The 72,089-nt window shown below is 37.6% G+C and overlaps 1 protein-coding gene across 1 annotated transcript; it reads left to right on the top strand.

Annotated features, from left to right (window-relative positions):
* Nucleotides 1–45,617: 45,617 nt before the first annotated feature.
* LOC145108812 (serine/threonine-protein kinase SAPK1-like) lies at nucleotides 45,618–48,319 on the top strand. The gene is made up of 9 exons (XM_079045903.1): nucleotides 45,618–45,979; nucleotides 46,060–46,134; nucleotides 46,226–46,327; nucleotides 46,411–46,464; nucleotides 46,879–46,971; nucleotides 47,086–47,178; nucleotides 47,272–47,376; nucleotides 47,497–47,595; nucleotides 47,751–48,319. Exons 1-9 carry the CDS (start codon nucleotides 45,860–45,862, stop codon nucleotides 48,024–48,026), a joined length of 1,017 nt encoding a protein of 338 aa, XP_078902029.1. The 5' UTR covers nucleotides 45,618–45,859; the 3' UTR covers nucleotides 48,027–48,319.
* Nucleotides 48,320–72,089: the final 23,770 nt, after the last annotated feature.

The following is a 72,089-nucleotide window of genomic DNA, read 5'->3' as shown; positions in this document are numbered from 1 at the left end:
ATGGAGTTGGGATAACAGCTTAATACCTTCCCAAAAGATGCCAACTGAAGTACATTTTAATCCCCACAAATTCCTTGCTTCAATCCACATGTTTCCCCCAAGCTCTTCTCACCAAGAATCATCTTCCAAAGCTTAAAACACACAATGGGGCACACACACACGTATTAGGGTTTGCTAAGCTCTCAAGGGACTGTAAAGAGGCTGAAGGTGGCTTATGATTCTTTAAATAGGGTGCCAAACCCTAGAAATTCGGGTTTTACCTTCCAGCTCCAACTCGTCGACTCACTCTTCCGACTCGGCGAGTTGGTCAATTAACACGTGGTCCAAACCCGCTGCTACTCGACGAGTCAGGCAACCAACTCGTCGAGTAGACCTTGAATTCATGAGAATTCATAACCATATATTGGTATTCGAGAATCGGGGCGTTACAATTCTCCCCCACTTGAACTAGACTTCGTCCTCGAAGTCTGCTGCGGTGACCATCCTTGGATAGTGCTCCTACATCTCTGCCTTCGGCTCCCAGGTCCACTCGGACCCTCTTTAGTGCTCCCACAGTACCCTTACCAAAGGTACCTCCTTGTCCCGCAGAACCTTCACCCCTCTCTCCAGAATGGCCACATGCCTCTCCACATAATCCAGGCGCTCACCGACCTGAGTGTCATCCAACGATACTACCGCCTCCTGATCCATGACACGCTTTCGCAACTCCGAAACGTGAAAGATGATGCAAAACCCAACCGAACCTTTTAGAAAGGTCTAACCTACAATCCACTTTGCCAACTGACAAAATCCTGATGATCCAACGTATCAGAAACCCAACTTTCCCTCTTCTAGAGGCGAACCCTTTGTGCTGACAGGACAATTGTCCCTCATCATCATACAAAATCAATCCACTGAAACACGAACACTCATGCCTGGCCCAATCAGCCTCGGGCCGGAATACCAAACATATCAAGTCCCGTAAACCACAGGGCCCGGTCATCCCTAGGATGGAATACCCTAGATTGGAATACCTCTATGAACATAACCCGAGTCTACTCATAACTTGAGACCCAAGGATCTATCCTTGCGTCTCATCCACCCTCCTCAGTTTCGTCGCAACCGAGTGCAACTCCCCCGAATCTTCAACAATACATCCAATCCGAACGCGCTCGTACCGCAAAAATAACCAACACAATCTCTGTGCCCACAGCCTATGACTGGAATACCCTCACGTGGTCCTCAGCATAGGTCTGGATTGCCTCTGAGCCCACAGCATGAGTCTGGTATGCCCTCCCCGGCCCTCAGCTCATGACTGGAATGCTCCCGATGGCCGATCGACACTACTGTCGTTACCTCAGATGTCCAACACTCCGACCCTGCGGATATCCACTTTCCTCTGCCATTCGAAGGTCTAATCGATGCTCCTCTCATCAACGAGCAACATAACGATACAAAAACTGCTACTACACATGAATCCCAAGTCATAACCCATTTCAACTTGTCTTGCTGCCATATGACATTTCTCAAGCGAAGTCGAAACCTCCTTAGTCCCAACTTGTCTGTCCACTACCCGATCATAGGACACCTCACCAATTACTGAAACACAATTTTTTTCATTAATCTAAACTAACTCATAAATCAAGGAAACATAAAAAACTTTTGGTAATCCATAATTTGAGGACAAGTTGTGGACTCCTTACAATTTCATTGAGATCAAGAATTATACTAACAAAAAATTTGCACATAATTCCTATGATCTACCAAAACTCATAAGCATGAACATTCATAATCAACAATTTTCAAGAATTACATAAACATATATAAACTTGAAACTTCGATTATAGCATTGAAATTGGTTTAACATAATCATTACCACATTAAAAATAGGTTTTATAAGACTAAAACAATCAAAGGTAATGATTCTAGACCAATTCCAGCACCAAAACTCGAAGATATGCTGTTTGGGGGTCCAACTCGTCGGGTGCATGAACCAACTCGGCGAGTTGGACGCATTTTGTCTTGGACTCGTCGAGTCCCTTAATGGACTCGTCGAGTCCCCTGTTCAGACAGCACAAAACTTCGATTTTTAAGCAGTTTGCATCAAGTATAAGTGAAAACAAGCCTAGGCTCTGATACCACTGTTGGGTTTTGAGCATTCTAACACTCCTATGGTGTACATGCAACCCTAAATACCTTGGATCTATGTTTTCTCTATTATACATGCAAATATCAATTTTCCAAGGTATTGTTCTAACTAGCATAATATAAAGTACACATAATATAAATTCTAGTAGAATTACATACCTCTTGTTTGGTGCTTGATTCCATGGAGCTCAAGAGCCTAGTGCCCCAAATGTGACACCTCAAATGGTTCACACAACATCAAATGCACTTGGAATAACTTAGAGAGAAATGAACACTTCATGAAATCGCCTAGCCCTCTTCATGCACACATGGTGGCCGATTTTGCAAGAATAAGATGCTTATATTGTTTGTCACAATTAGGGTAAACCCTAATTGTCATGGCTTTCCATTTCCTTGGATCCATGGGTTCAAATACACCATGGAGCATCCATGGAGCATCCTATGGGTTTTGGCCCAACTTGATAATCCATGGAGCATTAGCCCACTATATAAGTATTGATGATTTACACAATTAACCCATATATTTAATTAGTCTTCATTTGATCACTTAATTAATTCTAAATTAATTCTTGATCAATACTAATTAAATAATCTTATTAATATATTAGAACTTATAATATATTAATAAACCTTAAGTGTTATTTCTCTCATTTTAGTCTATCCAAATGCACGATGCCATGCAACCCAAATGGACCATGCAGGGTCGGGTCAAGTATATACCAATTATAGTTATGGACTTAGACACTAATCCAACAGTCTCCCACTTGGATAAGTCTAATAACTATTATTGCAAGTATGCCTTCACAACCCGACCAGTAATCGTAGCTCTTAAAAGTTGCTGCCGAACTTTGAACAAATCAATAACGCGTCCATTAGATAAGTGATCATATATTCCTCCATTCTAGATATCATATGGATTGAGACATGGATTATAATCATTCTCTCTGTCCATCTGTTGTTTCCCGATTTCTGATTTATGACGACTGACTAATTGAACAAATCAAATCAGTCCAGGCCCGGCCGAGCACTTACGTTTTGTCATCACTAAATCATCGAGGGGCCCACAGATATCGCTTTTATCCTAAAGGTAAAAGGAATGGATAAACTTCGACTCATATGCTTGTACTGACTACTTGTTGAATCATACACAAAGGCACGTTTTATAACATCGAGTTACCAATGCGTTTACGTGCAATCAATGTATAACCAACTCATAGTCAACAACTCATATCTCTAGGTTTGAAGAATATAAGATATTATCGTCTCATGATTCACTCGTGATAAAATCCATGAAGTGATTCAAATGAGCGTGGGTTGAATCCAATACTCAGAACTTATGAGCACTCATGAATGTTGTAGCAACCATTGCTATGTCTAATGCACATTAGACAAATCATACAAGCCAAATTCATGACAGTCTTGATTCATATCTACTTCCAACATATGACCGACTGTGGATGGTTTGAATAACTTAGTCATTCGGAAGAATGACCTAGTTATTCTGGAAGTCAAAACATACAAAGTGAAACACAAAAATAATACTAATCCTGTATGGCCCCAACACTTTGAGTGTAAATAAAAACCCTTTTATCTAACCACCATATTGATTACTCATTATTCATGTTTCGATTAATCAACTTAATACTTGAATTGAAACAACAGTGATGCCATGCTCTAAGCATGCACACTATGTTCGTCCAAACAATAGCTATGCCATACTCCAAGTATGCATACTATGCTTACATATGGTCCTCTCTTTGTGAAACAGATCGATTGAAAACATTTCAATGATGCTTATTTCACAATCCCAAATCCTTTACAATAAATGCAAGAATACCAAAATTCTTGTCATTTACCGTAATCTTGTTAGATTCTAAACTTATATGCAATGATCCTCTTGTAATGAATATGCACACAAGTCACAAAGACTTGGAAACAGACATTACAAGGTATTCTAATGGAAAGCAATTCCATGGAAACGAAGTCTCAAATTCAAAGTACATTCCTTTGAACATCCTTCTTTGCATTAAGTTCTTTAATCTTACACAGATTCAAAAAATAACTTCCACCTATGGAAACAATTCCATATTCCCATTTTGACCATCACCTTTTGAACAAGAGTTGCCTCTTTTCAAAATATGTCAATATGATCCTTACTCTATACTTCCAATTGTCCATGAGTAACCAATCTTTGGTAAACCTCAAATTGTCCTCTACAATTGCTTAATCATTTTAGTCATATCCAGTTCTAATCCCTTTTCCCTTCTTAATGCCCTAAGCATTAGGAAAATTTAGAATGGATGAATATTATAGCACATGCAATCAATCCTATATCCTAAGCATATGGGACATGATTCATGCTATAAAATTTTTATTTGCCATATTCTCACAATTCGAACTATGAAGAGGTATGCCGTAATCATAATCGAAATTTTGAGAACGCAACATATACAGAATTTCCTTATGTTGAACCATTCCAACATAACATTCATATATATCCTTGACTAAAGTTGATTAAAATCTCAATCTAAGCTTGTAGAACTGGAATGAAGTATAAAATCCTCTCCCTTAATTATAGGGAAACAACTTTTCAAAGCGAATTGAAACTTTTGTTTTCTATAATTAATATTGCTAACTTGCAACATAATCATCATGCTCCCACTATCATAATGATTATTATCTTACTAGCATAACACTTATGCTCCCACTAGCTTTGACATGTACTCAGAAATCAGCTGGACTTCTAGAAAACAATACTTTAATGACTTTCTTACCAAAGTTCAGATTTATGATACAAGATGCTTTGATAAGACTTTATCAAAATCATACACCTTTCCTTAGATAGCTCACTTGTGTATCTAAACAATTATGAAGAGGGATGCCGTAATCATAATGTTTAGACCTTTTGTCATTCTCACAATTGCTATCTACTTAAAATCTACTTAGTGAAAGAGTTTCCTCACCATCATTTTCATGAATCGGAGAGAAACCTTATGACACTTGGATTTTATGGTGTAAGTGTTCCTATCCATGCGAATTTGTCATAACCATAATCACAAGACAAGGTTAGTGGCAAATCCAAACACATATGGACTGAACTTGTTCAATCTTAATTTCTTGCCACCCGGCAGCACAAGGGCCTACCATTGCTTCCAGGTTTCATGCAACCATTTGAGAACTCTTAGAACTCATATGCAAAGCCAACTTTAACTGGAATGGGCACAAAAATATGATATGTCAACACGATAGGTTACAAACCTCAAGTCGTGGGCTAGTGATTAACAAATATCTTGATTAGTTCTTGAACCTATCTTAAGATCTTTTAGACTCCCACTGTCCTCTTGACATATAAGACTCTCTTGCCAAATATTCAAGAGATAGTGCGGATTCTTTTACAAACACTTCACACAATTGGCCTTAGTTGGTCTTTGTTTTATCCAAAGCATCACAACATACCAATTTCAAATGTACAAGAGTAAGAAAACATTTTACTCTACATTTGACAAGTGTTTTAAACCTTTCTTAATATTATGTCACTCAAGGCTCAATCTTGGAGTATGACTCTAAGATTTTTTTTTGGAACGAAGTATGATTTATCCTTTGATTTAACCATTTCCATAATTCACGATTCCTCTCCTTAGCCACCAAATGAACTAAGGTGTCCTTAGGGGATCAATTGTGATATGGTTCCATAATCACTAAGATAATCATAAAACAAGATACACAAGTACTCTCCCATCTCTTCAGATTGGAGAAACTTTTATCTTTCTGCCTTATTTGATTCTTCTTATTCAACCTTGGTGGTGGACCTGACTAGTACACAACCTAATATACCCGATCCTTTAGTCCTTCGCTTGACTCACATGCGAATGTGAACAAGGAATTAGTCTTAATTTACCAAAGATGAAAAATCTCATTCATCACACAATACAACTTGCATGATTCCAAGTTTCTATCCAACTGAAACTTGGGTGATGAGAATCTTTCCTTATTTGATAAATTATGACACTACCATAAACGAAAGAATCAAATTCATTTTCCAATATTGCTTATCAATGGAAACATATAAACAACAATTTTTCACAAATGCCTTTGTAAGGATACTTAAAATAAATCAAAACTTTTCTTTTATTTTAAAACTTGCGGAAAAACATATCCTTACAATGCAAATTCTTATGAAAACTTTGTTGTTATCTATTCCTAAGCAATATCTCATAACTCTTATGTAGTGGCTCAAAATTCTGGTCATCGAACCATGCGATCAGAATCAGCACACCTTTTCTTTAAGCGTCCTTTGATTCTTCAAAAACATCAAAATGTAATTACATTACATCATGTATTAAGAATCTCCAAAAGAGACTTAATAGAGTTAGATAACGGACTTTAACCTGAAGTTGAGTCAAACTTTTGACTTTACCATCCTTATGAGGTTTCAGGTAAATTCGGCAGCTTCGCAACCAATGCCCCTTTCCTTTGGCAATAGGCACATATGGACTCTTTGAGAATGGTACATGGGACTATCTCAGACTTAGCCTTTCTCTTTACCATTTGGTTAACCGAGTTGACTATAGCCGATCCTTTTCCATTGGGAAGAGAAAGTTTTTCTGGATTTCCAGTGTTACCATTGTCAATGTCCATGAAGTTTTGGGAAGTCGATCTTCTAATCAAATTTGCTTTACCAGTGTTCCAAATCATTGCTGATTCAGCATCACCAAGCAAATAGATAAGATCATTAAAGGGTCATGTCGTGATCTGTCATCAGGGAGTGACTGAAGAACCAAGTCAACAGCCAGCTACCTCGAGACTTCGACACCCGACTCTCCCAGCTTGTTAATATGTGACTTAATCTCCAAGACCTAAGCACATATAGACTTTGTTTGCCAATATGGATTGAGTGACTTAGAACTTATCAAGTCTTGAAACTTGTGGGATAGGGAGATTTATTGGAGGAGGTGGAGGAAATGAAGTATGATTTCCAGTCCCATTAGTGCTCAATAAAGGGATTAGTCTTTCACCTTGATTGCCTTTTGGGATATCATCTTCATTAGGAAGCTTGTTCCTAAAGATTTGGGAAGACCATAGTTGTCTAAACTAGACATCTATAAGGGAGAAATTCAATTTAGTTGATTTATAGTCCTTAATATAACACCCAATATGAAATATTAAGGCTAGGACCCAACAACCTATTTATAACTGGAAGAGGGATGCCATAATCCAAATTATAAAATAGTTGAAGGTAGGTAAATGACGATTTACCAATTTCCACCATGACAAACGAAATATAATTAAGTTTTAATTGGATTTGAAACTCCTAGATCTTTTGAGATACATTGAACTTTCAATGGCATGTTTGAATCTCGATTGTGCCCTCTCAAGTTTGTGACTGGGATGCCGAGGATCACAAACAAGGTGTGAATAACCATGCAAATTGACTTGGTACCCTTAACTTTATCACCTAATCGATGTGCCTGTTAACCACACACGCTCCACCGATCTATAATAAAGTCAAGTTACCCTTTGCCACTCTTACTAGTCCTTATTAGTGTGCCGGTTAACCACACACGCTCCACTAATCGACTTGGTAAGGTACAAAGTGTAATTTCATGGGTTAGCACCTATTTCACATTTTCCTAAGTAACTAAGATTGGGAATTTATAAGTGTTTAGTTACTTAGTATTTTTCATTATACTTTTAATGAAGGGAGAATTATAGTCCTTTCCTACCCGTTCGGCTAACGACCCTCCACCAGTCAAGGAAGCGATGGGTGAGAGTGGACACCCATTAAACTGCCATTTTATAGGCAGTAACCTTATACCCCCCTTATAGACCGGCTTCGTGAATGAGGCCTACTAATGGTAAGATTGACTTTATCTTATACATATCTATATAATTAAAATTATAATAATAGTATAAGGGTGTATTTTAAACATTTAAAATACTTGGTGGTTTAATCTATTAATTAAACTATACGCTTAATTTAATTAAACTTAAACCATGTCTTTATGGAGTTATTAACTCTTTTAATTAAACACTTTAATTAATTTAATGAAGTCCATAAAGTTTGAATTTTATCTTTTAAAATTCTAAGGGTTCAATTTGGAATTAAAGTATACATGAAGAGTAACTTTACAAATTCCAAAACTTGAGGGCAAGTTTGAAACTATTCAAGACTTTTCATTTCATAACTTATGAGTTTTATGTACATTAAAAATGAAGACTCTTCAATTTTATGTAACTCCATATCTTTTAATGACATCTTTTAAAGAAGTGACTCTTTAACATCCATAACTTGAGGACAAGTTATGGAGTCATAATACTATTTAATGAAAAAGACTCTTCACTTTTATGTAACCTATGACACTTTTATGAGTTTTAAGATTCATAAATATGACTTTTCATATAACTTGAAGACAGGTTACAAAAACATATTTTATGAAGTAACTCTAGATTAATTTGGATCAAAAACAACTAAAACACAATTTTTTTCATTAATCTAAACTAACTCATAAATCAAGAAACATAAAAAACTTTTGGTAATCCATAATTTGAGGACAAGTTGTGGACTCCTTACAATTTCATTGAGATCAAGAATTATACTAACAAAAAATTTGCACATAATTCCTATGATCTACCAAAACTCATAAGCATGAACATTCATAATCAACAATTTTCAAGAATTACATAAACATATATAAACTTGAAACTTCGATTATAGCATTGAAATTGGTTTAACATAATCATTACCACATTAAAAATAGGTTTTATAAGACTAAAACAATCAAAGGTAATGATTCTAGACCAATTCCAGCACCAAAACTCGAAGATATGCTGTTTGGGGGTCCAACTCGTCGGGTGCATGAACCAACTCGGCGAGTTGGACGCATTTTGTCTTGGACTCGTCGAGTCCCTTAATGGACTCGTCGAGTCCCCTGTTCAGACAGCACAAAACTTCGATTTTTAAGCAGTTTGCATCAAGTATAAGTGAAAACAAGCCTAGGCTCTGATACCACTGTTGGGTTTTGAGCATTCTAACACTCCTATGGTGTACATGCAACCCTAAATACCTTGGATCTATGTTTTCTCTATTATACATGCAAATATCAATTTTCCAAGGTATTGTTCTAACTAGCATAATATAAAGTACACATAATATAAATTCTAGTAGAATTACATACCTCTTGTTTGGTGCTTGATTCCATGGAGCTCAAGAGCCTAGTGCCCCAAATGTGACACCTCAAATGGTTCACACAACATCAAATGCACTTGGAATAACTTAGAGAGAAATGAACACTTCATGAAATCGCCTAGCCCTCTTCATGCACACATGGTGGCCGATTTTGCAAGAATAAGATGCTTATATAGTTTGTCACAATTAGGGTAAACCCTAATTGTCATGGCTTTCCATTTCTTTGGATCCATGGGTTCAAATACACCATGGAGCATCCATGGAGCATCCTATGGGTTTTGGTCCAACTTGATAATCCATGGAGCATTAGCCCACTATATAAGTATGGATAATTTACACAATCAACCCATATATTTAATTAGTCTTCTTTTGATCACTTAATTAATTCTAAATTAATTCTTGATCAATACTAATTAAATAATCTTATTAATATATTAGAACTTATAATATATTAATAAACGTTAAGTGTTATTTCTCTCATTTTAGTCTATCCAAATGCACGATGCCATGCAACCCAAATGGACCATGCCGGGTCGGGTCAAGTATATACCAATTATAGTTATGGACTTAGACACTAATCCAACACATAGATCTACAAACATATACAGAGTCTTCAGCCTGACTGGACCGCCCTACCAGGCCTTCAGTCTATCTGGACCACTCTCAGAACCTTCAGCATGTCTGGACCGCCTCTCTGTGCCTTCAGCATGTCTGGACCGTTCTCCGAGCCTTCGGTCTGACTGGTACGCCCCACTGGCCTTCAGTCTATCCAAACCGCTCTAAATTGTTAAGCATCTCCCTGAACCACCCCTTTTGATGCTCTCTCCCATGCATCCTGTTCTCACCCACTTGGGGCTTCGAACTCCTGATCTACTCTGTGGACTATATCCCCAGCCTAACCCTAGGCCTCATGTCGATTGTCCACCCCCTCAGAAATCCGTGGTCTGTTCCTTGACCCGCGTGTCTACTACATACGCTAAATAACCCGCACTCCCGTGCTGAGTGTATTGCCGAGCCCTGGCAGCTAACAAAACCCTCAATCTATCAATCCAAAAACCCTCAAAATCGAGGACACCCTCGACCGAATACTCGAACTGAACTCAAACCATGATCAAAACTCCCACCTGATTTCCACGAATTCTGTTATCAACCACCGAGAAGACGTGATACACATGCTGGGGAGTTTTACCAAACTTCCAACTCACACAATCCCCCAACCAAACAGCCACTTGGTTTGTCTTCCTTCCTGCCAACGATGCGAGACTTATCCCATTTTCAACACCGCTCCTGCTTCTGTATCCTGGGATGATTCTCCCCCACTTAGATTCGACTAAGTCTTCACAACACATGCACATTGGGGAAATTCCCAACCCTCCTCACTTTCCCACAATCGATCCGATGACAACCAACTCTTTCCCAATTGATCACACACTTCTAATAACCAGATGAAAACTTTCCGTATCCCAGTGCAACCGACAGTCACTAATGCTTGAATGCCCCACCCTCATGTCTTGGAGACCAAAAGATAAATGATGTTAATAATGCCTCAGCAATGAACCACTTCCCTTGGCGCTTTCATTCGTAAATCACTAACTGTTGTTGAAACCATTGAATCCTGACGATGATGGATAACCCTTTTGTGGGACCCTATCCGCAGACTTCACACCTAATACACATTTTACCTGAAGGTGCTCCAAACAAGTTTCCCGCTCTTGGGCTCTAGAATCATTCTATTCAGGGTTCGCACCCTAACTCACTTACCCGCTCAAACGTCCACAGCTGAACTGCAACAAATGAAGCAACCTCTGCCCTAACCTGGGCTTCAAACTAGTTCCCAAAACATAGTCTACAATTCCAAAAGTGCAATGGATCGCACAATAAACCCTTACCGTCCGATACAAGAGATCTAAGGCAAACCGGACATCACAAAATACTTATGCCACATCGACCCACCTGTGCCCAACGACGCTGAAATAATATCGCCAATCCCTTCAACCAACTGACCCCGAGCAAGAATACAACCTGATCCTGCGGTCACAAGCCTGCTCACTCCTTCGAGCTCGGAAAACTGAAAGGGCACAATCCTTACCCTATAAAACGACAGTCCAATCCATCAATTAACCATTCCACTTCCAACTGCAAAACCCCAGCTGAACATAATCATCACTCCTTTCCGGAGTTCCTGCGACCCATATTCCGGCCTCGAGCAAACCCCCGAGCCTCAAATCTATAAACTTGCGTGCTAACCTCTCCCGCTCCACCCGCGGAAAAATATAGCGAGTACAGATCATCTTCCTGATCCCAAATAACTGCAGCCCTCTGCTCATCAGAATATGTCCCAGAACTAGGAAGCTCGACAAGCTCCTCCATTTCCCGTCGTTACAGCTGTTAAAGCTGTCGCGTCAACCGTCTCGGCAATGGCTGCATAGCGCTCGTCGAAATACTCAACCATGACGGTCTTAAAAGACGCAATCATCTCTGGAATCTCTCCTCGAACTATCTTGATCACCTACTCCCGGATGATCCCCTCCTGACATGACCCTCTGACAATACTGGCCTATCCTGGCTGCCAGCTCTCGATCCTAATCCGGATCCGGTCTCGAAAGATCTCGAACAATCCATACCATAATCATGGGAACCGACTCCAACCTAACCCTGGGGGTTGTGACTTCCTTGATATGCATATGGGTCATGTGCTTTCAGTAGTACGGGCCTATACTACCTTCCACACCTACCCATATTTGTCTCAAGTATCACCACAACACCCTACAATATACATATACATAGCGAGCGATAAATCCTCACTCTAGACGAATGCTAGATATCTCATCACTGCCCTCCCGGCCTCTCACTACCCACCCATCCATGAAACTTCCATCAACCCCTGCAACACTAGTGTATGCTAGCCATACATAACGTTGGACCTTATAGACTTTCGAATATCCAATCCTACCCTAAGCCCTAATCAATAAGAACAGAACATAAGGCCAAGTCAAACATTCTCATGCTATAAGATCTTAATTATATACAGCTGTGATGCATACACAAGTAACTACAGTAATGATGTCAATCTCATATAAGGAAAACCCTAGGCTAACATGTATCATGTAATCAGGCAATTCTATCATGCAATTCCTGAAGATCCTTAGCCTAGTACTAGCATGCTATTCTAACATATCACAATATCAAATAACCGTATGGTATTTTGGGGTCTACTTACTGGCTCCGGCTGATCGTACACTTCGCATCCTCTTTTACTTATTTTGAAAACCATTTAAAATCATTTTGAAAATATTTCCTTGATTTGAGACTAGATTCACACGAGTGTTCCTCCAATTCACTCAAACTAAGGCTCTGATACCAACTTGTAACATCCCAAAATTTCGAGCCAATTTAAAACTTTTGGATTCATTTGAAACCATTCAACTATTACAATTTGTTTTCAAAATAGTTTATACATCAGAGTTCCCAGAAATCATAATCGTAAATCGAGGAAGTGTACGGTCACGCCTTTGCCTACCCGCGGCCATCCGCTGAACCTGAAACAACAAACTGAAACTGTAAGCCCGAAAGCTTAGTGAGTTACCCCCAAAATACCAACCTCATATAACCATAATCATATCATATCAACAAATACAGAACAACCATGCATCTCGAGTATATAGTGTGACTGGTCCGCCCGCACCGGGCCTTCAGTCCACCCGGTCCACTCTCTGAGTCTACAGAATGACTGGACCGCCCGCACTGGGCCTACATTCCATCTGGATCTATCCTGAGCCTTCGGTATGACTGGACCGCCATACGGGCCTACAGTCTATCCAGACCGCTCGTAGGGTATGTTGGCCTTCAGCACAAAGCAGGACCACCTCAACCCAACATCAAGCAAATAAGCATGTGCACATATAACAGGTAATCACATAACAGTCCATAGACAGATAACTAATCTAGCAGATCATATAGTATAACAACATCCTAACAAGGATACCGACCTAACCAGTCACTAACATGGCATCATCCTATATACTAGGATACCGACCCTAAGCAGGTCACTAAACAAAATATTGTCCTAATTACCAGGACGCCGATCTAATAGATCAATAAACATATCAACAATCCTATAACCAGGTTATCGACCTAACCGGTCACTAACATAGCATCTCACCATCCTCACTACCAGGATGTAAATCAGTAAGCATATCATGCAATAATCCAAATACAACCCATAAAGGGCCGGCATTGGTGCCTTAGACCATGTTGATATGGTGAGGATAACCCACCTTGCAATGCCGGACTGAACCACGAAAACACACTGCCGACACACTGCCCCAAACTCCAACACCTGTAACCATCAATGATCCAATCATAAATACCCGCTTACCAATTATCCTCAAAAGTCAAAACGGTCAACCCTTGGTCAAAGTCAAAGTCAACTATCAAGGTCAACAGTCCATGTTGACCTCAACTCGCCGAGTATCCTCAGCTACTCGTCGAGTTTGTTGCATAACTTGCCAACTCGCCGAGTCACCATGCCACTCGTCGAGTCCAAGGCAATCTTCATCGGACTCGCCGAGTTGTTCATCCAACCCGTCGAGTTCATGACCATCTTCATATGACTCGCCGAGTCTACCATGCGACTCGTCGAGTCCCTTCAGTCCTTCATCCATACAGATGCTTTTTAAGCCATGCTAAGACTCCATACTGCAGATCCAACTTCCCAAGGCATGCTTATCACGTAAAGTTGCAAACTTTACGTGCATGCAAGGCTCTAATGACTCATAGTGCCAAATCCAAGCTTGAAATGGGGTTTTACACTCAAGGAGGGGTTCATACTTGCCAAAGCTGATAGCTTTATGGACTTACAAATCAATGAGACTTCAGATCTGAAGTTACAACTTCAGATCTGAGCTCATACCCAAAAATAGCTTCATAACCAAACCAAGAAGCCCTAATTTCATCCAAAGAGATCTAGAATGAAATGGAGTTGGGATAACAGCTTAATACCTTCCCAAAAGATGCCAACTGAAGTAGATCTTGATCCCCACGAATTCCTTGCTTCAATCCACATGTTTCCTCCAAGATCTTCTCACCAAGAATCCTCTTCCAAAGCTTAAAACACACAATGGGGCACACAGACACGTATTAGGGTTTGCTAAGCTGTCAACGGACTGTAAAGAGGCTAAAGGTGGCTTATGATTCTTTAAATAGGGTGCCAAACCCCGGAAATTAGGGTTTTACCTTCCAGCTCCAACTCGTCGAGTCACTCTTCCGACTCGGCGAGTTGGTTACTTAACACGTGGTCCAAACCCGCTGCTACTCGACGAGTCAGGCAACCAACTCGTTGAGTAGACCTTGAATTCACGAGAATTCATAACCATATATTGGTATTCGAGAATCGGGACGTTAAAATAATCGGCAGGACTCTGTCTGCTGAACCTCTTTCGCTTAAGTTTTAGAAGCTTATGTCTCCGTTGTAAGGCATTGGTTGACCCTGCTCTTGACTCCATGTTTCCAAGCTTTCTACCCACAGAGGCGTCGAACCATGGAAAACCGGACGAGGGTTAGGATTTTGAGCAATTGGTGGTGGATTATAGGCTTCTGATTCAGAATTATTCTCTTCAGGAAAATTCTCAGCAAAGTCATCATCTAAGGGAATCTCGTGATTTTCCTCTGGTTCTGCATCTTGTTCTTGATTGGGGAAATACGGGTCTCCGGGTATGTGAAATCCAGCCATTGTTATCTAAGCGAGAATAGGGATAAGAAATATTGAATATAGTTAGTAACGATAAGTTTCTACAAGAAAGACCTACAATTGACATATAATGTATTATGTACAACTTGTTCTAGATATTATTATAACTATAAAGTGTATATTAATTATATATAACTTGTTTATATTCGACCTTCGATTAAATGACCCGACTCTAAATCCACAACCAAACAAGGAACAGGAAATGAAGCTAAATCACCAATTCTAAGTCTATATAACTTTAATTATATATAATTATAATATACCCTTAATATTTATAGTTTTACCCTCAATTGTTCTATTGTTTTCACATGTTTGTTATAAGTATATAGTGCCTAAAATACCCCTATAGTATTTTAATCTTTATGTTCAGTTTTAGAGTTCTTCTGAATATGTATAGTTGGTAAGTTTTAGACATGTCGCAACACCACTATCATTCCCAAACACATGTTGGTCATATCTCAAATCAATATAGTTGATCATGCTATATTAATCCCAGATATGATTACATAACTGTCCAGGTTTGACTATAATGTTCAACATCCAAATACTTTTAAGTTCTTATGATTGTGATATTGTACTTGTAGATAAGTGTTAGTATACTTCTTGTAAAAATAATTAAATTTTTAAAAGTATACTTGTAGTCAGAGCTCTTAGCCCCAAATGTATTTATAGTTTGTATATCTTTTATGGATTGATATACTGAGTTCACTATAAATAATGCTCTGATACCAATCTATCACACCCCCAAACCAGACGGCGGAAACGTCCGGGGGTGGAGGACTTCATTTGTAGTATCAGAACACATGTATAATAGTAATCAAAGTACAAACAACCATTGTATTAAAAAGTATGAATATTTACATGAGTTTCACTAATGTATACAGTAACTAAAATGTTGTACAAAAGAAGAAGACAAGACATAAACAACTCCATCTTCTCAAAAGCTTGGGGTGTACCTGTCTACTGGTTCCCTGAGAATACAAGTAATTTGAAAAGAGAGTATCAACATAAAGTTGAGTGAGTGCATTAGTATTTATGTTTTGAAAGAAGGTTTTCTGTTTCTTGAATATGTATGATGTTTCCAGAAAATCCTATATTTTCTGCTGTATGAGAAAGTAGTTTTAGTTATACAAACTGAAATACTGTAAACTGTAATCTGTAAATTGTATCTTGTAAAACTAGTACTTTTAAAAAGGTACTTAAGTTTAGTTAATTATACATTAACGTGTTGTTAATATCTTAAATGAGTTTTTATAACCATACTGACTAGGTGGCCTGACCCAACGCTATGAATGCGCTGAAAGTTGATGATAACAATTGTCACTCATAGGCGTGTATGCCTGACTGTAGCTAGCAATCCGAGTGCGGGATTGTCAATCCCAATATAGATCTATACACACATTGTTTCGATCCCCTGCTGGAGACTCTGATCATATTATCAGGACTTTACTATATTGTTTAAAATGAATTAAACAAACTGTACTAGTTGACTCATAAAAGCATATAACGTTATTTGTATAATAGATATGAAAATCTAATCCTTCTGAAATGAATAATTGTTGTATGTTCTTGAATTAGTATTCTTATCATGAATCTTGAAAGAATGTATACCCTTGAATAGTTTTGAATCAACCTTTGTTCTTGCAAAATAATGTACTCTAGTATACTTTGAATTGTAAATCAATGTACTATGAATCATAAATTACACTTACTATAATTTATATGAACATTCTGAATTGATAATGAGTATTCATGAATGTAACCCCTTGCTCAACATGTTACAAAGGGTTATTGAGATTTATTGAACTAAGTCTTATGTTTGTATAGATATACAAATATATATAAGTAAAATTTAAATGACACTCGGACATACAACTTTTACTTATAATCCCACATCCAAACAAGGAAAAGGAACCAAAGTGGGTTGTCAGTCCTAAACCTTTTAAATCTTATTTATATAAATATATATATACAAACGTGATTTTTGGAGGAAAATATAAGTTTATAAAACATTTAAAAGAATTTTCATATTTTGAGATCCATTTTGGTGACTTGATATCTTTTTGAAACAATCACATAAAACCACTTGATTCGATGATACTGAAATTTATTTCGATAAGATGTTTGAAACCATTTGTTATGATAACTATAATCCATTTGAAATCATTTGTTATAACACAAAATCTTTGTGTTAGACTTGTATTCCCCACCCCGCCCCCCTTAAAACAGTAAAAACTTTGAAAATACGGGGGTATGAACTCACCTGTAGTAAGTTATTCAAATGAACGACTGGTGTATGATGCTAAGTGTTAAGTAAACTCTTGAACACAAACGAATCCTAATAGCATATAATCACACATATATGAACATATTTAGTGTTTATACATCTAAATATGTTAAGTAAGCATTTTAGGGACTAGGAATCACTTGAACTATGTGTTAGAATCACATGTGATTCATTTAAGGGGAGTGTATGGTCACAATGAGGAGTGTGCGGCTCTGTGTGTGCGGCCATGGAGTGTACGGCTGCACACTCCTAGGAAAAATGGTCAAAAAGTGTTTTCCATGGTTATATCTTGCATACCCTAAGTGTCTTTGATCATGTGGTAGCTTACAAAAGAAAGGGGTGTACGGCCACATGAGTGTGTGCGGCCGTACACTCCTTGATGTTCATGTTCTGGACGTTTTCTAGGGTGTTAATCTAGTGTTCTTATCAAGTACTAAGTCTATGGAAGAAGTACTTACGATCTGGAAGCTCAAAAAGATTCACAATCACTAAGAATAAGTGTATGTTCTTGGTGTTCTTGATGAAAGATGAAGATCTAATCAAAATAGAAGATTTCATGGATGAAAATATAGATCTTCAGTTGATAAAGCCATATATCAACACTTAAATGGAAGGAATACTTACATGTATGAAGGTTAGGGTGAAGAACTTGATGAACTTTGAGAGAGAATCGACTTTCCTTGAGGTGTAAGTGTGTGAAATGAGAGAAAATGAAGGAAAATCCTTGATATACGTTTGGGTTTGCTGCCAAACTTGGGTGTACGACCGTACACCCATGTGTATGGTTGTACACTCATGTGTACGGTTGTACACACGTGTACGGCCGTACACTCCTCAACTTGGAGTGTTTGGCCCAAATGTTATACGAATCCTAAAGTTATCTCATTCCTAAACTTATATCTTGAATGCACTTGACTTAGACTATTCAAATAGACCCTGAACAATGCCAAAAGTTAGCAAAAATGAGTCTAACTGATTGATTTGCATAACAGTACAAGACAAAAATTTCGGGTTGTCACACTTATACTATTTGGTTTGGAACATATAATTCAATAAGTTACACTTAGGGAAAATATAGGATTTTCCAGGGTAAACATTAGTACTCTACAAACAAACGGTTATTCATTTCACTAATGAACATTTACTAATAATTCTGTAATTCCTTAGTTTATGCATCCAGGCTATGCATGAAGAATATCCGACAAACCATGGAATGTGTGGTTTCCGCCTCATTTCCTGTTCCTTGTTTGGTTTTGGACTTAGGGCAGATCCACACAATCAACCGTCTGTTCGATATTGGTTTATACATAACTAGTATGAGCTAAGTAGTTATAAAAAGAATTGGTTAATCATGCATTCAATAAGAAAATAATGGATTTTCTTGAGGAACACTTTCAACAGATATCAAAGAACCAATACAGTTAACTTTGTAAGTATCTAGTGAATACTTCAGGATTACGTACATAAGGATCCGACAAACAGTGGAATGTGTGGCCTCCGCCTCACTTCATGTTCCTTTTTTGGTTGTGGGCTTGGGGCAGAACCACACAATCGATTGTTTGTTCGATCTGGATTGTATATGATTTGTATACACTAAGTAATCGCAGTAGGAACTGGTAAGAATCATTTTTACTTAAGGTTTATGCATTCATTACATCAGAAAATATAAGGTTTTCTGGAGAAAGATAACACACTTTTCAAAGGAACAAAGAACAGTTTTTCCAAAACAAAATGCTTATGAACTCACCAGCTTTATGCTGATACTCTTTCAAAACTTACTTGTATTCTCAGGACATTAGTAGACAAGTACACGCACCGGTTTCGAGAAGATGGAGCATTATAGCTTTGAGTCTTTACTTGTATTTACTTTTGCAGTCAGTCGTGTATGATTCAAATGTAATGTAAACACTATACTATTAATACAATGGTTTTTGTTGCTTTGATTACAATTATTCAATTGTTGTGATATTATACATAACGTCCTCTGCCCCGAACGTTTTCGCCGTTTCGGTTTGGGGGTGTGGCAGATTGATATCAGAGCATTGTTTATAGTGAAGTTAGTATATCAACCAGTAAAAGATATACGACTATAAATACAATGGGGCCGGAGTACTCTGACTAAAAGTATACTTTTAAAATATAATTATTTTACGAGAAGTATACTAATAAGCATACATACTAAGAACAAGTATCACAATAAGAACAAGTGAGAACAAAACAAACAAAAGTATTTAGATGTTGGACACTACAGTCAAACCTAAGCAGTTATGTAATCATATCTGGAATAAATATAACCTGATCAACTATATTTATTTGAGATACGACCAACATGTGTTTGGTAGTGATGGTGGTGTTGCAACGAGTCTAAAACTTACCTAACTCCATATACAAAAGTATCCTTAGAACAAAACATACAGATAAAATACTATAGGAGTATTTTAGGCACTATAACAAACTTGAATGAGAACTAAAAGACCTTTACTGGCAGGTCTATAGTTGCGAAGTGCATGCTTCCAGGGTTATATATAATTGGGATCTTATAGACTTAGAATTGGTGATCTTCGCTCTACTACGTGTTCCTTGTTTGGTTGTGGTTTTGGAGTAGGATCATTTATTCGAAGGTCTATTTGATCTTGGTTATATACAGCTTGCATGCACTGCTTGACTATAGGAGGACCCAGTTTAGATCATCAATAACTATAAGAAGAAATGTTTACTTAATCTCATAAGATTCTTTAGACATCCCCATTCTCGCGCGAACAACCTAGATATAGATAGCCACTCCACTACAATCACTAACAGAGGAATCAAGGAGGAACCAAAGAGAATTCATAAAGAGGGTTCCTAGAAGGAATCATACGAGGATGCAAATCTTCCATCAGGAACTGATGGAGATCTGTGGTAAAACCCAAAGCATGATCTACAGTGAATACGAGAACCATAAGAAAGCCCATAAAATACAAATCCCCACGGCTAAATTTAGGATCATCATAACTAGGACACGAAACCCCTCCCGAGGCGCGCAAGGTGGTAGAGCACCATACACGTCTTACTAATAATTAACTAACTAATATGATCTAGTGAGTTAGTGATTACACTGCTCACACTATGTGTCAGGCTTAATGCCTTTATCATATCAGCTAAGTAACAGTAAACCAGATCCCATAACTTCACTAAGAGGGTAGTCACTATCAAATTCATAAGTCTATGTTGCGTAGACCTCTGTTATGAATTGCTTCAAATGTCAGAACATGAAACACTCAGAACTAAGATAACTTCGATTCAGGATACACTTGATTTGTAACATCTAAGGACTTACCCTCGTTTCGTCTTTTAAATCTTTTGGCGGAAATATGTGACCGAAGAGGTCGAACAAAAACAAGAACAACGCACCACCTCCTCAGTATGACCCGGTTGTCTTTCAGGCGGCAGTAACAACCGCAGTGACAACTGTCATGACTCAAATCAATACAAGTGGTACCGGTGGATCGGGTAGTGGTACCAACAGCTTTAACCACGGACACACAAGGGAGTGCTCATACAAGGACTACATGATTTGTGGACCCAAATCCTTCGATGGAAATGGGGGAGTCATCGCCCTAATGCGATGGTTCGAGAGGACATAATCGATTTTCGAGTTATGCGCATGCCCCGAAGGAAGCAAGGTGAAGTTTGCTGCCAGCACCTTCTCTGACAGAGCCCTTACATGGTGGAATAGCCATGTCAAGTCATTGACTCTTCCTATAGCAAACGCAATGGGCTGGGAAAATCTAAAGGAAATGATGTTGGAAGAATACTGCCCGAGGGGCGAAGTACAGAAACTAGAGCATGAGCTGTGGAATCTTACCATGAAAGGCTCAGACATAAAAGCTTACACCGACAGATTCAGTGACTTAGCTGCACTATGCTCGGGGATGGTTACCCCGGTGAGTAAGAAGGTAGAGAGATACATTTGGGGACTACCTTCTCCAATCCAAGGAAACGTATTGGCAGCGAAACCTCTTACGTTTGACAGTGCCAAATTCCTGGCTCGAACATTGGTGGATTATGGGATCCGCCAAGGCATAATGGACCCCGTTCATGGGTCAAGCAAAGGAGGCGACGATAATTAAAGGCCCGAGAGCAGAAAGAGGAGACAATCAACACAAGAACCCTCCGAGGGATAACAGACAGGTGCACCCTACGCTGCTACGACACCAACCACCCCAGCACCCGACAATCGCTATGCTGGAACCCTACCTAAATGTAATAAGTGCAACTTAAATCATATCGGAAGGTGTCGGAAGTTGTATTGCAAGAACTGCCTAAGAAGGGGACACACCATCCGCTTCTGTAGGGCACCGGCACGACCAATCTCTCAGGTCCCATTTGAGGAAGTGAGTCGGACCTGCCACGAATGTGGTGAAACGGGGCACTACAGGAGAGATTGTCCATTGGCCAGGAACTCTGGTGAAGAGGGAGGAATGCTAATGATCACTACAGGAGAGTCTACCCCGGAAACCCCCGAGAACAGCGGTACGTCTTCCAACTCGAATCTTTTCCCAAACCTACATTTTCAAGGAAACCGTCTCACAACTAAGTTCTAACTATAATAATTTCTTCCTCGTTTAAACAAAGCACATAGTTTATGTAGAAACTAAATACTCTTTTCCGGTAGGCTATAATGACTTGGTGTAAACAGTAGGGCCATATATAATTAAGGACCAATAGACTTAGAGTGCGTGATTCCGCCTTATTTCTTGTTCCTTGTCTGGTTGTGGATTTAGGGCAGAGTCACTCAGTCGACCGTCTTAATCATCTTAAATATATATGACTTGTAGACACCAAGCGATTATAGAAGGGCCGGATAGGAATCATAATATCAGTATCATTCACTAGAAAATTTTCTCAGTTAGTACACTTAATACGGTACAAAACATTCGCAATAGTATTAACAAGGTCAATACAGAAAGCACTAGAAACGTACACACACAGATATACTGACGTCATAACAAAACACTCCTTCCGAACTAACTTAACATGCGATCTTACGATGTCAACCCGCTTAGTCTGACTGAGTCTGGGTTATACCAAACCCACGTGTCACCGAGGAGACCCTTTGCCTTAAACCGACCGAATAACAAAACTCTCGTCACTCATAACGACAAACTACATGCGAACCTCGAAATTCCCTCTAATGGGGGGATGATGTGACAACCCGAACCTTTTTCCATTTCCGTTATCCAAATTCCGTTAATAAAATTTAGATTTTTATTGAGTCCCGTCGAATTCCTTTGGCTTGGAAAGTCATTTTGTTATAAAATTGAGCTTCATATATGAGTCGGGACCAAATCTGCGCGAAATTTCGAGTTTCCGTCGATCAAAACAACCATTCTCGGCCGGACTTGGGTTCACGGTCGTACACCCGTGTACTGCCGTACACTCGTTTACGACTCACGTCGGGTGGACCCCACCACCGACCATAAAAACCCCAATAAATACGAGACCCTACCCCTCATTTACACTTTTCTGGCCGAACACCCTCTAATTCTCTCTCTAGACTATCTACCGTACACCCCTAAAGCACCTTTATTCTTCCGTAAAACATCGAAAAACACCATTGGGGGTTCAATTCGGAGCATCTAGGACACGTATTCATCGATTCCAACACTCTTGGTCTTGAGTGTATGACTGTATTCCTTCAAGTTCGTTGACCGTACACTCATCCACGGCCGTACACCTTCAAAGGCCGTACACCCCTTCAAGGCAGTCTACGGCCATACACGGTTCATGACCGTACACTCCCTTTCACGGCCGTACACACTCCCTGAGTGGTACATTAGGCTGAAAAACCGCTTTCCTCGATTTACTCAAGTCCCAGTAACATTCCTTAACCGAAAGCAAGTGTTTTCCAACACTTTATTTAATGAAATCGCTAATTTAGATACATATATGTATTTAATTATTATTAGGATTCCGTTAGGTGCCACGTACAACAACTCGAGGGTCTTCGTTTCCAGTTCATTGATTCGACGCTTGCACACAATTAACGGTGAGTTCATACCCCAATATTTTCCAAGTTTTCAATGTTTTCAGGGGGAGGATACAAGTAAAAGCACAAGTAACCTTGTGTTTCAAAATATAATTTGATTTATTATATTTTCCTATCACTAGTATACATTGAACATAGAACTTGCATACATGGTAAACATCGTCACTAGTAGACTTGAAATCAGTTTTACAAAACATGTTAAAATACAAACATTACAAACACAGTTTTCAGAACAGAGGGAACAAACTTATGAATTATGAATTAAAAGATATTATTTTATAAGGATTCATAACAAAAAAAACGGTTTTCATAGTATTATTCGTGAATTCGTTGAGAGAGCCAACAGTGTGAGACGCCTTGTAACCAGAGTCTCCTGAGAGGGAGAGCGTGAGTTTGTGTATAGATCTATACGGGAGTGACAATCCCGCACCCTGACTATTAGCTACAGTCAACCTAGGGTGACAAACGTCATTTTCACGACGTACGTCCGAGTACGTCGTAATGTTGATCGTCCATAGTATGGTTATAAGAATCCACAGTTGAAACAACGACTCGTTCACATAATAATATAACTAATGAACAAACACTAGGGTTAGTTACTATGGGATTACATAGTATATACACTAGGGTAATATGAAGTTAACATCCAACTTGCAGTGGGATGTGTGATCTCCGCCTCATTTCCTGTTCCTTATTTGGTTGTGGGGTTAGGGCGGAATCACCCAATCGACTGTCTGTTCGATCCAGATTTCTATAACTCGTATGTACTAAGTGATCGTAGGATGGTATTCACACTACGGTATTCACACTACGGTATTCATACAAAGGTTTTCATACGATATTCATACAAAGATTTTCATATTGGTTTTCAAACAGAACAATATTTAACAACATAAGTATGGTAGATGCTTATACTATTTGGTTTGGAACATATAATTCAATAACTTACACTTAGGGAAAATATAGGATTTTCCAGGGTAAACATTAGTACTCTACAAACAAACGGTTATTCATTTCACTAATGAAAATTTACTAATAATTCTGTAATTCCTTAGTTTATGCATCTAGGCTATGCATGAAGAATATCCGACAAACCATGGAATGTGCGGTTTCCGCCTCATTTCCTGTTCTTTGTTTGGTTGTGGACTTAGGTCAGATCCACACAATCAACCGTCTGTTCGATATTGGTTTATACATAGCTAGTATGAGCTAAGTAGTTATAAAAAGAATTGGTTAATCATGCATTCAATAAGAAAATAATGGATTTTCTTGAGGAACACTTTCAACAGATATCAAAGGACCAATACAGTTAACTTTGTAAGTATCTAGTGAATACTTCAGGATTATGTACATAAGGATCCGACAAACAGTGGAATGTGTGGCCTCCGCCTCACTTCCTGTTCCTTGTTTGGTTGTGGGCTTAGGGAAGAACCACACAATCGATTGTTTGTTCGATCTGGATTGTATATGATTTGTATACGCTAAGTACTCGCAGGAGGAACATGTAAGAATCATTTTTACTTAAGGTTTATACGTTCATTACATCAGAAAATATAAGGTTTTCTGGAGAAAGATAACGCACTTTTCAAAGGAACAAAGAACAGTTTTTCCAAAACAAAATGCTTATGAACTCACCAGCGTTATGTTGATACTCTTTCAAAACCTACTTGTATTCTCAGGACATTAGTACACAGGTACACGCACCGGGTTCGAGAAGATGGAGCATTGTAGCTTTGAGTCTTTACTTGTATTTACTTTTTCAGTCAATCGTGTATGATTCAAATGTAATGTAAACACTATACTATTAATACAATGGTTGTTGTTGCTTTGATTACTATTATTCAATTGTTGTGATACTATACATGACGTCCTCCGCCCCTGAACGTTTCCGCCGTTTTGGTTTGGGGGTGTGACATTATTAAGGATGAAAACTATTATTTCAAAATTATTTGAGTAAAAATGTGTAAATATAAAAGTTTGTTATAAGAAGAGTCAAAATTTCTATTTCAAAATATACCCTTATTTGAATTTTGTATTAAATGCTTTAACAATTATAATATGATCTAAATTTAGTAGTTTTAGCTCTGAAAAATATAAAAGCAAATGAATATTGATTTCCTCTCACAAAATCATTTTGGTATTTAATATATATATATATATATATATATATATATATATATATATATATATATATATATATATATATATATAAATTATGTTTTTATACTTCAAATTTTTTTAGATAAAAAATAAAAAACAAAATTATTTACTTATGTATTGTAGTTTGAAAGATCTAGATAAATTCTAGACAACAAAAATTATTTATATATAAAATAAACTTTATTTGCATGATGATTAAAATTTATAAGTTCTAGCTTTTATTTATATAAATATTACACTTTATGTAAAAATAAATATATTTCATAAAAAATAAATATATTTCATATAAAGATTTTATGTAAAATTGTAAAAAACTGATTTCTAAAATCCTAAGTTTTAAAAGATATATAATAACAAAGTTGTGAAAAATTAAGGAAAAATGTTTAAAAGAAAATTGAATTAAAAAAAAGTACCAAAAGGGTCGGAAATATAAAAAGAAAAAAGTATGAGACAAATATCATAATATTTCGCAAATGATCATTGTGTAAATTAAATTTCATAAATGGTTTTTAAACAAGTTTCATTATAAAAAAAAAATTAACTTAACAGGTCCAACGGGCATCTACAATAAGGATTGTTTACATACAAACTTTATTCCGAAGGGACTTTCTATGAAAAATAAAAAATAAAATAAAATAAATAAAAAGTAGTTTCAATTTTGCATGTTTTGACTTCCTGAATAATTATATTATTCGAACCCCCATAGTCGGTCATACATTGGAAGTAGGTATTGAATTAAGACTGTCATGAATTCGGATTGTAGATTTGTCTAAGGTGTATTATACATAACAATGGTTGCCGCAACATTCATGAGTGCTCATAAGTTCTGAGTATTGGATTAAAGCCACGCTGACTTGTATTTCTTCATGGAATTTATCTCGAGTAATCGTGAGACGGTAATATCATATGAATCTTCAAACCTAGAGATATGAGTTGTTGACTATGAGTTGGTTATCCATTGATTGTACGAAAATGCATCAGTAACTTGATGTCATAAAACGTGCTTTTGTGCATAATTCAACAAGTAGTTAGTACAAGCATATGAGTCGAAGTTTATCTGTTCCTTCTAGGATTAGAAGCGATATCTGGGCCCCTAGATGATTTTGTTTTGACTTATGTGCCGGGCCCGGTCAGAACCTAATTGATGTGTTCAATTTAGTTCTATGTCAAACAAATCAATAGATCGAGAAACAAATTACTAGACAATAAGCACGACATTGTTCCATGTATTTGTCCAACTGATATCTTCAGAACAGAGGATTGTATGATCACTTATCTAAAATGGCGCTTCATGGTTCAACAGAGTTTTAAAGAGCTACGATTGCCGGTTGGCTCTTGAAGTTATACTTGCAAGTATGGTTATCAGACTTATCCAAGTGGGAGACTGTTGGATAAGGTGTCTAAGTCCGTATGCACTTGACCCGATCTGACATGGTCCATTTGGGTTGCACTTCACCGAACAATTTGTATGGATATACTTTTGAGAATAAGATGTTTATGATGTATTAATATATTATAAGTTATAATATATTAATATGAAATCATATTATTTAATTAGTATTGATCAAGAATTAATTTGGAATTAATTTAGTGATGAAATGAGACTAATTAAATATGAACTCTTACATATATATGGATTGGGCTAAGATTTATTTAGGATGGGCTAAGAGTATATGAAGTCCATGGATAGTCCATGGAGATTTTAACCCATAGATCCTATGTAAATGAAAGGTCATGGGTATTAGGGTTTGCATGCATGTAACCCTAATCCTCCATACTGTCACACCCCAAAACCGGAACGGCGGAAACGTTCGGGGGCGGAGGACGTCATGTACAGTATCACAACAATGCATAATAGTAAACAAGCAACAACATCATCCATTGCATTAATAGTAATATTTTAATACAAGTGTGTTCTGAAGTTTATAACACACCAAAAATGAATAATCAAAATAAGAGATGAGTCTTGATCGTGCTCCATCTTCTCAAAACCTGGTCATCGGTACCTGCCTACTGGTGACCGGAGAATACAAGTTATTTTGAAAGCGTAGATCAGCATTAAAGGTGGTGAGTTCATAAGTATTTTTGTGTCATTGTTTGTATAAGTTTGAAGAATGTACTTGTAAATGTTTGATGTAAAAGTTTGTAAGTATTTAATGTAAATGTTTGTAAACTTCCTAGAAAATCCTATATTTTCTACTAAAGTAGTCTTCTACCAAGACTCAACGGTTCTCTATGTTTGTTCTTTTATAAAAGTATGAGTTTTCCTAAAGTATGACTATCATTACCAAAATATAGTTTCTCATTACCGTTTATGTGAGAAGATCACAATGTGAATGAATTAGAAAAATGAAGATGTACTGTAGTTTTATCTAGGTAACTACTAATGTACTAACTACCTTTAACTTGTTAGTTAATTAAGGTAAAATGTGATATGATTGTAACCATACTTGATCGACCAGTAATACACGACGTTCGAGACGTCGAAATGATATGACATTCGTCACCCGCAGACCTGCAGGTCCCACTGTAGCTAGCAGCAAGGTGTAGGAGGGTCAGTCCCGTATAGATCTATACACAAATTTACGCTCTCCCTCCAGGATACTCTGGGTACAAAACGTGACATAGCAATATATGCTGAGCCATGAAGTAGTATCTCACATTAATGTTATAGTATTCTTGTATTTGTATAGTATGTACTAGTGTAATGTATGTTCTCTCTGTCTAGTATGTAGTATGTTCTCTAGTGTATAGTGTGTAGTATGTATTGATTCTCGTTGTAGTATGCTCTATCTGTTTCTCTTTATAGTGACTATTGTTTCTCGTTATAGTATGTATTGACTCATGTATGCACTGACTCTTTGTATGTTTCGTTGTTCTAGTAATAGTATTAGTGACTTCCTAAACTATACCTATTATAGTTTACTAGCCATGTTGTTTGTATGAATGAACATGTTTGTACACCTTTGCTACCCAAAGGTATTGAATTGAAGGATGAACTTTGATATCTATACACATACACATAATATATAATTAAGATTCAAACGACCTTCGGACAAACAACTGATACCCTAAGTCCACAACCAAACAAGGAACAGGAAGTAAGGCGAGTTATCAGTCCTAAGTCCTTTCAACCCTACTTATATAACTATATCTATATAGATATGCTTTTGACAAAATATAAGTTTGGAAGAGTTTAATAGAAAGAATTTAACATGTAAATGAGTTTATAAAACGATTTGAAGCAGTTTGATTGGTAACACAGTTTAAAATATAAGAAATCCACTTGTTTGATAGTTATTAATCACATGTGATTGATATAATAACTATAATAGTTCTACTTGTATTCCCCCCCCCATAAAAGCATTTAAAATCATTTAAAAGATAAGTTAAGGGGTATGAACTCACCTGTAGTGAGTTATACGAATGAAAGATCGATTTGAAGGATGCTAAGTGCCAAGTGAAGCCTTGAGCACAACGGATCCTAATAAGCATATAATGACACATATATGTATATAATTAGTGTTTAAACAACTAATCATGTAAGGAACACACCTTAGGAACTAGGAAACACTTATATGGAAGTGTTATAATCACAAGGGATTGCATCTAAGGAGTGTATGGCCAAACATTGGAGTTTACGGCCATGTGTTCACGGCCTCATGAGTTTACGGCCATAGGGTTTACGGCCCTATGAGTTTACGACCGTAAACTCATGAAGTTTTGTGCCAAAAAGTGTTGTGAAGGCCTTGCAAGCATCAAGGAAGTGTTCTAGACTCAATGCTTAGCATAAGGGAGTCTATGGCCAACAAATGCACCTTTAACAAGGGTTTACGGCCAAGGGAGATGCTCTTGGCCGTAAACTCCTATTTTTCATGGGAAAAGGATTTTTCCAGGTGCAAATTGAGGGTTCCTACTAGATAACATGTATAGGAAGAAGGTACTTACAATATGGAAGCAAATAGAGTTGATTTCGGCCCAAAACACTAGTGTGTGTTCTTGGTGTTCTTAGTGATCTTGAACATCAAACCCAAAAGATGAAGTTAATGGATGAAATCAAAGGTTGATACTAGATAATGAGATGTATCAACTAAACAAAGGATAAAACACTTACATTTTTGAAGAACAAAATGAAGATCCTTATGATACTTGAGAGACAATTCGAATTTTTGAGGTTGAAATGGTGAATAATGAGGAAGAAAGGGTGGAATATCATGTTTATAGGGTGAGTTTACGGCCACCTTGAGTTTACGGCTGTGAACTCATATGGTGTGACCGTAAACTCCACATGATGAAGTTTATGGCTTACTTGGTGCACAATGGACTCAAGCAGTTACTTCTTAATACCCGATCCTTGGATGTACTATAATTAAAACACTCAAATAGACCCTAAATAATGCTAGAAGATAGCAAAATGAGTCCAACCTTGATTGATTTGAACAACTATTCAAGATAGAAATTTCGGGTTGTCACATCATCCCCCCGTTAGAGAGAATTTCGTCCCGAAATTAGAGTTTAACAAATAAGATATTACAAATAACTAAGCGAAAAGATGAGGATATTTCAGTTTCATTTGATCCTCGCGCTCCCAAGTGAATTCAGGTCCTCTCTTAGCGTTCCAACAAACCTTCACTATCGGGATACGGACTTGCTTCGTTTGCTTGACCTCTCGGTCCATGATCTCTACAGGTTCTTCCACGAAGTTGAGGCTCTCGTTGATCTCGATCTCGTCGAGTGGGATTACAAGAGTCTCGTCGGACAGACACTTTTTCAAGTTCGAGACGTGGAAAGTAGAATGTACGTTACTGAGTTCGCGAGGTAGTTTGAGTTTGTAAGCTATAGGGCCCATTCTAGCGATAATCTCAAAACGCCCTATGTATCTTGGATTTAGCTTTCCACACTTTCCGAAGCGTATCAAGCCCTTCCAGGGTGACACCTTCAATAGAACATGGTCGCCCACCTGGAATTCCAACAGTTTCCTTCGCTTGTCTGCGTAGCGTTTCTGTCGGTCTTTAGAGGCTTTCAATCGTTCACGAATCTGAACGATCTTCTCTGTCGTTTCCCGAATGATCTCCGGACCTGTAAGAGTGCTATCAGGAACTCGTCCTTTAGCTAACTGAGTGTCGCCCACCTCAGCCCAGCACAGAGGGGGTCTGCACTTACGGCCATAGAGGGCTTCAAATGGAGCAGCCTTTATGCTCGTGTGATAACTATTGTTGTAGGAGAACTCGACAAGGGGTAAATGAGTATCCCATGCCTTCCAAAAGTCAATCACGCAGGCTCACAACATATCTTCCAAAGTTTGAATAGTCGTCTCACTTTGTCCGTCTGTCTGTGGATGGTAGGCTATACTCATGTCCATCCTAGTTCCTAGGGAACTTTGTAGCGACTGCCAGAACCTCGAAGTGAATCTACTATCCCTATCAGAGATAATCGATATGGGAACACCATGCAGTCGTACGATCTCCCTAATGTATGTTCTTGTTAGTTTCTCCATCTTGTTAGTCTCTTTGATAGGTAGGAAGTGCGCGGACTTTGTTAACCTGTCTACTATCACCCAAATGGTATCGAGACCACCCAGATTCTTGGGTAACTTGGTTATGAAGTCCATCGTGATCCGCTCCCACTTCCATTCAGGTATCTCCGGTTGCTGAAGTAAACCTGATGGTTTCTGGCATTCGACCTTAACCTTAGCGCAAGTAAGGCATTTAATCACGAAGGTAGCAATCTCTGCTTTCATGTGAGGCCACCAGTATAACTTTTTAAGATCCAGATACATCTTATCCGAACTTGGGTGGACGGAATATCGAGTGTTGTGAGCTTCGGTCATGATCAAGTCTCTGAAACCACCATGTTTCGGTGTCCAGATCCGATCCACAAGATATAAAGCTCAGCCACCCTTGACTTCCAAGTTCTTATCCATCCCTCTCAGGGATTCACCCGCGACATTTTCAGGTTTCAAAGCTTCGAGCTGAGCCTCCTTAATTTGTGTGGACAAGTATGAATGGATAGTAATACTCAATGATTTGACTCTACGACCAGAGTATTCTTTCCGACTCGGGGCGTCAGCTACTACGTTGGCCATGCCGGGATGATAACGAATTTCACATTCGTAATCACTGAGTAGATCAACCCATCGTCGTTGTCTCATGTTGAGCTCCTTCTGGTCGAATATGTGTTGTAGGCTTTTGTGGTCTGTAAAGATAGTGCTTTTCGTACCATACAGGTAGTGTCTCCAGATCTTCAGAGCAAACACTACTGCTCCTAACTCAAGATCATGTGTGGTGTAGTTGACCTCGTGTGTCTTCATCTGTCTTGAGGCATAGGCGATGACCTTACCTTGTTGCATCAGAACACAGCCAAGTCCTTGATTGGATGCATCGCAATAGACCACGAAGTCTTCTATCCCTTCAGGGAGGGATAGTATCGGTGCGGTGCATAAGGCTCGCTTTAGCGTTTGGAACGCTTTCTCTTGCTTATCTTCCCAGTCAAAGGCCACGCCCTTCTGGGTCAGTGTTGTAAGAGGTTTCGCAATCCGCGAGAAGTTCTGAATGAACATGCGATAGTAGCCAGCGAGGCCTAGAAATTGACGAATTTATGTAGGCGTCTTTGGTGCTGACCAGTTCTCAATGGCTTTGATTTTGGAGGGTTCCACGTGTATTCCCTCTTCGCTAACCACGTGCCCTAAGAATTTGACTCTTCGGATCCAAAATTCGCATTTCGAGAACTTCGCATAGAGCTTCTCTGATCGCAGTGTTTCCAAGACCTGACGCAGATGTTGACTATGCTCCTCCTTACTACGAGAGTAGATAAGTATGTCATCAATGAAGACAATGATGAACTGATCCAAGTAAGGACGGCACACTGTATTCATTAAGTCGATGAATATTGCGGGCGCATTGGTCAATCCGAACGGCATCACTATAAACTCGTAGTGTCCATAACGAGTTCGGAAGGCTGTCTTCGGAACATCCTCCCCTAGCACTCGTAATTGGTGATACCCGGATCTCAGGTCAATCTTTGAAAAGAAATTCGCCCCTTGAAGTTGGTCAAACAAATCGTCTATGCGAGGCAGAGGGTAACGATTTTTGACGGTTAGCTTGTTAAGTTCTCTGTAGTCGATGCACATACGGAACGATCCATCCTTCTTCTTAACGAACAAGACCGGTGCTCCCCAGGGTGAGAAGCTTCGCCTAATGAAGCCCTTGCTGAGCAATTCGTTAAGTTGATTGGATAGCTCCTGCATCTCAGCTGGTGCTAGACGATAGGGCGATTTGGCTACTGGGGTAGCCCCTGGAACTATGTCGATTCTGAACTCGACTTGACGTTGCGGAGGTAATCCTGGGAGTTCTTCTAGAAATATGTCGGAAAATCACGTACTACTGGAATTTTCTTTATCTCTTTCGTCTCTTGGCTCACGTCGACAACATGAGCAAGGAATGCTCGACATTCCTTTCGCAAGAATTTATGGGCTTGAATGCTCGAGATGAGGCGAAGGTTCGTGTCGGGTTTGTCGCCGTAGATTACTAGAGTTTCGCTAGACGGCAGATTAAGGCGAACAGCCTTTTCATAACACATAATGTCGCACGATGAGAACTCAACCAATCCATGCCGATTATGACGTCGAAATTTTTAATTGAGACCGGCATGACGTCGATTGGGAATGAATGGCTATCTAATGTTAGTGTACATCCTAAGTATATGCAGCTAGTACTCTCTGTCTTCCCATTAGCCATTTCTACTGTGAATGGTTCTTTAAGTGCATGCGATTTTTGCTTAAGTAATTGAGAAAATTTCTGATTCATGAAAATCCTCTCTGCTCCACTATCAAACAGTATGCATGCATATGAGTTCTCGAGGAGAAACGTACCAGTGACCACTGTAGGGTCGACAACTGCTTCCTCGTGGCCTATAGCCAAAAGCCTTCCCACTCCGTCGGCATTCCCTACCTTCGGGCAGTTCCTCTTGTAGTGGCCCACCTCGCCACAACCATAGCAAGCCTGGCCCACACCAGCGTCGGGGATTTGGGTGATTGGCCTTGTTGGGGCCTTGCAGAAACGGGCAGTGTGCCCCTTCCTGTTGCAGTTAAAGCACTACATTTCCCGGCAGGGTCCATTGTGGTGGAAGCTGCATTTGTTGCACTTCGGCAAGTTTCCTGCGTACTGCTTTACCGGTGCAGCAGCAGCAGGTGCTATCGTAGCGTGAACAGCTACTACCTGCTGCTTTTTGGCAGCTTTCTTCTTTTTCTTGTCATCCCAGAACTTCCGCTTGTTGTCGGTGGCTTTGGAGGGTTCTGAGATGGCTAGGGTTGTTGTTGCTGACGGGGTTCGGACCCCATAGTCAATGAGCCTCTGTACCAACCGCTTGGTACTGTCGAAGGTAGTGGGGTGAGAAGCTAGTACGTTCCCTTGAAACGGAGGCACCAGCCCCCAGATATACCTCTCTATCTTCTTCCCCTCAGTAGGGACCATGGATGGACATAGTGCCACCAGATCGCTGAATCTGGCGGTATAGGAAACTATGTCGGAGCCCTTCATGGTTAGGCTCCACAGTTCCTGATCCAACTTTTGAACTTCGCCCCTTGGGCAGTACTCTTCGATCATGAGTTCCTTCAGAGCTTCCCAGCCGATAGCATTTGCCACTATAAGGGATAGTGACTTAACATGGCTGTTCCACCACATCAGAGCTCGGTCTGCGAAGGTGCAAGCGGCAAATTTTACCTTGCTCCCTTCCGGACAGGAGCAGATCTCAAAGATCGACTCCGTCTTCTCAAACCATTGCGAGAGGGCAATGATTCCGCCAGTTCCATTGAAGGCCCTGGGTTTGCAGCTGGTGAAATACTTATATGAGCACTCCCTATAGCGCAATGGAGCTTCGACCATGGTGGGAGGCACATTAGTCCCACTCCCGCTAGTACCGGTAGTGGTGAATTGTGCTAGAGCTGCTTTAACAGTCGCATTCACAGCAGCTTGGATAGCTGCTGGGTTGTATTGAGGAGGAGGAGGAGGTGCAGTTTGATTCGGAGGGTTGCGCCTCGTTAACCGGAAATTACAGAAAAAGTGCTACTTAGAGAATAGATAAGAAGGCTAATCCTTAATCAAAAAGAAAAGGGATGAGCAGAGCATCCTCTACTGACGGCGGGAACCCCTTGGGCGAACCCTTAAGTTGTCCATATGACGCTCCAACTCAAGAAGGCATCGCTCGTACACTCGATGGCGCACACGATGCTCTATGACTTCAGCCCTAGTCTCAGCTAGTGCTTGAAGAAGATACTCATTGTCTCTTTCAGCTCTCTCACGAGCATCCTCCAGCCGACGAATACGGACAGTGTTGATCCCTGTATTGGCATCAAGTTCCGCAATTCGTTGGAGGGCTGTCCTACCCTGAATTTCATTACGAGTAACCCTGCGGACCAGAATAGGCAGGACTCTGTCCGCTGAGCCTCCTTCGCTCACATTGTAGAAGCTTCTGTCCCCATTGTACGGGATGGGTTGGCCCTGTTCCTGACTCCAGGTCTCCAGACTCTTCACCCACAGAGGTGTCGGGCCCTGAAAAGCCGGATGTGGGTTTGGATTTGGGTTTGGAGCTACTAGGGGTTGATCGTTAACTTCTGGCTCGGAGTTAGAATCCTCCGGGAAGTTCTCAGCAAAGTCATCATCCAATGGAATTGCAGGTTCCTCTTTGGGCTCAACATCAATCCATCCTCCGTCGCCTTGGTTGGGAAAGTACGGGTCTCCGGGGATATGTAATCCAACCATGTTATCTAAGTGAGAAAAGGGGTAAAAGAAATAATTAATAGACGTACTAATTAAGATAATTATAAGATGATCCTTACCAGATACTCCAACATTTGCGTAGTGCATACCAGTCATATGTAACCAAAACAGGATAAACCTTCGAATAAGTGACCCTAACTCTAAGTCCACAACCAAACAAGGAACAGGAAGTAAAGCAAAGATCACAGATTCTAAGTCTATAACACCCTAGTCACATATAACCTTAGCGTATCCACTCAACAACTATTGACATACTAATAAAGACCTTTTTAGTTTGCACATAAGTAATTATAGTAACACAAAATACTCCTATAGTATTTTCAGTTTATGTTATGTTCTAATGTTTTCATTGTAGTAGTGTTGGTAAGTTTTTAGACTTGCTGCAAAGCCACAACCATTCCTAGGCATATGCAATCACTTCTCGGAAATATATAGTTGATCAGACTATATCACTCCCAGATCTGATTATATGTCCCTAAGCCTACTTGTGATGTCCAACAATCGTAATACTTTTTTTCTGTCCTAATGACACTGATTTTAGTATAAATGCAGGTATGTATACTTAGGTTAAATATTTTATTATTTAAAAGTATAAACTCTTGGTCAGAGTATTTTAATCCCATTATGTTTATAGTTGTATATCTTTTATGGGTTGATATACTTAACTCACTATAAACAATGCTCTCATACCAATCTGTCACACCCCAAAACCGAAACGGCAGAAACGTTCGGGGGCGGAGGACGTCATGTACAGTATCGCAACAATGCATAATAGTAAACAAGCAACAACATCATCCATTGCATTAATAGTAATATTTTAATACAAGTGTGTTCTGAAGTTTATAAGACACCAAAAATGAATAATCAAAATAAGTGATGAGTCTTGATCGTGCTCCATCTTCTCAAAACCTGGTCATCGGTACCTGTCTACTGGTGACCTGAGAATACAAGTTATTTTGAAAGCGTAGATCAGCATTAAAGCTGGTGAGTTCATAAGTATTTTTGTGTCATTGTTTGTATAAGTTTGAAGAATGTACTTGTAAATGTTTGATGTAAAAGTTTGGAAGTATTTGATGTAAATGTTTGTAAACTTCCTAGAAAGTCCTATATTTTCTACTAAAGTAGTCTTCTACCAAGACTCAACTGTTCTCTATGTTTGTTCTTTTGTAAAAGTATGAGTTTTCCTAAAGTATGACTATCATTACCAAAATATAGTTTCTCATTACCGTTTATGTGAGAAGATCACAATGTGAATGAATTAGAAAAATGAAGATGTAATGTAGTTTTATCTAGGTAACTACTAATGTACTAACTACCTTTAACTTGTTAGTTAATTAAGGTAAAATGTGATATGATTGTAACCATACTTGATCGACCAGTAATACACGACGTTCGAGATGTCGAAATGATATGACATTCGTCACCCGCAAACCTGCAGGTCTCACTGTAGCTAGCAGCAAGGTGTAGGAGGGTCAGTCCCATATAGATCTATACACAAATTCACGTTCTCCCTCCAGGAGACTCTGGGTACACAGCGTGACACAGCAATATATGCTGAGCCATGAAGTAGTATCTTACATTAATGTTATAGTATTCTTGTATTTGTATAGTGTGTACTAGTGTAATGTATGTTCTCTTTGTCTAATATGTAGTATGTTCTCTAGTGTATAGTGTGTAGTATGTATTGATTCTCGTTATAGTATGCTATATCTGTTTCTCTTTATAGTGAGTATTGTTTTTCGTTATAGTATGTATTGACATATGTATGAACTGACTCTTTGTTTGTTTCGTTGTTCTAGTAATAGTATTAGTGACTTCCTAAACTATACCTATTATAGTTTACTAGCAATGTTGTTTGTATGAATGAACATGTTTGTACACCTTTGCTACCCAAAGGTATTGAATTGAAGGATGAACTTTTATATCTATATACATACACATAATATATAATTAAGATTCAAACGACCTTCGGACAAACAACCGATACCCTAAGTCCACAACCAAACAAGGAACAGGAAGTAAGGCGAGTTATCAGTCCTAAGTCCTTTCAACCCTACTTATATAACTATATCTATATAGATATGCTTTTGACAAAATATAAGTTTGAAAGAGTTTAATAGAAAGAATTTAACATGTAAAAGAGTTTATAAAACGATTTGAAGCAGTTTGATTGGTAACATAGTTTGAAATATAAGAAATCCACTTGTTTGATAGTTATTAATCACATGTGATTGATATAATAACTATAATAGTTCTACTTGTATTCCCCCCCCCCCCATAAAAGCATTTAAAATCATTTAAAGATAAGTTAAGGGGTATGAACTCACCTGCAGTGAGTTATACGAATGAGAGATCGATTTGAAGGATGTTAAGTGCCAAGTGAAGCCTTGAGCACAACGGATCCTAATAAGCATATAATGACACATATATGTATATAATTAGTGTTTAAACAACTAATCATGTAAGGAACACACCTTAGGAACTAGGAAACACTTATATGGAAGTGTTATAATCACAAGGGATTGCATCTAAGGAGTGTATGGCCAAACATTGGAGTTTACGGCCATGTGTTCACGGCCTCATGAGTTTACGGCCATAGGGTTTACGGCCCTATGAGTTTACGACCGTAAACTCATGAAGTTTTGTGCCAAAAAGTGTTGTCAAGGCCTTGAAAACATCAAGGAAGTGTTCTAGACTCAATGCTTAGCTTAAGGGAGTCTATGGCCAACAAATGCACCTTTAACAAGGGTTTACGGCCAAGGGAGATGCTCTTGGCCGTAAACTCCTATTTTTCATGGGAAAAGGATGTTTTCCAGGTGCAAATCGAGGGTTCCTACTAGATAACATGTATAGGAAGAAGGTACTTACAATATGGAAGCAAATAGAGTTGATTTCGGCCCAAAACACTAGTGTGTGTTCTTGGTGTTCTTGGTGTTCTTAGTGATCTTGAAGATCAAACCCAAAAAGATGAACTTAATGGATGAAATCAAAGGTTGATACTAGATAATGAGATGTATCAACTAAACAAAGGATGAAACACTTACATTTTTGAAGAATAAAATGAAGATCCTTATGATACTTGAGAGAGAATTCGAGTTTTTGAGGTTGAAATGGTGAATAATGAGGAAGAAAGGGTGGAATATCATGTTTATAGGGTGAGTTTACGGCCACCTTGAGTTTACGGCCATAAACTCATATGGTGTGGCCGTAAACTCCACATGATGAAGTTTATGGCTTACTTGGTGCACAATGGACTCAAGCAGTTACTTCTTAATACCCGATCCTTAGATGTACTATGATTAAAACTCTCAAATAGACCCTAAATAATGCTAGAAGATAGCAAAATGAGTCCAACCTTGATTGATTTGAACAGCTATTTAAGATAGAAATTTTGGGTTGTCACACATACTATATAAAGGGGTCTTTAGCACTTGAAATAGAACTAGTGTGTGTGAGCATAAGGTGGGCCGATTTCTATATAGTGTTATTATTCTCTCAAGAGCTTCCAACTTGTTTTGGTGATTTGTGACACCACTTGAGGCATCCACACTATTGGTGCTAGGCTCATAAACTCCAAGCAAATCACTACAAGAAAAGGTCTGTAATTCTATCTTGAATTTTTGTTATTCATGTACCAAGCATTGCATGCTAGATATGATAAGGCTTTGGAAATCAATTTTGCATGTATAATAGAGAAAACATAGTTCAAAAGCTTCTAGGGTTGTATGTGCACCTTAAGGTTGTTAGGATGCTCAAAACCCAACAGGCAGATCCAGACACATCGACAGAAAATACCATTTCATTAGACATCGGATAGAAGAAGGGCTCCCCGTGGTGAAGAGGGTATCATCGGATGAAAACCCAGTAGATCCCCTCACGAAGGGACTGTGTAGGGCTAATCATTTGCAGCATGCGAGGCGCATCAGGCTGAAGGATGATATTAGTTTTACAGCTTAGGTAGTTATTTCTGAAGCTTGTAAAATGTAAATTGACATTTGATGGTTAAATAAAAGTTGTTGTTTATTTATAAGTAAAGTGTTGCTATCTTGTGTCAATTATTTACTGTTGTTCCAATTTTGCATGTTTTGACTTCCAAAATAATTTCTTTATTCAAACTCTCCACAGTCAGTCATATGTTGGAAGTAGATATGAATCAAGACTGTCCTGAATTGGGTTTGTAGATGTCTAAGGTGCTAGACATAGCAAATGGTTGCTACAACATTCATGAGTGCTCATAAGTTTTGAGTATTGGATGCAACCCACACTCACTTGTATCACTTCATGGAATTTATCTCGAGTGGTCGCGAGACGGTAATATCATATAAGTCTTCAAACCTAGAGATATGAGTTGTTGACTATGAGTTGGTTATACATTGATTGTACGAAAATACATTGGTTACTCGATGTTATAAAACGTGCCTTTTTGTATGATTCAACGAGTAGTGGAACAAGCATATGAGTCAAAGTTTATTTGTTCATTTTAGTCCTTGGAGGATTAAAAGCGATATCTGGGCCCCTCGATGATTTTGTTTTGACCTTAGTACCGGGCCCAGTCAGAACCAAATTGATGTGTTCAGTTTAGTTCTATGTCAACCAAATCGGAAATCGGGAAACAAACTGCTAGACAATAAGTACGACATTGTTCCATGTATTTGTCTGGCTGATATTTAGAACAGAGGATTATATGATCACTTATCTTAAATGTCGCATCATCATCTCAGTTCCGCGAGACTTTGAAAGAGCTACGATTGCTGGTCGGTTCCTGAAGTCATACCTGTAACTATAGTTATTAGACTTATCCAAGTGGGAGACTATTGGATAAGGTGTCTAAGTCCATAACTATATTTAGTATATACTTGACCCGGCTTGGCATGGTCCATTTGGGTTGCATCTTCATCACAACTGTTGGATAGACAAAATGAGAAAAAGGACACCTACGATTTGTTAATATATTATAAGTTCTAATATATTAATATGAAATCATTTTATTTAATTAGTATTGATCAAGAATTAATTTGGAATTAATTTGTTGACCAAAAAGAGACTAATTAAATATATTGGGATTGATTTGTAAATCATTCATTCTTGTATAGTGGGCTTATGGTTCATGATTCACTAGATTGGGATAGGACCCATTGGGTGCTCCATGGACGCTCCATGGAGGTTAAAACCCATGGATCATGGGGGAAATGAAAAGCCATGCACATTAGGGTTTACATGGTGTAACCCTATATGTGACACACTATAAAAGGAACCTCATAGCAAGAAAAATCGGCCACTAATATAAGACAAGGAGGGCTAGCCAATTTTGTGATCAAAGTGTTCTTCTCTCAAGTTATTCCAAGAGTTGTAGGTGTTGTGTGAAACATTTGAGGCATCACATTTGGGGTGCTAGGCTCACAAAGTCTTAAGGAATCCAAGCTACAAGAAAGGTATGTCATTCTACTAGTTTTATATTACAAGTACCCCATGTCATGCTAGTTATGATGTAAACCTTGGAAAATTCTTATTTGCATGAATATTAGAGAAAAACATAGATCCAAGGTTTCTAGGGTTGCATGTACACCTTAGCAGTGTCAGAATGCTCAAAACCCATCAGAATCATCATTTTGTGACCAAAAAGTGACTTAAAGGAGCAAAAACCTAGATATACAAGATGGAGTGGAAAAGATGAAAGCTTTATACCTTCAAGATGCTACAAACCAAGAAGAAATCCTAGATCCAAAGTGCTCTCAACTCCAAGGTCTTCTCACCACCCCCTTCTCTCTTCAAAACCACTCCAAAACTCTCTTAAAGGCTCAAAATTTGCTCTCTCTTGCTCTAGGGTTGATTGAAGGTTGAAAACACAGAAGGAGGCTGGATAAGAAGCAGATATGAGTCCATAAGGTTGCTTAAATATGAGCCAAAGCCCTCAAATTAGGGTTTGTATGCAATGCACGTCTGCCCTATGTACGAAGTGTACGCCCAACGTACTAAGGCGTGCCTTAGTACGCTTAGCATACACATATGTACGCACGACGTACTCATTAATTCCTATTTTTTTACTAAATTGCCACTATGGGCCCTTTTTCACACTTTCTTACACTTAGGGACCAAAAATTCAATATAATTCAATAATATGGCCAAATTTAGAAGTACCTCATAATATGGATGTTACATTTTGGAGATGAGCTTGGGATGTTTTAAGGAAAGGAGAATTGATAGGATTGTGTAGCTTCTCATTAACTTTCCGTTGATGTAAAGAACGTCGAAATCAGACGTAGAACGATGAAGTTATGGCCTTCAGAAGATGTGGTTTGTGGACCTTAGCCGTGTATGCGGGGCGTACACTATTACTACGTCGGGCGTACTGGGTTGATGTTGATCGCGAGTTTCTTCCATGTACGCGGGGCGTACCAGGAGTACGCATGGCGTACGTGGCTCAGAGGAAATCCCTAATTTCTAAGGTTTGCAACCGATTTAATCAACTTATAGCACCTCTTGGACATTTATTAGCCATCCTCCATCTCTTTTTACCCTAATATCGAAACCCTAGAGCATTTGGTGAGTTTTTGAGCTTAAGAGTGAATTGTTGGTATTTTGTGATGAAGAAGAAGAAGAACACTTGGAGGAGTGGCTTTAGCTTGTAGATCCTGGATTGCCTTCTCATTTAGAAGCTTTTCTGAGGTAAAAAGCTCACACCTTGTTTATTATTTAAGTTAGATCTACTTTGTGGCGTTTCTTGGGCATTTTGAGTCTTTTGAAGGAAAGATGAGCTTTTGATCTACTCCAGAAGTAATGGATGCTAGATCTTAGCTCCATTTAAGTCCTATGTTCATAAAAATACAAACTTTATGGATGTTAATGGTTCATGCAAGTATGAAGACTCAGGGCCGATCCATTGATTTATGATGCCAGGGGCAAGATAATTAAATAATGCCCTTATTTTATACCGAATAGTCCCAACAAATTTATAGTTTTTTTAAACCAACATGCAAAAAATTTATACTTAAAGAAAATGCATATAAATGATCAATTATGTAAAACACCATCTACCTGTCGTTTAATGTATGATGGTAACCAAATCAAAATGAATTAACTGTGGCATAGTTTAATACATGTATTTTGCCTTTATGAATATAAAAGAAATCGTCATTTAACAACAAAAGTTTTTAAACACAAAATTTTCCAAACTACTAATCTATACATTCTATTGTCCAGCATCTTCTATGGCAAGCATCTGTGGTTTTCAAAAGAAGAATCTAAAGTCACAAAGAAAAAAAAGGAATTTAAATTTAACCACCACATAAAAAACATAAAATCTTAAAAGAAAAAAATACAATCTAAAAAAGCCTTATTTGGATATTATCAATAGTTTAATAAAAAATGAAATTTGAAGCTTGTTTATGAAAAACAACTTAATAATAAGGGGGGAGATAGAGATGCTTGTCAAAGACATAAAATTTCTAGACAAAACATAAATTATCTTCAAATTACAATGACGATACATAAACAAGCTAGATTTACTAGGAGAATTGTCATGAATATTAGCAAAAAATATATATATTTGAAATTAGTAGAGTAAAACAAGCCATGATCAAATTTCAACATCTAATTCCATTGTAAGCATTGTATTGGATGTTTCCTCCACTAAGTTATAATTCAAGTACTTGAAAACTATCCAAGAAAACATTATTCTATATTTCATCATTCACCCTAGATATAATACTATTGAATACATACATTACCAATTCATGGCCAATCGGCCAAATATTGATAACCACATAAAGGTAGAGGAAGACATTCATATGAATACCTACCACGATTGAGACTTGAGAATGTCGATTTATAGAGGACAGGAGAGGAACTCACAAATCAGAAATCATAAAGATTAACCCAACCCACATCTCTTTCAATCACAATGAGATCTTCATAAATAATTAAAGAACTAATGACTTCAATTAGCCCCAGAGAACCTTGTGTTTCTTTAAGATATGAGATCAACGAGACCTTATTTGAATCATCTTCCCCAAACATCAATCGCCTTAGACGCCTCGTCTTCTTCAGCTTTACATATTGGGGGTGTTGCTTAGGAGATCGAGAAGTCAGAAGTGTGCCAAATGTGAACTTCAATTTCCGCCTTCAGGTTTATTACATCTTGGACTAGGCGCTTTAGTGGATCAGCCCAAATGACTACACATAACAGACATTTTAAACGTGATGCCCCTTGATTAGTTGTTGCCCTAGGCAATGGCCCAGCTCGCCCTGGGCTTGGGCCGGCCCTGTTAATAAGACTTTTATTAAGATATTTTTGAGCTCTTGAGTCCCATTAAGCCATGTATAGGTGTAAAGTTGCCAAATTTACGTGATAAGTTACCCTTTAGAATCAGATTGGAGAGTTTGGATTAAGGTCTTAACCGGATAAGTGTTTGATGGAGTGGTTTGGTGATCTGGGGAGTACATTGGGCGTACCTAGCTGGTACGCTGCGTACTGGCCCCAGAAGGAGTACGCTAAGCGTACGAGCCGAGTATGCCCCGCGTACTCAACAGATAGGCTTTTGGGCTTGGCGATTCTCGGTATTGGGCCATGCTTGGACTTTTGAAGATTGGGCCTTGTTGGTCCATTATACTTCTGATTTTGGGCCTTTGCTAGTATATTAGGCTTCTTTGGACTTAGGCCCATGATGGGTATGGGGACCAATTTGGAAGATTGGGCCATATTGGGCTTGTCTTGTTATTGGTTTTGACTTCAAATTTTGAGCCAAGTGAGGAAAGGGTAAAATGGACTTTTTCCGGAGTATTTGGAAATCGGGCTAGGTTTCCAGCTATGGGTTGAGGACCAATTATTTATTTGGCATTATATTAATGATGTTAGCGTAGAGATTTTCCAGATCGGTAGTCCGAGCTGTTTTTGTTGATATTCAGCAGCATGAGGTGAGTTTCCTCACTGTGTTTATCGGATCGAAGGCACCAATTCTGGCCCATGGATTGTATGTTTAGTATGCTAGTTGTCTGTGTGACTTTTGCATGTGATATGTGTTTATATGTTATCGGGCAAGGCCCGATGCCGTGCGAGGCCCACTGACCATTTTGTATGTTATCTATCTTTGTGATTATTGCATGTGTTATGTGTTGTATGTTTATATGCTTGTAGGTATACCGGGTGGGGCCCAATCACTAACAGATATGTATACCGAGTGGGGCTCAATGTCGGGCGGGGCCCACTATATGTTTGATATGTATGGTATGTGGTATTTTAGGGAATTCACTAAGCTTTGCGATTACGGTTATATGGTTCTGTTTCAGGTACTTCCGGTTCGAAAGGGAAGGGCCCGACTTGACTGCAACGCATCCATCCATGTTTCTGCATTATGATGATTTTGGGATTGTACTCTGATAACTGTTTTCTTATGAAATACTTTTGATTAATTAGAAAAAAGATAATGAATGTTTGACTAAAAAATAATTAGTGTTTTGATTGAATTAAAAATGAAATTTTTACCTCGTAGTTTTTGGGACGTTACATTTTGGAAACCACAAAGTTGTAAACTATTAACTTTTAAAATGTTGGACTAAATTTATAAATCTAACTAAACCGCAGGGACCATTTTTGTAGTTTTATTTTTTAAAGAATATACGAGGTAATAAATATGCTAGGTTCAGATGTAGATTGACATTTATTGTGCGGACGTGTGTACAGTACTATTATGTGAGAATGAGAAAAACTATGTTGTTTGATAATGTAAATACGTTCAATATTACATAACTATTGTCATTATCACACATTGTTATTAATTAAATCTTCTATAAGGTTATTATAGATTTTTTATTATTATTCTCATTATGTTAAAATATTGTTAAAATGTTTATTGATTCGTATTTTGTAAGAAAGAAAATAAGTGAAAAACGATGCGTGAAAACAAAAATGAATAAAAATTAGAAAATGATAATAGTTGTGTGAGATTGAACGTATTCACATTATTAAACAACTTATTCTCTTAATAATTTTTATAAAATAGTACTGTCCACATGTCGACACAATAGTTCTCCATCCACATTATAAAATAGTCTGGTAATATATAACGAATTAAGTATAATTTTAAAAAATAGATAAGTTTATGTGAAGGTAACGCAACAAATTTAACGAAAATTTTAAAAATTGGTACGGTTCGAACGAAAGATGTTTTTGCTTAAGAAGTACCTCAACAATATGAATATCTTGTTTTACTAGCAAACAAAGAGTAATTGTACACATCACTGCAATAAATAAAAAGAAAAAAGAAAATATAGATATGATACTATTACATCGGAATACTAAATAGCTCAACCACTATCATTTTGCCACGCGTAGATGAACTTCCCGAAATCCTCTTTGGCTGCCGACAAAGGAATTACGTAGCTAGCATACGTTCAATCACGCAAGCTTCACCGTGCACTCACCCATCTGAAAACTTTGTATTAAAGAGATTGCCAAACTCGGTTTTCCCTATCATACTTAAATAATGATCTTCGGATTGGTTATTATCAACTTTTACACAAGTGGTCGTATTGTTTGTTGAATGAAATGGAAAGGTATGAGGAATTAAAATACATAGGATCGGGGAACTTTGGTGTAGCAAAACTTGTAAAGGATAAACGATCTGGCGAGCTTTATGCTGTCAAGTATATTGAGAGAGGCCCTAAGGTTTCTTATTTTCTGGAGTTTAACAAGATTATTAATTTTATGAGTTAATTCATCACTTAAAGATTTTGAAATGATTGCAGATTGATGAGCATGTCGAAAGGGAGATTTTGAACCACAGATCACTTACGCACCCACATATTATCAGATTCAAGGAGGTAAGGGTATTAATAATTTCTAAGCTTATTGATTCAAGATATGTTTGCTTCTGCGTTTGTATGTGTGTATGCTGAATGTTTAGAAGTGCAGGTGTTACTAACGGAAACTCATCTGGCCATAGTCATGGAGTATGCAGCTGGAGGAGAGTTGTTCGATAGAATTACTAATGCTGGCAGATTCAGTGAGGACGAGGTGCAGTTTCTCTGATTTGTTTTTATCCTTTGATTGTTTTTTTGTGTTCTTTCACATAGGTATAAAATTAATGGAATCTTCAGGCAAGGTTTTTCTTCCAACAACTAATATCAGGCGTCAGTTACTGCCATTCAATGGTAATATACTTCACATTCAAAGTTCTTACTAGAGCATCCACAATACAATAAGGAGGTTTTTATTAGGTTTTTTTGTTGACAACTCATAGCCACATCATAAATGGAAATTTTTAACAAACATCCAAAACAAATGAGCCTTTTTACAATGGTTATTTATGAATTTATGGAGCAAGTGGTTAAAATAGTACTAAAAATTCAAATAACAATATCCATTAAACTTTTAAATATAGTGAAAAAATTATGAAGTGAAAAAACTCACAATAACTTTTTTTTTACATTTATATATAGTTTATTCGACCTAATAAACACTTACAAAAGTTATTGTTTGCATCCTCTTATTATGACATGTTTAACAAAATCGTGTGAGCCCAATTTTCGTTATTGAAACAGTGAATATTAAAAAAACTTATGCAGCAAATTTGCCATAGAGATCTCAAACTAGAAAATGCACTTTTGGATGGGAGCTCAACACCACGTCTTAAAATTTGCGACTTCGGATACTCTAAGGCAATAATACATTATGACTACTTCAAACTAATTCATTTTCCTTGCTTGAATTAATTATAATGCTAAATTCGTATATTTGCTAACTCCATATCACTTAAATCTTGGCCTATGTAGTCCTCAGTGTTACACTCGCAGCCCAAATCTACGGTTGGGACACCAGCATATATTGCACCCGAAGTCTTGTCTAGAAAAGAATATGATGGCAAGGTAACTTCCAAAAACAATATATTTGTGGTCTTAGTTTGTTTAGGTACAATAAATGATAGATAGATAATGTGTTAGTTGTGGAGGCCTATGTAGATGGCAGATGTTTGGTCTTGTGGGGTTACATTGTATGTGATGCTTGTTGGTGCTTATCCTTTCGAAGATGAAGATGATCCGAAAAACTTCCGAAAAACACTCACCGTGAGTCTTTTACAAAGTTTTTTTTATTATTATTATTTCTAAAAGAAAATTTCAGTCTCTTCAACTTTATTCTTGTTTATCATTATAAATTAAGAACATTGTATTAACATACTATGGCAGCGTATACTTAGTGTCCAATATTCAATCCCAGACTATGTTCGAGTTTCTGAGGACTGTAAGCACCTTCTATCTCGAATATTTGTAGGGAGCCCTGATAAGGTACATAATTACTTCAAAGGTTAATACAATATGATACTTTTTTGTTTAATCTGTTTTATGGACAAAATATCAGGCTTTTATTAGATTGACATTAGCCTCATAACTAGAGCATGTATGAATCAACTACTCATGGATGTAATTATATATTTAAATAGAGAATAACGATACCAGAGATTCAGAAGCATCCATGGTTCTTGAAGGAGCTGCCAGTTGAACTCATTGATGGAGATGAATCCATCTCGGATATGGACAAGGAAGCCAATGTTTTGCAAAGTATTAAAGAAGTAAAAGAAATAGTACAAGAAGCTAGAAGATGTACACTGGTGACTAAAGATGTAGGGGGGAATATGGATCTTGAAGATAATATCGATACTGATGCTGAGATCGATGATGATACAGAGACAAGTGGGGATTTTGTCTGTGCATTATAAGAGTTGGGTTCTTCACGTCACTACATAAAGAGTAAATGATAAGAGAAGGATGGTTATCATGATTAATTAGAAGCTTGTAGTGTTCATATAGCTTATGGAATTCAATGACTTTTTTTCCTTGGGTCATGCAGCAATAAAGCCCTAGTACTTCACGAGGATATCAATAAAGGAGATTGCGCCACATGATCTCGAACCTATCATGAAAAAAATCAGTCATGTGGCATAAGTTTACTCCAAGTCATATGTTATGAAAAAGATAAAATAATACATAAATTAAGTGACACCTTAGTTTAGTGTGTTTGCAAGTTACTACTTATTTATTAGACACGACGGTGTGTACAGGAAACATCTTTCACTTTTTTAGTGTCATGTTACGTCGTCAGCTTTTCCTTCACAAAAACACACGAAATTGTCATCTTTCACTAACTTTTACTACTTTTATATTTTTATTTTTTTTAAAATATATTTTATACAAATATTATATTCATTTTGTAAAGAACTAAAAATCATGAATTTTAATATATTTTTTATAATTTTTTAATAGATATATAATTTAATCAATATTAAAAAACAAAAAATAAAAAAATAAAAAGTTTGACCAATCAGAGCAGGAGAGAGAATGTGGGAGCATTCCGCTGACCCCATTCCCGCACCACCTTTCCTGTACCCTCGATGTATGTTTCCCATGTGCCTTTCCCGCTACACTCCGAAGAGCCTTATAGTAGTGGAAAATAAAATTAACATGAGTGATAAATTAGATTTGTGGAAATCAGATAAAAAAATTCATGACATATATAATATGTCAGTATTGTCGTTTCGTTTCCCTCCAAATCCGAGTCAAATAGATATGGAACAACAATACTTAGAAAGGATTCTTCTGGTTATTTTCATTTTAACAGTCAAAGGCCTAATAGTGGCTCACACTAATTACAAGGATGAAACAAATTACATAAATACACTACAAGAATAATTACTAATAGTGGCGACCCCTTCAGTGACATCAACTATTAGCGGCAACATCAAACACGTTGGTGTTGCCGCTAATAGTGGCTGTCGGCGCTAATGGCGTCACCACTATTACCTACATCACTGATCGATGTTATTTCTCAAGAATCATAATCGTTAATTTGTGGTATAGATCTGTACGGTATATAGGCATTGTACAAGCCATTATTGGCGACGTTAATTGTAGCTTTTTTATATAACTTTAATATGAAACAGTGATGGGTATTGTATTTGTGAAACTTACAGATACTGTAACATCCTAAAACACGATGGTAAAAATTTCATTTTTAAAACAACCAAAACATTCATTTATCGTTTGCTAAAACACTTAAAGGTATTTCACATTAAAAACAATTATCAAAGTACATTCCCAAAATCACGAGTTGCGGAAAACACGGCTGTATGCGCTGCGATCAAGTCGGGCCCTTCCCTTTCGAACCGGAAGTATCTGAAACCATAAACCACAAACTGTAAGCACAAAGCTTAGTAAGTTCCCCAAAATACCACATACCATACATAACATATGAGCCATACATATCATACATATCAAACTTGCGATAAGAGATGCTATGTGCCAACCATAATCTTGCCATTATGCCACGAGCCGTATCATGGTCTTCCTTGCTAGGCCGAGGATAAAAACCTTGGGTCCTACAGACAAGTGCCAGGAGCCACCTCGTGGTCTTCCATCCAAACATCACAAAGACAACTAGCATACAATATACAATAACTTATATACTTAACTGCTAGAGTCCATACTCTGGTCTTGCTTACAGATTTTCCAGGAGCCACCTCCGAGTCTTTCATACAAATCCTAAGGACCACCCCTGGTCTTCCTACAATACATAAACCAATAGGGTCGGCATTGGTGCCTTCGACCCATAGAATAGTGAGGATACTCACCTCACACTGCTGAACCCACGAATAAATCTCTGACAGCTGGACAAAAAATCCTCCGAACTATATATATCAATAACACCCAATTAACAATCGAAATCGAGTCTATATCCTTCAATCCATACTTAGGGTAAAGAGACCATTTTACTCCTTATCTAGCTTGGCCCAAGACTGAGACCCAAACATACAATCCAAAAGGCCCAACATGGCCTAAAAATATCCCATTGTCAACCCTGATCAAACTTCTGGTCAAAGTCAAAGTCAACAGCCCATGTTGACCAAACACGTCTTGTTGCCCCGTGGACACGCCGTGTTCTAGCATCATCCAGATAATCGAGAAAACCACAGCCAACACGCCATGTTTGCCCGAGATTCAACAGATTAATACAATAAGTTATTTTCTCTGATTCCAAGAGATCCAAAGCTCAGATCTAGTCTATACCATGGTCTAGAAGGATAAAGTTTCCAACTTTATCCATTGGGACTATGCAAAAAGGTTCAAACCGAATCCATAAAGCTTAATAATGCAACAACTTAACGAACAAGCACTTAATCCCTAAAGGTATAGCCCCAAAACATAGATCTGACTTCCTTGAGCTGGAAAACCACGTAAAGTTGCCAACTTTATGTTCATGTATGTCTAAATGAAGCTCTTAAGCTTAAAAAGGACTTAATAATTGACTTAGTGCATGCATGACACCAAAACTCTCATAAAGCTTGCACCTTTATGCTCAAGGATACCAAAACAAACTCTGATCTGAAAGAACAAGCCCTTAGACGACCTAGCTCATCCACTAACCCAAAAAAGGGACCAAAAGCACAATAAACTAACTATGAAGAGATCTAAACATATACTAGACAAGATGCAAACTTGATACCTCAGAAAGCTTCCCCACAAGATGATGATTTTGGATCCAAAGCCTTTCGACCAAGCAAAGCAACCTCAAGCTTCTCTACTTCCTCCACAAAGGCAAAAACAAGCACCAAAGTCTTCTTAATAGCTTAAGAATACCACCAAGAGGCTAGAAGGTCGATTTAGGGTTTTAAGGTTTGGAGGTTGGCTTAGAAATGAACAAAAGAGGCTAACATAAAGCTTATATAGGGTACATCACGAAAAATTAGTGTTTCCTCCACCAGCCGCCAACACATCGCGTAATGGCATAACACACCGTGTTGGTCTTAATGAAAGCCGCGATTCTTCAAATCTAGACACGCCGTGTTGGTTCCTCCAACACACCGTGTCTAACCCTCTAAATGGGATTTATTCTCAATAATTATTCCTCAAGATTCCGGGTGTTACAACTCTCCCCCACTTAAATTAGATTTCATCCTTGAAATCACTCCTTACCATTCCCGACATGTCAAACAACCTCAGCTACACGACCACAATCCCGAGTATACCACAGCCTTCCCAAGGCAACCGAAACCAACCCTAGCGGAACTCTCCAAACCCGAAGAAGAATGAATCCTTAATCCCTTGCAGAAAACCACTTCTACCTTTCTAAAACCTGAAGTCTCAAGTTGGTCTGACTTCCCCATAGACCGCCCACATTGAACCACTACCATGCCAAAACCTCGTTGAATTCCAAACTTAAACATACGCTCCCAACCCTTGATTATCTTGATGCTTCGGTTGAGAACAAAACCATTGACCATTCATTGACGCAGAATACTTATACTTGATAGGAGAGCTGCGCAACGGTTAGACTTAGACAAGAGCTGCGCAACATGGTCAAACCAATTACTCTGAGATTATTTAATCCCAACTGCAAGTGACTTAGCATATGCCCCAAATAACAAGCGACTCCACACGCAAATCCAAAATCACTGAAACCGCCTCGACTCATCTTGCTGCCTCTTAGCTGCTTTCCAAAAGCAACCGAGACCTCCCCGGTCCCAACTTGTCTTCCAACTAACTAAAACACCGGGCTCCTGCCCGATTTCCGAGTCGAGACACACACACACACACACACAGTCATCCCACGCGACTCCCGAAATAAAACCTCATCTGGAAATAATTGCCCAAACCATCTCGCCACTAAATCCAATGCTAGAGTGAATGCTACATGACCAACCGTAGTCTTATATCATACCTGGTCTCCATCGACCCATCTCTTTCTGATTCCAAGAATGTAGTGGCCCTCCCACAGTCTTAAAAACTGACCCACCCTGGTCTAAACCATCTGAAGAAATCTATAACCAATCATGGATTTGCCACACCCTCATCACTGCACAGGGACCGGTGAATGCTACGGGTAACCCCACAGTCTTACAACACTCCCACACTAACTGCCAATTAGTGAATGCTACGGGCCACCTTGCAGTCTTACAAAGCTTCTACATTATCTGCCAACCAATGAATGCTACGGGCCACCCCACAGTCTTACTACACTGTTATTTTGCCGTAGCCACCCGCCCATGGTCTCACTGTTCATCTATCAATCCATCCTTACACAACCAGAGTTGAACATACACCCAACCAAACGCCCAAGGTGGACTCGATTCATGCCTAGAACTCCAAATTGGGTCCACCGAAAGCCTGATATCCTTCACCAAAAAGGCGCTAACCAACTGTTGGGAAGTTTCCCAAACTCCCAAATCGCATAATCCTCAATCCAGACGGCCACTTGGGTCACTTTCCTCCATGACAGGGATGTGAAACTCATCCTAGTTTCACGCCTGATTCTGCTTCCGAAAATCTTAACGGTTCTCCTCCACTTTGATTCGACGAAGCTCTCCCAGCACACAAGGTTTGAAGAATTACCAATCCATCACACCCCCTTATGATTGAACCACTAACAACCTGTACTTACCAATGCTAGTGTTCCATTACAAGCCAAACCCAAATATCGAACAACTCTTGAAGACCGATTGAACATTCCACGAAATCCCAACAAATCTAATAACTCCGGACGCTTTTAATGATACAATACCTAAATCTTGAAGTCCTTTATACTGGTGACAAAACCGAACCTTAGCAATAGACTGTTGGATCTATATGCCTAAGAATCACTATGGAGTGATGTTGCTAATAATATATGACCCTATAGGGTCACACCTTTATCAAGTTGGCACATTTTGTATATTTATTATTAATGTGATTATTAATAAATAATATCAATTCTTGTATTTTAATTAGAGAATAATTATTATTTTGTGAAAATAATAATTATAAGAGAGTATTACTAGTAATTATTTCATATGATATGAATTAGTAAGTCATGCACAACATTTTGGACTAGTTGGATTATTTTGTCTTTTACCTAAAGACAAAGTTTATAATTTATAAACTTAGAGTTTATAAAAATAAAAGAATCTTCCTTATAAAAACAAGTATGGCCGAAAGTATGATTAAGGTGTGGGAGGTTGTTTGTCAACCTTCCACCTTTTGTCTCCCATGATTCTAAAGGCTAACATTACTTTAGATTATTTTAATGGTTAGGCCTTACCTCTCAGGGACTATATAAGAGTGTCTTATGTATGAGAAATGTGCAAGTTTTTGGTGTTCACTCCTCCATTCTTCTTCTCTCTAAAACCGTGAGTATGAAGAAGCTCCAAACCTTTAAAGTTTGGTGCTTTACTTTGGTGTTTAGAAGACCTCTTGACTTGTTCCCTGTAGTGCTTAATTGAGTTAAGCACTTAAAGGCTTAAGGCACTCAAGAATACAAGAAGGAACTAGCCTTCCAAGTTCCCTACTCTTGATGGTGGATACTTGTAGAGAAATCATACACTTTGAGTTTTGCTATCTTCATCAACACCCCAAAACCAGGTGGGTTCAAAGGCTTCAAAGGTTATCTCTAAAACATCATATGGTTTTTTTATTTTATTCTAACCTCTATAAATGGATCCATGATGGCTCGGTTTTGTTATGAACTAAAAATAAACTTCTTATTTTCATAGTCTTCCGTTGCCGGTTTTTGTGAAAAACAAAGTTTTATTTCGTATCAAAACCCAACAGTGGTATCAAAGCCAGGTTTTATATGTTAGAATGATTTTTTATGTTTGATAATCTTTGGTCTTTGGAAAACAAACATGGATTTCTTTTGGTTAATAAAAATTCATATATGTCTTCTTTGGCAACTTCTTGGTTAAAATTGCTTATTTTTATATATAACCATTTTTTGTGCATTTTGGTTATATAAAAGTTTCCTTAGAAAAAACAAAGAGTTTTTTCTTATAATATTTGATATGTTGTTGTGTATAAACAAGTCATTTGGATCTTTATGTTGTGTTTGGTTGATATTTATTTATTCATAAGATGTAATACATAAATAGGTATTTTTTTTTCATTTGTTGATTTGTTGTAATAAATTAGTTAGACTAGTTGTATTTATTTTTAAATGTAACAAGATGAAGAAATTCCCACTTTGAAGATGACTTAACTACTTAAGACCATAATCCCAACCATGAGCTTCTACTCTTGGTTTTTGGGCTTAATTATAGTATTAATGGTTTAAATGTTGGAACTTTCACAACATGAAGACTTGAAGTCCTTTTGCAAGCAAGAGTTGACTTGGCAAGTGAGAGCTTGAAGACCTTTTCAAGCGTCTCTTATGTCATTTAGTAAAGACTTAATAATTCTTGTGATGGCTCACAAAAATTATTACTAAGACATGGTTTGGTTTATACACATTATAATGCATGCTTGTGATGTTTATTTTATGTTAAATGTATGTTATGTTTTATGTATGAAAATAGTTTTTACATGTCAAATAACATTTTTTTCATAAGATAATATCACTTGGAGTTTGAGTAAAAAGTATTTAAAAGATAACAAAAGATGTTTATAAATAGATATTTATAAAAGCGTTTTACCGGTTACCGGTTTAACGGTTAAAACTCAATTTTTTGTTGAAAATAGTTTTATTGTAAAACTTATAAATACCCAACTTTAAAATATTTGAAATGGTTTAAAAGATGTTTAAACTTTGTATAAACTCCATGTCTTTATAATAAATAAGGAGTTTTTATTAAAAGGACTAAAAATAGTTTATAGCGTTATAACGACAAATAATAAAGCTAGTGATTATTTTTTGCGTCGGAACTTAATATATGATATTGGTGTTTTAAACATAAAGCAACATGTTGATATTATGTTTTATGCTTGCTAAATGAGATTTAAAACATAAGTATCATCACCCAAGTTTTGGTTTATCAAAATATGATTTTTATCATAAGATGCATAAAAATGAGTTTATAAAATAAAATGAGTTTATTCTATAAATTCATGAACTCATAAGTTTTTTATTGTTAAAAGGAGATTTAAAATAGTGGTTTTATAACTCATCAAAAACTCCAAGTCTTAAGTATGAAATAAAGTTTTATTAAGACTGTTACCGGTTCTTAAAATCGATCTACGACTAAACTTTAAAATACCGGATTTTAGTTTATAATTGATCGCGATTAATGGCAAATAAAATAAAATTTTATTTGGCACCTAAAGAACCTCATAACAATAACAAGTGATATGAATTTTACAAAAAGGTAAATGAATTGTTGGATGCATGCAATATTCATGAGACCATATTTTTATAAACTATAATTGTAAAACATATATAAACCATTATTTACAAAACTTCAAATCTATGCAATCAATTTAAAATTCACTTGGGATTTTTGTGTAGTTCATATGGATTTTAGCGTCACCTTATTCATTTGAGTTGTCAAAAATAGTCAATGTGTTTTTGTATTTTCTTATGGGATAAAGGTCGTCGAACCATTTGTGAAATAGAACTCACATGTTTTTTAAATGGATGATTTGATCAATTTCTTATGTGATAAAGGTTGCCTAAGCATAAGAGTTTTTAGGAATAAATGGGATAAACATGCCAAGCTAAACAATAGTTGTTTAGGATCCCATAATCTAGGAGTTACATATCGTATGCAATTGGTAATCGCTACCTACCGAGTTTGATTAAGTTTATGGGATAAGAGTCGCCTAACCATTTACTTGTTTCGTTACTTGGATCCTAGACTTTAATAAATTAATGTTTTAAGAAACAATATAAGGTATTAATTTTTAAAGACTAAATATTGAAAATACTAAATGAAACTTTGTTAAATTTTGTTGATAACTGTTAATAATTTTACACCCTGAAAAATCTCTCTCTTGTTGAGTTTCAAGAGTCAGTAGGATTTGATGGTTATAATTTCTATAACTGGTATAATATTTCGAGGTTCTACCTTTAAGATAAATAGAAATAATATATATTGAAAGATCCCATACTTGAGTAACCTCTGCAACCAGTTAGTCTGATCATGATACTTTAATGGAAGTATTATTGTGATGATGATGTATCTCACATCATATTGAAAAAATTAACCTTGACTCGCAGAAAGTCTTGGATAATTATAAAATATATTAAATGTCTCATCAAGTAAAGCAAATATTCAATCAGAATACTAGAAATAGCTTCAAGTCTGTTCAAGCATTGAATAAAAGGAAGTCTAAGAGATTGTGCACTCATATAGACTTATAGTTCAGTTAAGGGAAATACAGCATAAACCCAGAAATCAAGAAAGGACCAAATGACTAATGTTGTTTCTATTGTGGAAGAAACTAGACACTAAAATAGGAATTGCTCATCTAATCTCATCGAGCTGAAGAAGTCTGACTTGGACAAGACTTCATACATCTATATGATAGAACTATTTATTTTTTCATCATTTACTTGAGTATGTTATACTTAAAGTGAAACTAATAATTGATATTATGAATTGATGAATGGAAGAAATAATCAACTGATTACAAATGAATGACATTTTGAGTTGAAGATATAACAAGTGTTGTTATAGTCTTTTATTTAAGCAATAGATATATTGTACCTATCCTTATAGGGACATGTAACAGTTGTAATTTATGAATAAATCTTAATGTACTTATCGTTTAATGGATGTTCACATTCATGTTCTGAAACGATGTATTATGTGTTAAAGAATAATTTCTCATAATGTTATTTATGAAGTAAATCTATAATCTTTCATTAAATTAATAGTTCTGATCATAACACATATATAATCAAATGCTATTTGATTGTAACTTATGTATGTCATAATCATCATGACAATATAAATAAGAAATACATATACCAACTTCAAAAGGATGGAATTTTTGAAGGCAAATAAGCTTGATTAATTTGATATATGTGAATCATATTTATATAGGAAGATGATTCACAAGTGTCTTTATCTATTAGTAGTTAAAGAACAAAAGGCTTGACAAAGAATTATACATATTTGATGTATGTAATCTTTTTCAATCCATGAATAGATTTGGTGATAGATACTTAATCAATTTCACTCACAACTTTTATTCGTCGTTGATGAAACCTTTTGATTTGATCAAATTTTTCATAGTGAAGATTGAAATACGACTTAATGAGATCATCATTAACAATTTCTTGTGATAAAGAAAATGAGTTTTGTAAACCAAGTCTTCTTGGAATATCTTAGAAGTTGTGGAATTGATTCACAACTCATTCTGACAAAGACACTCACTTGTCATTACTATGTTTCTTGTGGCACATGATCACCTGGTCACTTGAATCTATCTTTTGATATTCGAGGTTACCTTTGTATTATCTAGTGGGATAGGGTCACCTGGGCAGTAGCTGAATGTCGATAGTACAAGTTTTTAAAGAGGATAAAACATAGACCTTGCAGTCTATTATATGATGTTTTAAAAGAACTATTTACTTTATAAATTTTTGGAATTATGCTCACTGCAACAAATATATATTGAACATATATATTTTCCAACCAAACAAATAGATTAAATACTTTCTTAGGCTAAGGATGAAATGGTTTATCCTTATCTAAAATGTATAGTATTATAGAGCTTATGTTAGACAATAAGGTCAACCACTTTAGCATTTACTAACTGCATTTATGTAGAATATCCTAAATGATTGTTTAGGATGAAGTTTCTACTAATCCCACTAATTGTCATTCCATAAGATAAGTGATTAGAAAGTGCTTTTTCTAAATGGAAGCAATTTGGAGATTTAAGAACTAAAGATCCATAAGCTAAATGCATCATAGTTTGGAACTAGCAAGTTTTCAACTGTTGTTGAATCTGCTCAATGGTTGATCAGAAAATAATAAAACACATAGAGATGCATTTATGTATGATTATCAAATATGGGCTTGATTAATCTTCCTCGATATAGTTTGACTATAAAGAGTAAGTGAGTTTTCAAGGGAGAAAACATACATGAATGAAAATATTTCCAAGATTTAAGCTAACATCTCAAAGTAAGAATATTCTTTCTTATAAGATAATTACATAGTGTGATTTAATTATGAATCTAGATGACTCCTGTGTTTTCTACAAAGATATTGAGAGCGCGATAACATTACTAATGTTATATGTAGTCGACATATTAATTCTTGGAATAAGGATCTATATAGATAGATCATGGCAACTTAAAGGATTAAGTAAAATTGCATTAATCGTCAAGGATCTTGAAGAGCTTAAGATAAAGGACTCTGAGAGAGTTATCTTGTCAAAAACCACATGACATGAATTTGAGTAAAATCCTAGTGTAATTGTTTTTGAACTAGATAACATGATTGTGTTCCATATGCTGCTGCAATTGGAGAAATCATATATGTCATGATTATGCATAAAGGCCAAATAAGTCGTATGCTTAGAGCATGTCGAATGATACCAGTATAATCCTAGAACAATTCATTGTGTGACTTATAGGAACATTCTAAAGTACTTGCGAAAACTAAAGAAATATTCCTAATCTGCAGAGTATTTGAAAGAGAGCTATATTTAAAGTTGTTACACATGTGCTAAATTTTCAAATAGATTAAAATGATTCTCAGTCACAATCAGGTGTATCCTCATTATGAATGAAGAGATAATTACATGGATAGTGGCTCCATGTAGATTTCAATTACAGTTACACATCATAGTTAGAGTACCTTGTGGTTTGGAGAACCACATACAAAGATGCTTAATGTATAGTTCATTATGACTATGAGTAATCCCATTACGCAACTAATGGTATCTAGGTCATATTCAAACATATAATTCATTCTCAATAGTTTTTCTTTATATATAAGCTATATATAAAACTGAAATTGATTGTATTCGCAAAGTTTATACAAATCAAGGTTGTCAAATCTACTTAACAAAGCTGCTTCATTAGCTAAAGCATGAAAGTCAAGCTGGTGCTATATAGCCTTGTTGATATAAGGAGATATATTTGATTGAAATTTAGTATTTGGATATTGGAACAATAAAGCAATATATATTGTAATGAATGTCATATTGGATATGAGTCTTTCATTAAATAATTGATGTGTTCTATATTAGCATGTTTAAATCCTTGAATAAATAGGTTATTCTAAATGTCCATAGTCATTCATAGTTGTGGGAGCATCTATGAGATAAGACTAATATGAGTGGATTGGTGGATTCTCATGGAGGTGAGAATGGAAAAGAGCTGCTACCAACTTCATAGGTACTTGATTAAGAGAATAAGTATTGGACTTAACCCGCATCAAAACCACTTTATGGAACATAGTCAAGAGTGATGTTTTGATCAAGGTTGTATCTTTTTAATCTTAGAACTAAGATACATATTTTGTACTTGAAGTGTAGGTATTGTTGTGCTTAGACATGGTTTAATGTTGTTTCGTAAAAAGCAATCATAAGGGCCATCATTTGGTATGACATGAACTACATTGATAGGCGTATATAGTCAAGATGATCTTTGTATTCTTAGACCTGAGATACATATTTAGGACTTGAGATGTAGAAATTGTTGTGCTTTGACATGGTTTAACGTTGTTTCGCAAAAGGCAGTCATAAGGGCCATCGTTGGGTATGACATGAACTACATTGATGGGCGTATGTAGTCAAGATGGGATTTGTCTCTCTTATTCGTTGAGAGCATGACATCTAAGGCCTTAGTTAAATTTGAATAGTAAATGAGATTGATCGCGATCCATATCTCATGTTCGACATGATGTCTGAGACAAAGGAATAATAGATACCACACCTTTAGTAACAATTGTAGCTTAGAGCTCCTGGAATTGGCTGTTGATGAAATGGCAGCCTTCATATGTTGTTATGGGTAGTAGCCCGTTGCTAGACGTCAGCTACTGTCTATGTCAGTATATAATGAATCTTGTGCAAGTGGGAGATTGTTGGATCTATATGCCCAAGAATCATTATGGAGTGATATTGCTCATAATATATGATCCTATAGGGTCACACCTTTATAAAGTTGGCACATTTTGTATATTTATTATTAATGTGATTATTAATAAATAATTTCAATTATTGTACTTTCATTAGGTAATAATTATTGTTTTGTGAAAATAATAATTATAAGAGAGTATTACTAGTTATTATTTCATATGGTATGAATTAATAAGTCATGCACAACATTTTGGACTAGTGAGATTCTTTTGTCTCTTACCTAAAGACAAAGTGTAACGCCCCGATTCTCAGGTATTGATTTAATGTGTGAGTTCTTGATTTCAAGGGCTACTCGACGAGTTGATTGCCCTACTCGTCGAGTAGCAGCGGGTTGGTCCACGTATTTTAATGACCTACTCGCCGATTCCAAAAAGGGACTCGACGAGTAGGAGCTGGCAGATGAAACCCTAAATCTCGGGGTTTTGCACCCTATTTAAAGGATTATTGGCCTCCCCCAGCCTCCCCTTTACTGCCCCTTGTCCCTCTCAAACCCTAAATCGTGTGTGTGTGTCTTCTTTGGTGTGTTCTAGCTTGGAGGAGGAACTTTGGAGAAGGAAACACTTGGGGAAGCAAGGAAATCAAGGCTAGGAACTCGTGGGGAGCTAAGAGATTCATCAGTTGTCACTCTCTGGAAGGTATTAAGCTGTTCCTTTAGCTCATCTCTCTTTTAACCTCTTTTGGTTGGGTTTTATGAAAGGCTCCCCATGTTTAAGCTAAGATCTGAAGTTGTAACTTCAGATCTGGACTCCCTTTGACCTCTAGATCCATAAAGTCATCAACCTTGCCTAGTAGGAGCCTTCCCTCAAGTGTGAGACTTCATTGCAAGCTTAGTTTTTCCATTTAAGTGTCTTAAAGCTTTGCATGCACGTAAAGTTTGCGACTTTACGTGATAAACATGCCCTAGAAGCTTGGATCTGTAATCTGGAACCTTGCCATGGCTTAAAAAGCGTCTGCATGGATAAAGGTCTGCAAGGACTCGACGAGTTGGATGAACAACTCGGCGAGCCCGTTGAAGATGGTCATGAACTCGACGAGTTGGATGAACAACTCGGCGAGTCCGTTGAAGATTGCCTTAAACTCGGCGAGTCGTTCGAAGACTCGGCGAGTCGGCTAGGGTTTCTCCCAATTATTGGACACGTATGAACTCGGCGAGTTAAAGGGGAAATCGACGAGCCAATCAAGGATTTCACGACTTCTCGACTTCAGGAAGGACTCGACGAGTCGGTGAACTGCACTCGACGAGTCGAGTCAACATGGACTGTTGACTTTGACTGTTGACTTTGACTTGGACCAAGGGTTGACCAGTTGACTTCTGAGGGTATTTTGGTAATTTGGAGATTTATGAAAAAGGGTTTTATATTAACTATAGGTGGTGGAGCTCGTGTTGGTGATCCGGGAGTTGAGCTTTCTAGTTTCAGACGACAGTTGCAAGGTGAGTTATCCTCACTATACTAAGGGGTCTAAGGCACCAAGGCCGGCCCATTGGGTGTGTTGAACTAGCAGTATTGGATGTTGAGTATGAGTTAGTGTTGCATGTTAGTGGTTATTCCAGTTAGGTGGATCTGTAGGACTACCTATGATGTTATATGATTATTGCATGCTCAGTAGTTACGTTATATGTTACATGTTATGTGGGATGGGTTGAGGTTGTACTGCTCCGTGCGGTAGCCAACAAACCCTAGAGTATTCCAGATATGAGCTGAGGGCCCGGTAGGCATTCCAGACTCATACTGAGGACTCGAGAGCATTCCAGATATGAGCTGAGGGCCCGGTAGGCATTCCAGACTTGTACTGAGGGCTCGATGGCATTCCAGATACGCGCTGAGGGCCCGGTAGGCATTCCAGACTCGTACTAAGGGCCTAGGGGTAATCCAGCTCGTAAAGCTGTGGACCCATTGTATGCTGTTTCAGTTTGTTATGATATGTTATTACTGATATGGTTATGTGGACTGTATGTGTATCGGTATTTGGGGGTAACTCACAAAGCTTTTGGGCTTACAGTTTCAGTTTATTGTTTCAGGTACATCAGGGGATCGCGGCAAGGCGAAGGCATGATCGTACAGCTCCTCATATTATGTTTATGTTTCTGGGAATACTCTGATAAATAATATTTTGAAAACAAAGTTGTAGTGTTTTGATGATCTTGACATGTTTTAAAAAGTTTAAATTTGTTTGAAATTTTTTGGTGTTACAAGTTGGTATCAGAACCTTGGTTTGAGTGAATTGGAGGAAGACTCGTGTGACTCCAGTCTCAAATCAAGGAAAAGATTTTCAAAATGAATTCTAAAATGGTTTTCAAATTAAGTAAAGGAGGATGCAGGGTGTACGATCAGCCGGAGCCAGTAAGTAGACCCCAAAATACCATACAAGTTATTAGATTATGAGATATATTAGAACAACATGTTCGCACTAGGCTAGGGATCTTCAGGAATTGCATGATAGAATTGCCTGATTAAATGATGCGTGCTAGCCTAGGGTTTCCTTTATATGAGATTGGCATCATTACTGTAGTTGCTTAGTGTATGCATCACGGTTATACATAATTAAGATCTTATAGCCTGAGAATGTTTGATTTGGCCTTATGTTCTGTTCTTGTTTGATTGGGAGCTTAGGGTAGGATTGGATATTCGAAAGTCTATAGGGTCCAGCGTTATGTATGGCTAGCACACACTAGTACTGCAGGGTTAGTGAAAGTTTCATGGATAAGTGGGTTATGTGAGAGGTCGGTAGGCCAGTTATGAAATATTTAGCATTCCTCTAGAATTGAGGATTGAGCGCTCGCCATGTTGTATATTCAGTTAGGGCGTTGTGGTGATACTTGAGACAAATGTAGGTAGGTGTGGAAGGTAGTAGGGGCCCATACTACTGTAAGCACAGGACCCATACGCGTAGCAAGGAAGTCACAACTCTTAGGGTTAGTAGGGAGTTGGCTCCCAGTTATTTATATGGATTATCTGATATCTTGTGGTATGTTTCAGAATGGTGATGACGACGCGCTTCATGGCTGGATCCGGTTCGGGATCAGGATCAGGGGACAGAGGCCAGGAGGGGCCAACAGCACCTGAGCCGGTGGTGCAGATGGGTACAGAGGAGTTGGATGCCAGGATTCGAGAGATCCTGCATGATGAGGTCGCTGCTGCATTCCGGGCTCAGTTACCGGAGATGTTCGGGTCGATTAAGACCGCCATTTTGGAGTATTTTGATGAGCGCTACGCAGCCCTTGTAGAGATAGCCTCCGTAGCAGCTGCATTAGCTGTATCAGTGGCAGGGAGAGGAGTTGGTAGAGGTTTTCAGTACAGGGACTTCGATAACACGAAGCCCCCTACTTTTGATGGGACGCAGGATCCCATCAAGGCTATGAGATGGATTTCAGATGTGGAGGGGTGTTTCTTCACCTGCTCGTGTCCTGCTGACCAGAAGGTCAGGTGTGCTCTGAACCTGCTTAGGTCTGGGGCCAAGGACTGGTGGAGACTTGCGACTCGGTCGTACACTGATGATCAGAGAGCTGTTGTTACTTGGGAGCAGTTCAGGGACATGTTCCGCGCCCGCTACATTCCGCGGGTTGAGCGGGAACGTTTGGCACAGGAGTTTCTGAGTTTGAGACAGGATGGGGAGTCGGTGACGGAAATCACCCGGATGTTCACTGAGAGGGCGATGTTTTGCCCGGAGTTTGCTTCAGAGCAGGCTCAGATGACCCGTTATCTGAGCATGCTCAAGACGGATTTCTGTCAGTTTGTGTCTACACAGCGATGTGATACTCTTCTAGAGTTGCAGGTGGCCGCCAGACGGTGTGAGTTGGAGATTGAGCAGCAGTTGAGAGAGCAGCGGCAGGCCCCGACACATTCTCAGCCGGCGCCGAAGCGGTCTAAGACCGCTGATACTAGGATCGGGGGTCAGCAGAGCCACATTTGTGGGAAGTGCGGAAAGGGTCATTCTAATGTGTGTTGAGTTGGTAGTGGGTGCCACAGGTGTGGCAAGGAGGGGCATTACGCAAAGGACTGTCGCCAGGCTGCCCCAGTTCAGGGTATGAGGTTATGTTATCACTGCGATCAGGTTGGCCACATGAGGGCCAACTGTCCACTACTTGCCGCCAAGCCGGCACAGGCTCCTGCGCCGGCTACGTTGAGGATTACCGATGGGAGGCAGGGCAGAGCAGAGCCTCCGAAGGCTCAGGGACGCGCATTTCGGCTTACGGCCGAGGAGGCCAAGGCAGCACCGAATGTGGTTGCTGGTATGTTTCTATCCTTTATCTCATTTACTATATCTGTTGTACCTGTGATTAGGTATGTTTCTAGTGAACTCCTTGCCTGCTTTGGTTTTGTTCGACTCGGGGGCGAGTCGGTCCTTTGTATCTCAGACTTTTAGTAGGGAGTTCAGAGTGCCAGTAGGCGAGCTAGAATGTCTGTTGCGAGTTTCTATCGCCAACGGACACGGGGTTTCTGCTACTTCAGTTTATCTAGGGTGTGACTTGGAGATTTTCGGGGTGTCCTTTCTGATAGATTTGATTCCGATCCCCATGGGGGAGGTGTGCGTGATTGTAGGCATGGATTGGCTCAGTCGGTTCGGTGCTATGATTGATTGCGAGGGCCAGCGAGTGGTAGTTCGAACCCTAAGTGGGGGAGAACTGATTGTATATGGCGAGGGCACCAGAGTGGGATCAGGGTTTTGCTCAGCTGCCAGGGCTCGGCAGTACATTCAACACGGGTGTGCGGGTTATCTAGCGTATGTGGTAGATACGGGAGTCAGGGATCAGATTTCGGTTTCCGATGTATCGGTAGTCAGGGAGTTTGCAGATGTGTTCCCGGAGGAGTTGCCAGGGATACCTCCGGAGAGGCAGGTCGAGTTCAGGATCGACCTGGTGCCAGGTGCGGCCCCTATTGTTGGATTAATGTCTAAGTCCATAACTATATTTGGTATGTACTTGACCCGACCCAGCATGGTCCATTTGGGTTGCACTTCACCGGCACAATTTATATGGATAGTCTTTTGAGAATAGTATATTTATGATTTATATTAATATATTATAAGTTCTAATATATTAATATGGAATCATATTATTTAATTAGTATTGATCAAGAATTAATTCAGAATTAATTAAGTGATCAAAAAGAACTAATTAAATATGGACTCTTATATATATGGAATGGGCCAAGTTTATTTAGGTTGGGCTAAGCTTTCATGGATGGTCCATGGAGCTTTTAACCCATGGATCCTATGTAAATGAAAAGTCATGGGTATTAGGTTTTACATGGATGTAACCGTAATCCTCCATAATATATAAAGGGGTCCTTGGCTCACAAAATTAGCACAAGTGTGTGAAAATAAGAGTGGGCCTATTTTAGTGTGCATACATATTCTCTCAAGTTCTTCCAAGGTGTTTTGGTGATTTGTGATTCCATTTGAGGCTTCCACGCTATTGGGGCTAAGCTCATAAAGCTTGAAGACATCAAGCTACATCAAAAGGTATGTCATCTAACTAGAACTTTGTAGTATAGGTGCTTCATAATATGCTAGTTAGGATGAAACCTTGGAATAGTTAATATTTGCATGTATAATAGAGAAAACATAGATCCAAGGTTTATAGGGTTGCATGTACACCATAGGAGTGTCAGAATGCTCAAAACCCAACAGTGGTATCAGAGTCATAGGTTGTTTTCTGTTATATTGATGCAAATGTTTTATTTTCAAGTTGAATGTACATCAAGCTACATGACGTTTGTCAAATTTTAAGATAATTACTTGTTTTGTGAAAAACGAATTATTTGTAAAATTTGAATCATTTGTTATATGAGTTGAATTAGGTCAAATTTAGTAAAAGATAAAATGATATGATTATTTTATTAGTTTTAAAAGTTTGATCTAAATGTTTTAAGGAGTTACATATTTTGTCATAAAATTTTGGAGCTCAAAAGTTTTTTTTAAGTTGTGATCTTAAGGGTTTTTGAAACTTCCATAAGTTATGGATATGAAAGTTTTTTTTTTAAAAAAAATTTTGATTCAAAGTTTTTATGAAGTTACAAAATTTGGTGTTAATGTTTTAAAGAATTCCATAACTTGTTCTTAAGTTATGGAACATGGAAAGTTTCATCATAAAACACCATTAATTCCATAAGTTATGGAATCCAAAGGTTTTCAAGAATTACAAAACTTGCCCTCAAGTTTTGGAATTTGAGAAAAGTTTTTTATGAAAAAAAGAATTGAATTCTAAAACTCTTGGGTTCATAACTTAAACAATTAATTAAATGGTTTTAATTTTGAGTTTAATAATTGGAATTATGATGTTTTGTTGAATAGTTCAAATTAACTCTTATGGACTTTATTGATAGTTAATTAAAGCGTTTAATTAAAAGAGTATTATTAAATCCATAAATATATGGTTTGAGTTTAATTAAATTAAAAGTATAGTTTAATTAATAGATTAAACCACCAAGTATTTTAAATGTCTAAAATACACCCTTATACTATTATAATATTAAAAGTTTATATATTATATGTATAAGAGCAAGTCGTCTTACCAGTAGTAGGCCTCATTTACGAAGCCGGTCTATAAGGGGGGGTATAAGGTTACTGCCTATAAAATGGCAGATTAATGGGTGTCCACTCTCACTCACCGCTTCCTTGACCGGTGGAGGGTCGTTAGCCGAACAGGTAGGACAAGGACTATAATTCTCCCTTCATTATAAGTATAACGATAAATACTAAGTAACTAAACACTTATAAATTCCCAATCTTAGTTACTTAGGAAAATGTGAATAAGGTGCTAATCCATGAAATTACACTTTGCACTTTGTTTAAGCTGTTAGTGGAGCGTGTGTGGTTAACCGGCACACTAACCTGGACTTAACAAGGTAGGCAAAGGGTAACTTAATGTTTATCTTAGTATCGTTGGAGCGTGTGTGGTTAACCGGCACATCGATTGAGGGGTAAATATTAAGGGTACCAAGTATATTTGCATGGTTACTTCACACCTTGTTTTGTGATCCTCGGCATCCCAGTCACAAAACCTGAAGGGCACACTCGAGATAGAAACATGTCATTGAAAAGTTCAATGAATCTCAAAAGAATCTAGGAGTTTCAAAACCAATTAAAACCTAATAATACATTTCGTTTATCTTGGTGGAAATTGTTGAATCGTCATTCACCTACCTTTAAATATTTTATAGCTTGGATTACGGCATCCCTCTTCCAAGTTATAAAATAGTTTGTTGGGTCATAGCCTTAATATATCATATTGGGTGTTATATTAAGGACTTAAATCAACTTTACGTGAATTTCTCCCATTGTTGATGTCTAGTTTAGACAACAATGATCTTCCCAAACCAAGCTTTCCTAATGAATATGACTTCCCGAGTTTGGCTCATGGAAGTCATACTTCTCTTCCTCCACCTCCTCCAATTATTCTCCCTAACCCACAAGTTCAAGGTCACTCAAGCCCTAATGGCAAGCAAGGTCTATGTGTGATCACATCTTAGAGATGAAGTCACATATTGACAAGCCGGGAGAGTTGGGTGTCAAAGTCTTGAGAAAGTTGGATGTTCAATCACTTTCTAAGTCACATAGTGAGTTCCTTTGGGACTACTATGAAACAGACTATGACATGAACCTTAATGATCATATCTATTTGCTTGGTGCTGCTGAATCAGCAATGATTTGGAACGATAGTAAAGCAAATTTGATTAGAAGATCAACTTCCCAAAAACTTTATGGACAGTGACAATGGTGACACTGGAAATCCTGAAAAAGCATTCTCTTCCCAATGGAAAGGGATTGGCCATAGTCAACCCGGTTGACTAAATGGTAAAGAGAAAGGCTAAGTCTGAGATAGTCCCATTACCAAAGGGTCTATATGTTTATTTTGCCAAAGGAAGGGGCGTTGATTGCAAAGCTGCCAAATTTACCTAAGGATGTTAAAGTCAATAAGTTTGACTCTACATCAGGTAGAGCCCATTATCTAACTCTTTTAAGTTCTATTCTGAGATCCTCATTACATGATGTGACTGGGTCACATGTTGATGTTTTAAGAATCAAAGAATAGAGAGAAATCTTAAAGGAAGTATATGATGATTCTGATCGCGAAGGTGGATTTTGATCGCATCAGAATTTTGAGCAGTTGCTTAAGAAGTTATGATATATTGCTAAGGAATAGATAACAACAATTTTCCATGTGGATTGTAAGGATAAGTTTTTCCGCAAAGTTTTAAAATAAAAGAAAATTGTTTAATTTTATTTATTTGAAGTATCCTTACAATGGCATTTGTGGAAAATTGTTGCTTATATGATTCACTGACAGCAATATTGGAAAATGGATTTGATTCTTTCATTTGTAGTAGTGTCTAAATTTACCAAATCAGGAAAGTTCCTCATCGCCCAAGTTTCAATTGGACCGAAACTTGGAATCATGCAAGTTGAATAGTATGATGAATGAGAACTTTCAAGCATTGGAAAATCAAGACTAATTACTTGTTCACATGGATGTGTGAGTCAAGTGAAGGACTAAAGGGATCGAGTACACATTCTTATGCACTGGTCATGTCCACCACAAAGCTCGTTAAGACTATTTGATTTACTAAAGTTTAGTAAATATGGTTATACTTACAAGTTTAAGTATAATTCTGAAACATTGGAAAAGTCTCAATGTATGGCAGAACGAATGGGAAGAATCAAATTAGGCAGAAAGATAAAAGTTTCTCAAATCTGAAAAGATGGGAGAGTACTTTAGTATCATGTTTGTGATCATCTTAATGATTTAGAAATCATATCCCAATTAGTCCTCTAAAGGTCATCTTAGTGCATTCTTATGACTAAGAAGAGGAGTCATGAATTGTTGAAATGGTTAGATCAGGAAGATGAGTCATACTTCGTTCCAAAACAATTCTTATAGTCATACTCCAAGATTGTAACTTGAGTGACATATCTTAAAGAAAGGTTTAAAACACTTGTCAAATGTAAGAGTAAAAGTGTCCTACTCTTGTACATTTGAAATTGGTAAGTTGTGTTGTTTTGGATAAAACAAAGACCAACTAAGGCCAATTGTGTGATGTGTTTGTCTTGATAAAGAATCTGCACTATCTCTTGAATATTTGGCAAGATAGTCTTATATGTCAAGAGGATAGTGGGAGTCTTAAAGATCCTAAAAAGAATTTCAAGAAATAATCAAGAATAAAACCTGAGGTTCTTCACTAGCACACGACTTGAGGTTTATAACCTATCGTGTTGACATATTCTGTGCCCATTCCAGTTAAAGTTGGTTTTGCATAGGAGTTCTGAAAGTTCTCAATTGGTTGCATAACAACTTGGAAGCAATGGCAGACCCTTGTACTGCCAGGTGGCAAGAAGTTAAGATTGCATAAGTTCAGTCCATATGAGTTTGGATTTGTCATTATCCTTGTCTTGTGACTATGGTTTTGACGATTCACATGGATAAGAACACATACACCATAAAATCTAAGGGTCATAAGGTTTCTCTCCGATTCATGAAAATGATGGTGAGGAAACACTTCCACCAAGTAGATTTAAAGCAGATGGCAAAAGGTCTAAACAATTGAGACTATGATTACGGCATCCCTTTTCATAGTTCTGAAATTGTTTAGACACACATGCATGCTATCTATGGAAAGGTGTATGATTTTGATAAAGTTTTATCAAAGCATCTCGTATCAGAAATCTGAAATTTGGTAAGAAAGTCAATAAAGTATTGATTTCTAGAAGTCCAGCTGATTTCTGAGTACATGTCAAAGCTAGTGGGAGCATAAGTGTTATGCTAATAATCATCATGTTAGTGGGAGCATGATAATTATTGTTAGTGTTGCAAGTTAGCAATGTTAATTATAGAAAACAAAAGTTTCAATTCGTGAGTCTGCAGGGATTGAAAAAGTTGTTTTGCTATAATTAAGGGAGAGGATATACTTCATTTCAGTTCTAAAGGCTTAGATTGAGACCTTAATCATCTTTAGTCAAGAATATATATATGAATTTCATGTTGGATTGGTTCAACTTAAGGAAATTCTATATATTGCGTTCTCAAAATTCGATTATGATTACGGCATCCCTCTTCATAGTCAAATTTTGAAAACATGGCAAATAAAAATATTGTAGCAAAAGACTGGTCTAGAATCATGTCTTTATGTGAGACATCATGAATCGTGTACCATTTGCTTTGGGTACAGGATCGATTGCATGTGCTATAATATTTGTCATTTCTAAATTTTTCCAAATGCCCAGAGGCACTAAGAAGGGAAAAGGTCTAGAATTGGATATGAATAAAATGATTAAGCAATTGTCGAGGACAATCTGAGGTTTACCAAAGATTGGTTGCGCAGGGACAGTTGGAAGTATAGTGCTAATTTTGGAAGGACCATATTGATATATTCTGAAAAAAGGCATCTCTTATTCAGAAGTGATAGTCAAAATGAGAATATGGAGTTGTCTCCATAGGTGGAAGTTATCTGTGTAAGATTAGAAAACTTAATGCAAGAAGCATGTCCAAAGCAATGTACTTTGAATATGAGACTTAGTTTCCATGGAGTTGATCTCCATTGGAATACCTTATAATGACTGTTGACAAGTCTTTGTGACTTTGTACATATTCATTACAGGAGGGTCAGTGCATATAAGTTTAAAATCTAAATAGATTTCGATAAATGATAGGAATTTGATAAGGATTTGGGAGTGTGAAATTAGAATCATTGAAATTATGTTCAATTGGTTTATTTCACAAAGTAAGGATCATAGACAAACATAGAGTGCATACTTGGTGTATGGCAAAGCTATTGTTTAAGAAAAACATAGTGTACATGCTTGGAGCATGGGACAACTAGTGTTTTTAATTCAAGTATAAAGTTGATAAAACCGAAACAATGAATAATGAGTAATCAGTATGGTGATAAATAAAAGTGTTTATTTATATTCATAGGGTTTGATACCATATTTGATTCATTTATTCTTGTGTTTCACTTTGCATGTTTTGACTTCCAGAATAACTAAGTCGTTCTTCCTGAATGATTAAGTTATTCAAACCATCCACAGTCGGTCATATGTTGGAAGTAGATATGAATCAAGACTGTCATGGGTTGGTTTGTAGAGGTCCAAGTTGGTGGACAAAATGGTGCTACAACACTCATGAGTGCTCATAAGTTATGAGTATTGGATTCAACCCGCACCCATTTGAATCACTTCATGGATTTTATCACGAGTGATCATGAGACGATAATATCTTATATTCTTCAAACCTAGAGATATGAGTTGTTACTATGAGTTGGTTATACATTGATTGCACGAAAACGCATTTGGTAACTCGATGTTATAAAACGTGCCTTTGTGTATGATTCAACAAGTAGTAGAACAAGCCATATGAGTCGAAGTTTATCCATTCCTTTTACCTTCGGGATAAAAGCGATATATGTGGGCCCCTCGATGATTTAGCGATGACACATGTGAGTGCTTGGCCAAGCCAGGACTGATTTGATTTGTTCAATCAGTCAGTCATCATAAATCGAAAATCGGGAAACAACAAATGGACAGAGAGAATGATTATAATCCATGTCTCAGTCAATATGATATCTAGAATGGAGGAATATATGATCCCTTATCTAATGGACAAGTCATTGACAAGGTCAGAGTTCGACAGCGGCTTTAAGAGCTACGATTGCCAGTTAGGTTTTTAAGTCATACTCAATAATAGTTTTAGACTTATCCAAGTGGGAGGCTGTTGGATTAATGTCTAAGTCCATAACTATATTTGGTATGTACTTGAACCGACCCAGCATGGTCCATTTGGGTTGCACTTCACCGACACAATTTATATGGATAGTCTTTTGAGAATAGTATATTTATGATTTATATTAATATATTATAAGGTCTAATATATTAATATGGAATCATATTATTTAATTAGTATTGATCAAGAATTAATTCAGAATTAATTAAGTGATCAAAAAGAACTAATT

The sequence above is a fragment of the Lactuca virosa genome, chromosome 4, assembly GCF_052849685.1.
Source record: "Lactuca virosa cultivar CGN04683 chromosome 4, Lactuca_virosa_CGN04683_v6, whole genome shotgun sequence".
Classification (NCBI taxonomy): Eukaryota; Viridiplantae; Streptophyta; class Magnoliopsida; order Asterales; family Asteraceae; genus Lactuca; species Lactuca virosa.
The sequence above is the reverse complement of the archived record's forward strand: the minus strand, read 5'-3'. Positions and strand labels throughout refer to the sequence as shown.

Bases quoted from the DNA above. Each gene is read 5' to 3' on its own strand.
- LOC145108812 (XM_079045903.1), top strand. From the start codon at position 45,860: ATGGAAAGGTATGAGGAATTAAAATACATAGGATCGGGGAACTTTGGT. The intron at 47,377-47,496 runs GTGAGTCTTTTA...ATACTATGGCAG, and splicing joins ACTTCCGAAAAACACTCACC to CGTATACTTAGTGTCCAATA. The intron at 47,596-47,750 runs GTACATAATTAC...ATATTTAAATAG, and splicing joins TTGTAGGGAGCCCTGATAAG to AGAATAACGATACCAGAGAT.